General features: G+C 52.8%; 1 protein-coding gene across 1 annotated transcript; it reads right to left on the bottom strand.

The window, feature by feature from the left end:
* Positions 1-28,567: 28,567 nt before the first annotated feature.
* On the bottom strand, positions 28,568-59,149 carry LOC126083128 (ral guanine nucleotide dissociation stimulator-like). The gene is made up of 7 exons (XM_049896519.1): positions 59,070-59,149; positions 36,334-36,475; positions 33,179-33,274; positions 32,196-32,389; positions 31,502-31,561; positions 30,413-30,606; positions 28,568-30,147 (listed from the first exon to the last, which is right to left on the bottom strand). The coding sequence occupies exons 1-7, from the start codon at positions 59,147-59,149 to the stop codon at positions 29,735-29,737; spliced, it is 1,179 nt and encodes a 392-aa protein (XP_049752476.1). The 3' UTR covers positions 28,568-29,734.
* Positions 59,150-60,948: the final 1,799 nt, after the last annotated feature.

Consider the following 60,948-nt stretch of genomic DNA (forward strand, 5'->3'; position numbering starts at 1 on the left):
TGATGTAATTTTGAATACTTGGGCAGAGAGCCCAACTTGCTATTGATGGTTGGAAACCAGAAGCATCATCATGGCCACACTTAGAGTGAGGGCAGATAGAGTCCTAGCCACGGTCTGGCTCTCGGTGGGTTCACTGACTGCTCAGATCCACTCAGTGGTCATTTCCCAATGCCCAAGTGTATGCCTGGGATACACATATTTGGTAGTTAGTGAACATCCACGTTGGGTCCTTAGCCTATGGAGCAAAAGCTACTATCGTGGGAAAGGTAAAATTGCCCTCCCTCCCCATCCCAGTCAAGATACTAAATCAAAAATAATCATTGCATTGCAGGGGGTGTGGTGGTTATCTGTGCCCTCTTAAAGATCTAAATCACGCAAGGGTGGTGCCATGGGTTGAATTGTGTCCCCCCAAAATGTCTGTCAACTTCGCCAGGCCACGATTTCCAGTCTTGTGTGGTTGTCCACCATTTTGTGTTCTGATGTAATTGTCCTATGGGTTGTAAATCCTAATCTCTGGCTGTGATTAATGAGGCAAGATTAGGTTATGTTAAGGAGGATTAGGTGGGACGCAACAACCTTACTCAGGTCACAGCCCTGATCCAATGTAAGGGGAGTTTTCCTGAGGTATGGCCTGCATCACCTTTTATCTTACAAGACATAAGAGGAGAGAGAAGTGAGCAAAGAGATAGGGACCTCATACCACCCAGAAAGAAGCACCAGGAGCAGAGCGCATCCTCTGGACCAGGGGTCCCTGCACTAAGAAACTCCTAGACCCAGGGGAAGATTGATGACAAGGACTTTCCCCGAGAGCCAACAGAGAAGGGAAACCTTCCCTTGGAGCTGGCACTCTGGATTCGGACTTCTAGCCACCTGGACTGTGAGAGAATAGATTTGCTTGTTAAAGCCACCAGCTTGTGGTATTTTCATTACAGCAACACTGGATATCTAAGGCAGGTGGTGATCCCTGTCATCTGCCCAGTTAATTCCCTGGTCTGGGCCCTGCTAATGCCAGATGGATTGCAGAGACAGAGAGTTCAGTACTGCATACCCAACCACGTGATCTCTTCAATGCCAGATGCTGGGTCAGATGTGGTCTCGCTACAGCAGATCCGTGCAGCCTTATATGTGGTGTCCAACATGGCCGCTGAGCTGGCAGGTGTGTTCTTTTCTATCCCTAGCAGCAAACATCCATTAATAATCGGAACCTGGAATGTACGAAGTATGAACCTAGGGAAATTGGAAATCGTCAAAAATGAAATCAAACTCATAAACATCAATATTCTAGGCACTAGTGAACTGAAATGGACTGGTATTGCCCATTTTGAATCAGACAATCACACAGTCTACTATGCCGGGAATGACAACTTGAAAAGGAATTGTGTTGCATTCATTGTCAAAAAGAACATTTCAGGATCTATCCCGAAGTACAACGCTGTCGACGATAGGATAATATCCATACACCTACAAGGAAGACCAGTTAATACGAGTATTAGTCAAATTTGCATACCAATCCCTAAGGCTAAAGATGAAGAAATTCAAGATTTTTCTCAGCTTCTGCAGTCTGAAATAGATCGAACATGCAAACAGGATTCATTCATAATTACTGATGATTGGAATGTGAAAGCTGGAAACAAAGAAGGACTGGTAGTTGGAAAATATGTCATTCGTGTTAGAAACAATGCCGGAGATCGAATGATAGAATTTTGCAAGACCAACGACTTCTTCATTGCAAATACAACTTTTCACCAACAGAAACAGCAACTATACACATGGACCTTGCCAAATGGAACCCACAGGAATCAAGTCGACTACATCTATGAAAAGAGACGATGGAAAACCTCAATACCATCAGTCAGAACAAGGCCAGGGGCCGACTATGGAACAGACAATCAATTGATCGTATGCAAGTTCAAGCTGAAACTGAAGAACATCAGAGCAAGTCCTCGAGAGCCAAAATACGACCTTGAGTATATCCCACCTGGATTTAGAGATCATCTCAAGAATAGATTTGACCCACTGAACACTAATGACCGAAGATGAGACAAGTTGTGGAATGACATCAAGGACATCATCCATGAAGAAAGCAAAAGGTCATTGAAAAGACAGGAAAGAAAGAAAAGACCAAGACGGATGTCAGAGGAAACTCTGAAACTTGCTCTAGAACGTTGAGCAGCTAAAGCAAGGAAGAAATGATGAAGTAAAAGAATTGGACAGAAGATTTCAAAGGGCGGCTTGAAGAGGCAAAGTAAAGTATTATAATGACATGTGCAAAGAGCTGGAGATAGAAACCAAAAGGGAAGAACACACTCAGTGTTTCTCGAGCTAAAAGGACTGAAGAAAAAATTCAAGCCTTGAGTTGCAATAGTGAAGGGTTCTATGGGGAAATTTTTAAACAACACAGGAAGCATCAAAAGAAGATGGAAGGAATACACACAGTCATTATACCAAAAAGAATTAATCGATGTTCAACCATTTCAAGAGGTGGCATATGATCAGGAACCAATGGTACTGAAGGAAGAAATCCAAGCTCCACTGAAGACACTGGGAAAAAACAAGGCTCCAGGAAATTATGGAACACCAATTGAGATGTTTCAGCAAACTGATGCAGAGTTGGAAGTGCTCTCTTGTCTATGCCTAGAAATATGGAGGACAGCTTCCTGGCCTGGCCAACTGCCTGGGAGAGATCCATATTTATGCCTATTCCCCAAAAAAGGTGATCCAACTGAATGCAGAAATTATCAAACACTATCATTAATATCACACCAAGCAAAATTTTGCTGATGATCATTCAAAAGCGGCTGCAGCAGTATATCAACAGGAAACTGCCAGAAGCTCAGGCCTGCTTCAGAAGAGGACGTGGAACCAGTGATATCATTGCTGATCTAAGGTGGATCCTGGATGAGAGCAGAGAATACCAGAAGGATGTTTACCTGTGTGTTATTGACTACACAAAGGCAATTGACTGTGTGGATCATAACAAATTATGGATAACACTGTGAAGAATGGGAATTCCAGAACACTTAATTGTGCTCATGAGGAACCTTTACATAGATCAAAAGGCAGTTGTTTGGACAGAACGAGGGATACTACGAGGTTTAAAGTCAGGAAAGATGTGTGTCAGGGTTGAATCCTTTCACCACACCTATTCAATCTGTATGCTGAGCAAATAATCCTAGAAACTGGACTATATGAAGAAGAACGGGTATCAGGATTGGAGAAAGACTCATTAACAACCTGTGTTATGCAGATGATACAACCTTGTTCGCTGAAAGTGAAGAGGACTTGAAGCACTTACTAATGAAGATGGAAGACCGCAGCCTTCAGTATGGCTTACACCTCAACATAAAAAAAAAAAAGAAAACAAAAATCCTGACAACTGGACCAATGAGCAACATCATGATAAATGGAGAAAAGGCTAAAGTTGTCAAGGAGTTCATTTTACTTGGATCCACAATCAACACCCATAGAAGCAGCATTCAAGAAATCAAAAGACACATTCCATTGGGCAAATGTGCTGCAAAGGACCTCTTTGAGTGTTGAAAAGCAGAGATGTCACCTTGAAGACCAAGGTGCGCCTGACCTAAGCCATGGTGTTTTCAATCACAATGTATGTATGTGAAAGCTGAACAATGAATAAGGAAGATCGAAGAAGAATTGATGCCTTTGAATTGTGGTGTTGGGGAGGAATTTTGAAAAAACCATGGACTGCCAAAAGGATAAACAAATCTGTCTTGGAAGAAGTACGGCTAGAATGCTCCTTAGAAGGAAGGATGGCGAGAGTGCGTCTTACATACTTTGGACATGTTGTCAGGAGGGATCAGTCCCTAGAGAAGGACATCACGTGGAAAAGAGGAAGACCCTCAACGAGGTGGACTGACAACAGTGGCTGCAACAATGAGCTCAAGCATAACAACAATTGAAAGGATGGCTCAGGACCGGGCAGTGTTTCGTTCTATTGTGCAGCCACCGTGTCAATTCATCTCGTTGAGGGTTTTCCTCTTTTTTGGTGACCCTCTACTTTACCAAACATGATGTCCTTCTCTAGATAAGGAAAACCAGCGAAGCACATATATGTGTATATACAGAGATTATCTCAAGGAAATGGCTCATGCAGTTGTGCTGTTGTTAGGTGCCGTTGAGTCGGTTCCGACTCATAGTGACCCTATGCACAACAGAACTAAACACTGCTCAGTCCCGAGCCATCCTTACAATCGTTGTTGTGCTTGAGCTCATTGTTGCAGTCACTGTGTCAATCCACCTCGCTGAGTTGTAGAGTTGTAGAGGCTGACAAGTCCCAAGTTTGTGGGTCAGGCGTCAGACTGGAGACTTCTCTTGACTCAGGTAACTGCAGGGGCTGACAAACCCAAGATCAGCAGGTAAGACAGCAGGCTGCTGGCTCACAGGCCGTGAAGACTGATGACTGTCAAGATCAATAGGCAATACACCAGACCACTGACTCAACTGCCAAGAACTGGAGGTCAGATGATGACGAGCCAGATGCAGGATCCAGAACAAGCAAGCGAGCTTTGCCAGAGCGTCCATATATATATTGGATGCAGGCCACATCCCCGAGGAAACTCCCCTTACAACTGATTGGCTGATCATAATCAGAGCACCTCATGGAGGATGATTACATCATTGTGTAACTGCCAAATTACATCATTACATAACTACCAAACCACTGAAAATCATGGCCCAGCCAAGCTGACACACAACCTTAACCTTCCCAGGGGCATTCATGCCATGGTACCATCTGCAGCTGTGGAGGGTCGGACAGGGAGAAAGTTACCTGTTCTCCTGCCCAGGAGAAGGAACAGGAGGATGTGATGTGTCAGGTGAATGACCCCCAGCCCCCTACCCGAACCCCAGGGCTCAGTCCACCCTGGCCTCTACTTCTGCCCCACATGACTGCTAGCTGGAGGCTGGACCCTTAGGGTCAGGTGCAGGGGGACCCTTCCCCAAGCCAGCGCACCCCAGGCCCTCCCTGTCGGTGCAAGGATGTGCTGCGTGCACAGTACCCTGACTGGCTGGCACACCATCCGCCTCCCCGATTGCCGACTGTAAGGAGCTCTGAGGCATGGGCGCCGATGGCGGCTGCTGGACGGCGAGGGCGCCTCGGACCTGAGGACAGGAGGGCTTCCTGCGGCCGCGCTTGGTGGAGCCAAGGTAGGGGAGTGGCCAAGAAAACGGGGACCTGGCAGCAGGGCGTATGCTGTCCCCCTGCAGCCTCACCTGGAGCAGCAAGCCCCCAGCAGCTCTATGGCCAGCAGGGCCTCGCCCCTGCCCCAGACGCTGCCCTAGCCTGTGCCCCAAGCCACTGTCCCCCACCAGGTAGGGTGCCCAGGACCGCTCCCTGGGATCAAGAGGTTCAGGGAGCCTCCTCCTTAACCAGGGCGGCAGGTACTCCTCCTCCGCCTACCTGGCCCCTAGCTCAGAGCCGGGTCCAAGCAGGGGCATAATACGCCCAGGATTAATTTGCTAAAAGAAATCAATCGCGGCCTCCATGGTCGCTTTCAACAGATTCAATTCCTTGTTGTGGTCCTTAAATAAGCATGTGCCTGTGTACAAGCCCCCTCCCTTGATAAGAAGGGACAGAGCGTCCTGTTCCGGGAAGAGAAGGCGGAATGGGCGGTAACTGAGGCGGGGCCTCCCCTAGGCTCCGCCCCTCAACTCAGGCCCCGCCCGTCTCGCCCCACCGGTCCGCAAGTTCGCGAGCATACCAGGCCCCGCCCATCCTCCCTTCTCTGACCTCTCCGCCGGCCCTGCGCAGGCTCCGCCCCATCCTTTCTCCTGTCTCTCCCCCGACCCGGCGCAGGCTCCGCCCCTCAACTCAGGCCCCGCCCCTCTCGCCCCACCCACCCGCATGGTCGCGAGCATACCAGGCCCCGCCCATCCTCCCTTCTCTGACCTCTCCGCGGCCCCTGCACAGGCCCCGCCCCATCCGTTCTCCTGTCTCTCCCCCGACCCGGCGCAGGCTCCGCCCAGGCTCCGCCCCATCCTTTCTCCTGTCTCTCCCCGACCTTGCGCAGGCTCCGCCCAGGCTCCGCCCCATCCTTTCTCCTGTCTCTCCCCGACCCTGCGCAGGCTCCGCCCAGGCTCCGCCCCATCCTTTCTCCTGTCTCTCCCCCGACCCTGCTCAGGCTCCGCCCAGGCTCCGCCCCATCCTTTCTCCTGTCTCTCCCCCGACCCGGCGCAGGCTCCGCCCAGGCTCCGCCCCATCCTTTCTCCTGTCCCTCCCCGACTCTGTGCAGGCTCCGCCCAGGCTCCGCTCCCTCCAGCCTCCCCACCCCCAGGGACTCAGGGAGTATACTGTGTGCCAGTCAAACGCCTTCATAAAGGGCGTTCTCACCTTTGTCACAGGTGCGCTGGGTCCAGGTGTTGGGGGAGTGGAGCGGCCTCGCCCTCCTGCCTTACCCTGACTTCCCAGGAGGTGGCGCCAAGTCACCTGGCCGCAGGGTGGAACCCGGGTTGTACGGGGGGCCGGCGGGTGCCCCTTTATCCCTGCTCTGGGTGGACCTGGAGCCGCCTCCCCTCCAGCCTCCCCACGTGCACTGGGGCTCGCACAATTGCACCGCAGAGGTGGAGACCCCACCACTGTCATTGGGACGGAATGAATGAATGCCTCCGGTTCATTATTTAGCCTCCAGGGCATCAAAGAACAATGCTACGCCATCGCAGGAGAAAGCAGCTGGGCCCAGAGCAGTACAGCAAGGTCAGGGGCACAGCCTGCAACCAGCCCCTCCACTGTCCTTGGTCCACGGCCTGCTGTGGGACACCGGCCACACTGCTCAGCAGGACCTTGAAGCCCTTGTCTTTCTCTTTCCATCATGGTCACCTGAGCTGAGAGTGATGGCACTTCACCTCACACCACCCCTCAGCACAGGGCACCGCTCAGCACAGGGCACCCCTCAGCACAGGGCACCCCACAGCACAGGGCACCCTTCAGCACAGCGCACCCCTCAGCACAAGGTACCCCAGAGCACAGCACACCCCTCAGCACAGCACGCCCCTCAGCACAGGGCACCCCTCAGCACAGGGCACCCCTCAGCACAGGGCACCCCTCAGCACAGCACACCCCTCAGCACAGGGCACCCCTCAGCACAGGGCACCCCTCAGCACAGCACACCCTCAGCACAGGGCACCCTTCAGCACAGGGCACCCCTCAGCACAGGGCACCCCTCAGCACAGCACACCCCTCAGCACAGGGTACCGCACACCACAGGGCACCGCTCAGCATAGGGCACCCCTCAGCACAGGGCACTCCTCAGCACAGCGCACCCCTCAGCACAGCGCACCCCTCAGCACAGCGCACCCCTCAGCACAGGGCACTCCACACCACAGGGCACCCCTCAGCACAGGGCACCCCTGAGCACAGGGCACCCCTGAGCACAGCGCACCCCTGAGCACAGGGCACCCCTGAGCACAGCGTACCCCTCAGCACAGCACACCCCTCAGCACAGCGCACCCCTCAGCACAGGGCACCCCACACCACAGGGCACCCCTCAGCACAGGGCACCCCTCAGCACAGCGCACCCCTCAGCACAGCGCGCCCCTCAACACAGGGCACCCCTCAGCACAGCACACCCCTCAGCACAGGGCACCCCTCAGCACAGGGCACCCCTCAGCACAGCGCACCCCTCAGCACAGGGCACCCTTCAGCACAGGGCACCCCTCAGCACAGCACACCCCTCAGCACAGCACACCCCTCAGCACAGGGTACCGCACACCACAGGGCACCCCTCAGCACAGGGCACCCCTCAGCACAGCACACCCCTCAGCACAGCGCATCCCTCAGCACAGCGCACCCCTCAGCACAGGGTACCGCACACCACAGCGCACCCCTCAGCACAGGGCGCCCCTCAGCACAGGGCACCCCTCAGCACAGCGCACCCCTCACCTCCCACACACCCCTCAGTGCAATGCACTCAGGTCCCACCACCCTGGACACAGGGATGGCCCTCTGATGTGTTACAGTTTAAATTGTGCCCATAAAAAATAGGTGTTGGAATTCTAACCCCGTACCTGTGGATGTGACCACATTTTGGAAAAGTGTAATCTTTGTTATGTTAATGAGGACACCTCAGTGCAGGTACTTCCTAACCCTAATCACTGCTGGGTGCTGTCAGGTAGATTCTGACTCATAGTGGCCCCAAGTACAGCAGGGTGAAATGGTGCCTGGTGGGTCATTCGCCATCCTCACAATTGTTGCTGTTTGAGCCCATTGTTGCAGCCACTGCGTCACTCCATCTCATTTCGTTGACCCCCTACTTTACCAAGCATGATGTCCTCCAGGGATTGGTCCCTCCTCATAACATGTCCAAGGTACGTGCGAAGAAGTCTTGCCGTCCTTGCTTCTAAGGAGCATTCTGGCTGTACTTCTTCTAAGACAGATTTACTCGTCCTTTTGGCAGTCCATGGTATATTCAATGTTCTTCTCCAACAGCACAATTCGAAGACATCAAATCTTCTTCAGTCTTCCTTATTCTTTGTCCAGCTTTTGCTTGTATCTGAGGCAATTGAAAGCACCATGGCTTGGGTCAGCACACCTTAGTCCTCAAAGTGATGTCTTTGCTTTTAAATACTTTAAAGAAGTTTGATTTCTTGACTGGGCTCCCATGGATGTTGATTGTGGATCCAAGTAAAGTGAAATCCTTGGCAACTTCAATATTTTCTCTGGTTTTCACGATGTTGCTTATTGGTCCAGTTGTGAGGATTTTTGTTTTCTTTATGTTGGAGCCCTGGTGGCACAGTGGTAAAGTGTTTGGCAGCTAACCAAAAGTTGGCAGTTCGAATCGACCAGCCACTCCTTGGAAACCCTATGGGGCAGTTCTATTCTGTCCTATAGGATCACTAGGAGACAGAATCGACTCGAAGGCAATGGGTGGGTGAGTTAGTCTTTGATCTTCATCGGTAAGTGCTTCAAGTCCTCTTTGCTTTCAGTAAGTAAGGTTGTGTCATCTGTATATCACAGGTTGTTAATGAGTCTTCCTCCAATCCTGATGCCACATTTTTCTTTGTATAGTTCAGCTTCTCAGATGATTTGCTCAGCATACAGATTGAATAAGTATGGTGAAAGGATACAACCCTGATGCACACATTTTTTTATTTTAAACCACCCTTGTTCTGTTCGAACGACTGCCTCTTGTTCTACATTCAGGTTCCTCATGAGCACAATTCAGTGTTCCGGAATTCCTATTCTTCGCAATGTTATCCACAGTTTGTTGTGATCCACACATCTGAATGCCTTTGCACAGTCGATAACACACAAGTGAACACCTTTCTGGTATTCTCTGCTTTCAGACAAGATCTATCTGACATCAGCAATGGCATCCCTCATTCCCCGTCCTCTTCTGAATGTGGCTTGCCCTTCTCTGGCAGTTAGTTCCCTGTCGATTCACTGCTGTAACCTTTTTGAATGATCTTCAGCAAAATTTTGCTTGTGTGTGATATTAATGATATTGTTGGATAATTTCTGCATTTGGTCGGATCACGCTTCTTTGGAATGAGCATACGTATGGATCTCTTCCAGTCGATCGGCCAGGTAGCTGTCTTCCAAATTTCTGGCTCAGATGAGTGAGTACTTCCAGCGTTGCATCTGTTTGTTGAAACGTCTCAATTGGTATTCTGTCAGTTCCTAGAGCCTTGTTTTTCACCAATGCCTTCAGTGCAGCTTGGACTTCTTCCTTCAGTATCATATGGCCTTGGTGATAGAAATGACACAGGAGATCACATGATGGAACTTTGCAAGACCAACAACTTCTTCATTGTAAATACCTTTTTCAACAACATAAACGGCGAATATGTTTACCTCTCTGGATGAAATACACAGAAATCAAATGGGCTGTGTTTGTGGAAAGAGACGATGGAGAAGCTCAATATCATCAGTCAAAACAAGACCAGGAGCCGACTGCAAAACAGACTATCAATTTCTCATATGTGTAAAAATGACATGGGGGCGTTTTCTGACCTCCTCTAAGTTTACCAGGAAGAAGGAGAATCGAGATCAACAGCCCAAGACTCATTCCTATGAGGCGAGGTCAGACATGCCTCCTCTCTCTGCCATCTTTACCACTTCTGACAGCAACCCTCCCATCCATGACACTCTCTTTTTCTCTGCTGGGTTCCATAATTCATTGCAATGGTCACACAGAACTCACAGACAATATGCAATTTTTTAGGGAAGTAACAGGTTATAATTCAGGTTGAGGAACACTCAGGATACAGTTCTTCATAAGGACAGCCTCTTTCCAGCCATGCTTCAAAGCTGGCCTCTCGCTTGCCCTGGGCCTCTGCTTTGCTCAGGTAAAAGTTACAAAGCTCTTTTAGCTCTGCCAATAAGTACCCTGAGGCACCTCACTCTGCCTGTAAGTTTCTGCTCAAAGACACTCGGCTTTCTGGCTCAGTCTGCTGGGAAACAGGTCTCTCCTGCCACAACTTCTCACCATCTTCAGACTTACAGCCCCAGGAGCTTCTCACCTCAGGAATCAGCGTGTCCAAAGGACGCACTGGCTGTTCTTCCTTGGTGGTGGTGGTGTCCTGTCATTCTGGCCTCTGGGATGGCTCACGTCAAGCCCAGCAGGATGGCAAGAACTGATTAATCCCCTTAAAAGCCAAAACCAAACCCAGTGCCATCGAGTTGATTCCAACTCATACCGACCCTATAGGACGGAGTAGAACTACCAACAAAACTGCCACAGCCTTGGCCTGCTTCCTGGGATGGAGCAGAGCCTGGGGAGCCACTCACGGAGGATGCCTCCTGATTCCCAGGTGCCACAGCCCTGTCACAAGCCCACCAAGGAGAGAGCTGAGAAGGTCCTGGGCCCCCATCAGGCTGACATTCTCTGGAGCCAGAGCAGAGAGGAGTCTAGCAAAGGCCAGAGGAGGAGGTGTGGTAACCTTGCACGGGCTCGCTATGCTCACACGAGCTTAGACTCCATTGCCTTGGAGGCGTCCATGTGTGCCTGATCACCCGTGGCCCCGTGGGCTGCATCCATCCATCCTCCAACCACCTACCCACGCACTCATCCACTCATCCACCATCCAGCCATGCATCCATCCGCTCATCCGTCCGTCCGTGCATCCACCCACCCATCCATTTATCCAACACACCCATCCATCCATTCATCCCTTCATCCCTTCATCCACCCTTCCCATCCTTCCCTTATGACTGAGCTCAGGGAACACAATGGTTACAGTTGGGGGCTCTCGGCACTGCATCACTGGGATCTTCGCGGACACTTGGTACTCATCTATTGACGACCCCCATCAAGACCCTGGCACTTGATGGAGGCTACGAAGGAAGACCAGCTCCACTCTACCTGTGGGGGGTGCCTTTGCCCAGACACCACCCAGCATCCTCCTCTGGGAGGAGACACCACTTGGGCTGACAGGCCACTGGGGCTCCAACAATGGGACTGAGAGGTTCACCCAGTCTTAAGTGCTGACCTTAGAAAGACACCTTCCTACCCCAGCTCCGACCCTCCCAAGTCATTCACCTCCTTAGGGCTGGCCGGAATCAGCTAAGGCCCCTTGGCCCGAAGCGGAGAGAGCAGACCCAGGCCCGCAGTCAGGAGGTGGAGCAGCGTCCTTCGTGCTCCAAGTGCTGCCCTGCTGTGAACTCAGATGTCCTTTATCCCTGGCTCTGGACTGGCCTGGGCTGGGGCTCTGCTCTCCCTCCCATTCACAAAGACCTCACAATTTGGCCATGTTGGTGGTAATTGAATAGTTTTCTTTGGATCCTAGTGAATGGATATTCTTGATTCGGGTGTAATTAGCTCTAACTGCTCTCAGGGTTGACACGCCTGAGGAAGTCTTATCTGCAAAAGAGAATGTTATCAAAACGGAGAGATGGAAACAATAGCGTCCTCCTCCACCCACCCCGATGCCCATAGCTGGTCCACATTCAGGCCTCATTTCACCTCAGAGCAGGGACCACCCCATCTCCACTCTGTCCTAGACCATCTCATCTCTCTAGCACCTACTCTCCCCAAGCCATCTGACTGACTTTCACCACCCCCCCCCCCGACCGACTCTGGCTCCTGTGTCTTAATGTCCTAGTGTAGCCATAACACAAACACCACATGTGTGTGGCTTTAAAGAACAAGAATTTATTGTTTCACAGTTCAGGAGGCTAAAAGTCCAAATCAGGGTCTCGGCTGTGTCGACTCCTGTGGGCCTGTCTCCTAGGTTCTGGTGGCTGCCAGCATCTCTTGGTGAGCTTTTTCTTGTAGATGGGTCTTCACATACCTCTATCTTCCTCCAGTTTGTATCTCTGTGTCTATTCTGGTCTCATAACTCAGAAGCGATGAGGTTTATGATCCACCCTGCACTGGTATGACCTCAAGGTTATGCTGTATTACATTGTGGAAAGTGATTACATTACATTACTACCTTATATTACATTACATCACTTTATAAACCCACTGCCTTTGAGTCAATTCTGACTCATAGCTACCCTACAGGACAGGGTAGAACTGTCCCATAGGATTTCCAAGGCTGTAATGTTTATGGAAGGAGGCTGCCACATCTTTCTCCCATGATGCAGCTGGTGGGTTTAAACCACTGACTTTTGGTTTGCAGCCAAGCATTTAACCACTGTGCCACTAGGTTCCCTTTACATTACATTACAGAAAAAAAAAGTACTGTACCAAGGCCAAATGGTTTAATCATATATAACGACTCCATGACAGCAACTAGGCTAGTGTTTGATCAACCAAAAGGGAAGCACAGCCTAGCCAAGGTGACAGATAAAATTCACCATCACAGTTCCTGCTCCAGCCAACCATGCCAGGAGAACCCCAGGGCCTCACTGACTCTGCACCCTTCACTCTGCTGCCCGAACAGCCACGTCATCCTAACCCGTAAGACAGTCTCTAAGCCCACCTCCTCGCCTGTATACTTCCTGCCGCTTCCCCGGCTTGAACCTCTGTCTTAGGTTGGGTTCTCTAGAGGAGCAAAACCAGTAAAGTGTATAAGTATATATATGTTGTTGTTGTTAGGTGCCATCAAGTCGGTTCCGACTCATAGTGACCCTGTGTACAACAGAATGAAACAATGCCTGGTCCTGCACCATCCTCATAGTCATTATTAAGCTTGAACTCATTGTTGCAGCCACTGTGTCAATCTATCTTGTTGAGGATCTTCCTCTTTTTCAATGACTCTCTAGTTTACCAAGCGTGATGTCCTTCTCCAGGGACTGATCCCTTCTAACAACATGTCCAAATTATGTAAGATGCAGTCTTGCCATCCTTGTTTCTAAGGAGCATTTTGGCTGTAATTCTTCCAAGACAGATTTGTTCTTCTTTTGGCAGTCCATGGATATTCGATATTGTTCGCCAACACCACGATTCAAAGGCATCAGTTCTTCACTCTTCCTTATTCATTGTCCAGCTTTCACATGCCTATGAGGTGATTGAAAACACCATGGCTTAGGTCAGGCGCACCTGAGTCTTCAAGGTGACATCTTTGCTTGTCAACACTTTAAAGAGGTCTTTTGCAGCAGATTTGCTCAATGCAATGCGCCTTTTGGTATCTTGGCTGCTGCTTTCATGGGTGTTGATTGTGGATTCAAGTAAAATGAAATCCTTGACAACTTCAATCTTTTTTTCATTTATCATGATGTGGCTTATTGGTCCAGTTGTGAGGATTTTTGTTTTCTTTATGTTGAGCTGTAATCCATACCGAAGGCTATGGTCGTTGATCTTCATCAGTAAGTGCTTCAAATCCTCTTCACTTTCAGCGAACAAGGTTGTGTCATCTGCATAAGGCAGGTTGTTAATGAGTCTTCCTCCAATCCGAGTTCTTCTTCATATAGTCCAGCTTCTCGGGTTATTTGCTCAGCATGCAGATTGATTGGGTACGGTGAAAGGATACAAGTCTGACACACAACTTTCTTGACTTTCAATCACACAGTATCCCCTTGTTCTGTTCCAACAACTGACTTTATAGATTTATATCAAGGAAATAGCTCACATGGTTTTACAGGCTGGAACATCCCAAGTCCGTGGTCAGGATAGAGGCTTCTGATTCACATAGCGACCAGGGCTGGCGAACCCAAGATCGGTAGGTCAGAGAGCAGGACTCTTGCTCACAGGCTGCAAAGATCGATGAATCCCAAGATCGGCAGCCAAGATTGCAGGTAAACTGCTAGCTCAAGTCCCAAGAGTTGGAGGTCAGACAGACAGTATCGAGCACGAGCAAAAAGCCCACGAGCCTGCCAGAATGTCTACTTATATTCGATGCAGGCCACATGCCCAAGGAAACTCCCTTTCAACTGGTTGGCTACTCACAGCAGATCCCATCATGGAGATGATCAGAACATCATATACAGCCAAACCACTGAGAATCATGGCCCAGCCAAGCTGACAGAGGACCTTAAGGATCACACTCAGTGAGTGCAAAGGAGAGACCACAGACTGAAATATGGGAGTCGGTCTCTGGTTTCTCCACTTCCATTCACACTTCCCTCTGCTCCCAGACGCCTACACCCAAGTGCGCAGAACATCCCTGGCTCCTGTTTATGTGCATGTCTGTGTGTGTGCATACATATGTGTGTGTGCCTGTCTCTGTGTGTGCATACGTGTGTGTCTCTGTGTGTGCATACATATGTATGTGTGCATGTCTCTGTGTGTGCATATCTCTGTGCATACATGTGTGTGTGCATATATATGTATGTGGTGGGGGAGCCTTCATAACATTTCCAAGGCCTAGGGAGTTGATCTAAACCCAAAGGGTGGGTAGTTCCACACCCACAAGTCCCCCAGAACCTTCTAGAACCCTCATGCCAGTAAGTCTCCTTTGCTTGGAGGTGAGTCCATCCTGTGTGGTCATGACAAAGCCCAAGAGTTCCTTCTTCAGGACGTCCCTGCACCCTCTCGTATGGCTCCTTATCCAGCAGTGAGGCCCTGTCCTTCACTGTGGGAGGCAGGAAGCGATGTTTTATGGGGCATGATTCACCTGGAGCATACACCGCCCATTGCAGAGGCAGGACATCCATCTCAGGAGACGGGTTCTCCTGCTGCTTCCAATGCTGCCCATGGCCAGTCTAGGCCAGAGCAGCGTGGAGGATAGCGCTGAGAACATCTGCAGCAATTTGACTGAAGGATTTTTTCTGTTGAATCTTGTGACAAAAGAAAAATGAGCTTTTTCCACTTCACTTTTCTAGAAATTCATTTTACTGCATGTGGTAGGCAGAGTGGAGCCCTGTGGTGCAGGGGTTAAGAGCTCAGCTGCTAACCAAAAGGTCTGCAGTTGAAATCCATCACCCACTCCTTAGAAACCCTATGGGGCGATTCTACTGTCTTCTTTAAGGTCACTAGGAGTCAGAATCAACTCAAAGGCAAAGGGTTTGGTTTTTTGGCTGGTAGGCAGAGTAATGCCCCCCGCCCCAAAGACGTCCATGTCCTAAGCCCTGGAATCTGTGAATGTGTTAGGTCACGTGGCAGAGGAGCGAAACCTGCAGGTGGATGTCAGGTTGCCGCTCAGCTGACCTTGAGAAGTGAGGGTACCTGGATTACCAGGTGGATCCAGTTCCGTCACAAGGTCTTCGTCAGGGGAAGAGGGAGGCAGAGAGTGTGAGAGTCAGAGAAGGGATGCCACTGGAAGGAGAACCACTGACGAGATGTGAGGAGGGCTGATGTGGTGGGCTTGGAGAAGGAGGTGGGGCCAGAAGTCAAGGCATGTGGGTGTAAAAGGCAAGGAAACAGATTCTCCCCTGGAGCCTCCGGGGGGAAGAAGCCCTGTGACACCTTGACTTCAACCCAACCAAAGACCAAACCCACAGTCGAGTTGATTCCGACTGATAGCGACCCTACAGGACAGAGTAGAACTGCCTCGTAGGGTTTCCAAGGCTCTAAACTTTATGGAAGCAGACTGCCACGTCTTTCTCCTGCGGGAGCAGCTGGTGACTTCGAACCACCCACCTTTTGGTTAGCAGCTGAGCGTTTAACCACTAAGCCACCAGGGCTCCTTGACTTCAGCCCTGTGAGGCTCATTTCAGACTGACTTCAAGACAGTGTGATAAGAAATTTGTGTCGTCCTAATCACCACGCTATTACGCTAAATTACTGAAGCCATTTAACAAGCTGTACCTGTCTGCAAGGAATTAGGAAGACACCACAGGTCTGGGAAAAGCCATAGCTCATAAAGCACTCTTTCAGCTTATTCAGGGAGGCAGCCGTTCCTGACCCGGGGAGGGAGGCTGAGACAGCAGGGCTGGTGGCACAGACAAGGCCCCGAGGGTCTGTCCTACCTCAAGGACCCTTGTCTACCCCTCATCAGAGGGAGGAGTAGTCACTCCTGTGTCTTCAGTAGGCTTTCTGATGACCGATAGAGTCCAGCCCAACACCAGGAGTTCTGCGTCTGGCATGGGGGACCCATGTCTGTGTGTCTGTCTGTACACGTGTCTGTACGTGTGTCTGTGTGCACTCATGCGTCTCTGTGTGTCTGTGTAAGGAGCCCTGGTGGCACAGTGGTTAAAGTGCTCAGCTTCCAACTGAAAGGTCAGCGGTTTGAAGCTACAAGCCGCTCCAACAGAGAGAGATGTGGCAGTCACCTTCTATAAAGATTTAAAGCCTTGGAAACCCTACGGGGCAGCTCTACTCTGTCCTATAGGGCTGTTATGAGTTGGAATAGACTCTATGGCAATGGGTTTTTTTTTTTTTTTGGTGTATGTGTGTGTCTCCTGTGTGTCTGTGTGTGTATGTCTGTGTATCTATCTGTCTGTGTGTCTGTGTTGGGGTGTGAGTAAAGCTGCCCCCAAAGGAAAAAGAGCCTGGAGAACTGGTGATGGAAGAATTTGGGGCACAACCACCATGACATGACCTCCCAGCACACCCCTGAAGTCATCCCAGCTGTTCCAGAGGGCACGGGGTTCTCACGGTCCACACCAGGCAAGGCCCCCCAAGCTCACTGTCCTCCTGTGTGTAGGCCTGCCCCCCCGAGTCTGCCCCCCTTCTCCCATCACCCCACATCCCCCAGTAGCCCACTGTGGACTGGTTCAGTGGGACCCTGATTAGCTTTCACTGGGGTCTGGCCACTTCTGGCAGACGGAGGCTGTGGGGCGGGAGGGGCGTCCTTCCTGCTACAGAACAGGGAAAGTCTGGATTGAAGACCAAGGCAGCCTGGCCCGGCCCCCTTTGGATTATGACCCCCTCAAGGCTGACCACAGGAGTGAGGGTGGACAGAATGGCTAGCCTGCAGGGTCAGGCATGGGCTCTGGGTCACCTCTGTCAGCTAAATGGGGCTGCAGATGTCCATAAGGCTTGGCAGCATCAAACCGAAACCCTTTTTGGAGGATACCATAATTCCAGGCTACCTCTACAAACGACTTTTGAAACAGACATGGGGAGGGACGCTTGTGGGTGTGTGGAGAGGTGGGCTCCTTGGGCACAGCCATGGTGTGGACCAGCTGCCAACCTGAGCAGGTGAGTGGGCAAGGAGAAAGGTTGGGCCACCCCCAGGTGAGTCCCAGACCAGCGCTGGGGGCTGGGGGTGATGAGTGCCACAGCCACAGGACGAGCTACAGCGTGGGGGCTGTGGTTTGGCCCCCTGGCCTCCCCCTTCTGAGGGTCCCCAAGACATGGCTTCGTGAGACCCTGGAGGATCCACTCCCAATTGTGGATTGAGCTACAGCATGCAAGGTGCGGGAGGGTGCCTTCCGAACCCCGGCGGGGAGACCCCCCTCAGCAGGAAGGAGGGCTGTTGGGAAAGGCTCCCCCTTTTACATTTTTCAGGATTATTTGATTATTGTGTATTATTTCTATGCACTGTTTAGGGTCAGGCCTCAGTTTCACTAAACGTTCTGCTGGGATGTGGTCGGGTAGAAGATGAATTTGTAGGTGCCTTTTGGGAAAAGCAGTGGCCAAGGACTGAGCTTGTCAAGGTGGCCAGTGCACCTGCCCCTACTGACCCTCCAACAGTGGGCCTCGGCTCCCCTTCACCCATCTCCCTGGCTCCACCAGCGTTCGTCCTGAGTCCATGTTCATGTTCCAGACATTCGTCAGGGCCCTGCACCAGACCAAGCCCTCCACCCGGAGTCTGGGTTCCTGGGCGCAGTGACATGCAGGCAGGACCCTCTCCACAGTCCTAGAGACAAAGCATTTTTCTCTGTCCCCCCGCCCCCGCTTCTCCTGCCCCTCCCCCCATTCCAGGCAGACGCCCAAGGGGACTCCTAGTCCGCGGCCCACACTGAGGGACCCCACAGGCAGAGTCAGGTGGCTGCTGAAGCTCTTTATTATGTGGGATCGGGAGGGGGATGGGAGAAGGGAGGGGTGGGGGAGGAATGAACAGGTGTGGAGGGAGGCAGGGGACAGGTGGAGGGACTGATCCAGGCCCAGCAGCTGGGGCTTCTTCTGTGTCGGGTGGGACAGAGGCTCCCGAGATTCTTCCCGGTGCTGCTGTGGGGGTGCAGGGCCCCCAACCCTAGAACGGAGGAGGAAAAGGGGTCAGCAGGCCCCCCTGTGGATGGAGGGCTGGGCAGCTGCAGAGTCGGGCTCTCAAGTTTTGGGGGCAGGAAGACAGAGGGGACTTCCCTGCGTCTCCCACAACCAGAGCTCTCTGTGCCCGTGGATGCCCCCGCCGGGTAGTGCGCGCCGGCTCTGGGTCCTGGCGGCGGTTCTGTCCTCCTGCTCCGCTAAGGCTGCGATACCGACCTCGGCCGAGGGGGGCGCGCGTGAGCCAGGCCGCGGCCCAGTTCCTGGGTGATGAGGGACCCACAGAGGGAAGCCCGGCAGACGTGCGGGCCAGGGAGGGCGCTCCTGGGTATGGGGAGGCTCCCCCTAAGTGTCCCGGGGACGGAAATCTGAACCAGGATCAAGTCCGAGAGGCGCCCTCCGAGCAGAGAACGGTCCCTGTGTCTGTGCCCTGGGCCTCCAGGTGGCTCCTGAGTCCCACTGACCCACCACTCTCCTTTGCTTCAAGCTCGCCCACCTTACTCGCTGTGGGGTGTGCAGCTCTCTGTGGGGACACAGAAAACGCATGAGGAGACGCCGGGCAGGGCAGGGGCCTACACCCTGTCTCTGCCCCGAGGGTCAGAGCCTCCATGACCTGACCCAGCCCGCCCTGTGGCCCAGGAGAACTAATACCACTAATAGATGACAGTGCCTTCCCCTGAGGACATAGGATGGGGGACGCGGCAGAAGCCCCTAACCCATCTGCGCAGGGGTGAAGATCTCTGAGAATCCTTTGTGCTGCATGAATTTCTGAAATTCTCCCAGGCCTTCAGCGTCCACGTCCAAGTTCCTGCCTGCAGGCCAGATGAGGAGGAGGCCCGGGTTTTGGGGTCCGATTTAGGGGTCACTGTGAATCCTCCAGGCCTCCAATGAGCAGATGGGAACCACCTCCCAGCATGGGGGTGGGAGTGCCTCTGGAGGGGAGAGCTTAGCCTGAAAGGGAGCCAGGGCAGGGCCGAGGGGTGGCTCACTCACCCATGAGCTTGGCTGTTCTGAAGCCTTCCCCTCTGAGCGTCCTTGGCTGTAGAAGGTGCTGTGGTCCTTCACAGGTACGGCCTGTATGTACAGGTGAGACATGCCCCCGACTGCAGAGGCCGAAGAGAAAATGGGACTTAGCGTCATCGTGTGGGGGCAGTGCGGAAGGCCCCCTCGGCATGCCACCTTCTGACCACTGTGTCTCCAAGGTGTCCCATCACCCATCTCCAGGTGCACCAGCCCAGCCAGAAGCCCAGAGCTCGGGCTCCAACATTCCAAGTACTGTGACTGCCCCCTGCTGACCAGGTGACCAGGACCCAAAGCTCCAGTGCAGGGTGCCGCCCCCGCAGCCCCCCACCCCCTGTGGCCCCTCTACTCACCGGCACTGTATTTGCCAGGCATGTCCGTTTTCTCCAGGATGACATCTATTTGGTGGCACTGACCATTTGACCTGGGACACGGAAGCTGGGTGCTCAGGCAGGTCCTGACAACCATTTATGGTCTGGAGATGCCTGGGCCCTCCCACCCCTACCACTGGCTGGGGTCCTTCCAGACAAAACAAACAAACCAAACCCGTTGCTGTGGAGTGGATTCTGACACATAGGTCCTTCCAGCTTGTCCCATCTCCAGCCCAGCTCTTGAGTCTCCCTCCCTAAGGGGGTGCTGTTTTACTCCCACAAACCAGCTGGCATAAAGAACACCCGTGGGCCACCCCTCACTGCTGGGCTGCGGAGGGGCAGGGGTGCAGCAGCCGGGGAGAGGGCCTGGTGCGGGTGGACACTCACAGGTACACGAAGGAGGCCTCCACGGCCCCATGGCTCAGCACTGACAGCCTGAAGGGGCCCCTCCATCTCCGTGTTTGCTACCATGGCCTTCATGTACCACGTCCCCGAGATCAGGGAGATCACACCGCCCTTTGCAGTCCTGGCTGCCCTTTTCTTCCCTCCCATAAACCCACTGCAGCCCTACCAGACACCCCACGCACCCTCAGGCACATCTGAGGCTCCCTCAATGGACCCATGCTCCTTCTCAGGGTATAGGATCTCCTCTCCCTTCTAGAAGGTTCTCTCATCTCCCACCACCCCCATTCCCGAGGGGCCTGACATCCCTAGTTGGAGGCCCCTTTGCCTCTGGGGCTTTTGCTGTCTTGCCATTCCCTAGAGCATATCTAAGGTCTGACCACAAAATGCTGGTCTCCTGACAGAGAGGGGCGCAAGCCTCCGACCCTGGGTCTCAGCGGCTCCTGCCCCACCTCCCCCGCCCAGCCTTGCCCTGTCTGTGCTCAGGTCCTGCTCCTCCAAGGGGAAGGACAGGTCCTGGGCCTGCAGGGCGACGACCAGGCCGAGCACCACCATCAGGAGCAGTGTCTGCATTGTTGGGGTCCGTGGTCACTGCCAAGGTCACTCGCTGAGGCTGGGGTGGCTGTGCCAGCTCCACAGAGCTGCCCTTTATACCCCGGCTCAGGTCTTCCAGGGAACTTGGCAAAGACAGCGGGCCACCTCCCTCCCCCACACTCCATGGCCAGCAGGCAGGCAGAAGGCTATCGTTGTGAACAACAGCTTATTAAACCCTCAAGGAACCAGCACGGCCCTGTTTCCTCGCCGTGCTCCCACCCAAGGCTGCCAACACCCAGCAGGTTTGTTCTGGAGCGAGACTGTTCACCGGGTGGGAAGAAAGAAGCTTTTCTGCAGAGGGAGACCCAAATGGGCAATAAATGGCTTCATTCCTCACCCGCCCAGCTACTCCACGGGTTCCCCCTTGCTCGGCTGTCCTGCAGGATCATTAGGGAGCTGGAGCTCTCATCCACAAGCTGATGGAGAAAGGGTATGGGGTTTGAAGAGAGGCAGGCTTTCGAGGCAGCTAAATCCTGCCAGAGCCTGACCCAGCACAAGCCTGGCTGGGGGTGCCAGCACCGGTCGTTCCTGGGCCGGGGACACTCCACCTGAGAGCACTACACCTCCACCACTGTGCCAGTTACTGTCACTTCCAACTCGGGGCAACGCCCTGGGTGTCAGAGTTGAACTGAGCTCCGTAGGGTTTTCAATGGCTGACTTTTTGGAACGAGATGGCCAGGCCTTTCTTCTGAGGTGCCTCTGGGTGGACTCCTACCTCTGACCTTTCAGCTAGCAGTGAGCATGTTAGCCATTGCACCACTCAGGGACTCTGAATATCCTGCCAGGGACCTGCTTTGTGATTCAGGGCTGCTTTGTCTTCTGAGGAGCGCCCCTTCCTTTCTGGAGCAGCTCCTTCCCGTCCCTGTGTACTTGTTCGTTGCCATCTTCCTGTTAGAATTCGAGCTGCCGAGAGTAGGGCCTTGGTTAGTTTGTCCACCACTGGACATCCAGGACCCTCTGCCAGGTGCCTGCTCAGGATTACGAGTGAGTCGGCCCACACAGGGACTGGGCCTCTCCAGTCTCGGGCCGTCATTGCTAGCAAGGGGGCTCATAATTCTCATCACCTGGATTTTCACAGGGTGCCCCCAGGAGTCCGGCCACGTTGTTATCATCGTCGTTAGCTGTAATGAGTCAGCCCCCTACTCACGCGACCCCGTCCACAGCGGAGCGGAACACTGCCCGGTCTTGCGCCATCCCAGGATCGATTGCAGGTGGGACCATTGTGCTCCAGAGGGTTTTCATGGGCTGATTTTTAATGTAGATTGCCAGGCCTTTCCTCCTAGCCTGTGCTACCCTTGAAGCTCTGATGACACCTGTTCAGCATCATAGCAACATACAAGCCTCCTCTGGCCGACAGTGCCGGCTGCTCATGAGGCGCGTGGGCTGAGAAATGAACCCGAGTCTTCCGAGTGGAAGGTGAGAATTCTACCTCCGGCCCACCACTGCCCCCTACAGGCCTCGATGTATCTTAGCTTCCCCCCTTCTTCCTTCCTGAAATAAGGTCCAGGCTCCCACCTAGCTCTCTCACCAACCCACTGTTGTTCAACTCGAGCGGTCACTCTGCTGGTGACCCTGGCTCTCCACTGCACTTTCACCTCCCTGTCCTATTTGACTCCACAGCCCTCCTGAGGGTCTTCCCACTGTCTCCATTTCACAATGTGAGGTACAAAGACACCAAAGGCCAGACTCAAAGGTCAAACTCGTCTGGGCACCCAGATTCCTGCTGCCCTCTGAATAAGGAGTTCCCCCTTCTCTTTCCCATGACAGGTGGAGCTCCTGGGCTTGAGGTGTTTGTCCTGAGACCCAGGGCTGACCCCAGGAGGAAGCCAAGGGCCACAGGTTGATGTTGTGAACCTCACGATGGCATCTTTGTGCCCCTCTGGCCCAGGGTGTGCCTCCCCCATGCACTCTCAGTAACCCCTGGGTGACAGCAGTGCAGGTGTCAGCTTGATTTAGTAATCCCCCCCCCCCAGAAGGTGCTATTTAGCACAACCCTCCCTCCTGGGGGTGAGGAAGGGGCAGGGCTGGTGCCCTTTCAGGCAGGTCCAAGCCTCCATAGTGACCTCCTCCCAGGGACACACAGGGTTTCTGTCCACTACAGGGTCCCAGGAGTGATCTGTGATGTCCCAAGAACCCTTTATGACCCAGCTCCTGGAAGAGACTCCTCAGCACTGCCCCGTTCTTAGAGGAACCGGGACACTTGGGGCATACGAGGGGACTGAGAGGCAGCGTCCGTCCACATGCCAGCAAGGGTTTTGTTGGGAATAAATGTGCTGATTTCATGCTGGCAGGTCCGGGTGGTCCTGTGAGCATCCGTCACAGAGGTGGGTAAGAAAGCATATCATCCCTACAGGTTTATACATGGCTGTGCGAGTGTGCTCAGGTACCCTGCTCCAATCAAGAAGCAAAACACCCGGTAGCAGAATGGGAACCCAGAGCAGTGGATGGGGCTAAAACCACAAGCCCCTGGGAGTCCGGGACCAGAATCCAGCCTCTATCTGGGCTGTCGGTGCTGCTCCAGGATTAGAGACAAATAGAGCAGGGTTGGGCCAAGGGAACCAGAGCTGTCCTCACTCTGTGAAGACGGAGTCGAGAGCCATATGTGCTGGGAAATCTGTGCCTAAGAGTCTCTGCCCACAGACTCAGTTTCTCCAGAGAAGCCTTGCTGTGGGTGGCTGGAACTCCAACCTTACATTCAGCAAGGATATAAGACCTCCTTCATACCACTTGTGGAAAGTTTTAGCTATTTATTGAGGGTAAATAATTGTGAACCTGGAATTCTCTTTTCAGCTAGGTTACCTTTCAAGAGGGAGAACAAAACAAAGACCGTTCAAGAACCTTCATTGCCTGAGAAATTTTAGTACCCAGAGCTGTCTGTAACTCTCTTTAGACATTAAGAAAATATTAATTAAATTGTGCATGTTAAAAAATTAAGTTATTTGTTAAAAGTCTAGAAATGAAACAGATAAGTTTAAAAAAACCACAAAATTTAAAAATACGGAAAAAGAAAAGAAACAGTGAAAATTTGGTTAGTCAATAGAAGTCAAGAAAGACGAGAAACAAATAGAAAATTCAAAATAAGACCACAGAAATATGAATTCTATGCCCAGTGAAAATATCCTTGAGGAATGAAGGTAAAGATATTATCATAAGGAAAACTAAGAGAATCCATAGTTAACAGACCTTCTCTAAAAGAAATAGTAAAGAACATTCTTCAGATGGATGGGAAATGATACCAGAATGAATCTTTGAATCATCAGAATGAAGGAAGAACAACAGAAATGGTGAAGATCTGAGTAAATATAAGTAATTTTTATTCTATCAGGTTCTTTAAAATATGTATGATGGTCAAAAGACAAAAATTATTATGTGTCCTATCGGAGGCTTTGAATGTATATAGATGTAATACATATGATAACTACAACATAAAAAAGAGAAAAAGGAGAAAATGTTGGTCAATATTCTACATCCTACTTAAAGTGGTAAAATATTAGCTCTGTGAAAGGCTGCAAAAAGCTAAGTATGTACATTGTAATTCCTAAAGCAGGCCTTCTACAAAACCCAGGGCCATCTAAGAATCCAACTCATAGCGACCCTATAGGACAGAGTAGAACTGCCCCATAGGGTTCCTAAGGCCGTAAATCTTTACAGAATCAGACTGCCACATCCTTCTCTCACATAATGCCTGTGAATCCAAGCATTAGGCTTTGGATTAGCATCACCAGGGCTCCTCTCTACAAAAAGATACAGTTGAAAAAATAATAATATTATTAATTAATTAATTAAATTGAAATACTAAAAAATATTCAAATGGTTCCAAAAGAAGGCATGGGAGGAGAAAGAGAGAAACCAAAAACAGAGGGAATAGAAAGCAAATAATAAAGAGATATACCTAAATTGAAATGTATCAATAGTTGCATTAAATGTAATTGTACTAAAAACACCAATTAAAAGACAGAGCTTTCCATGATGGATAAACAAGTAAGACCCAACTCTATGCTGTTAATATGAAACACACTCTTGAATATAACGATGTGGGTAGGTATCATGGATTGAATCGTGTCCCCCCAAAATATGTATCAACTTGGTTAGGCCATGATTTCCTGTACTGTGCGATTGTCCACCATTTTGTCTTTTGATGAGATATTCGTATGTGTTCTAAATCTTATCAGTATTATGTTAATAAAATGGATTAGCGGCAGTTATATTGATGAGATCTACAAGTTTAGATAGTGTCTTAAGCTAATCTCTTTTGAGATTTAAAAGAGAGAAACAAGCAGAGAAACGTGGGGACTTCATACCACCAAGAAAGCAGCCCCAGGAGCAACGTACGTCCTTTGGAAGTTCCTGCGCTGAGATGTTCCCAGACCAAGGGAAGAATGACGAAAAGGACCTTTCTCCAGAGCAACAGACAGAGAAAGCCTTCCCCTGGAATCTTCACTCGGACTTCTAGCCTACTGGACTGTAAGAGGATAAACTTCTCTTTGTGGTATTTCTGTTACAGCAGCACTAGATGACTAAGACAACAGCCATGGAAGCGGCAGTCAAGAAATCAAAAGACGGTTTGAGTTGGGCAAATCTGCTGCAAAAGACCTCTTTAAAGTGTTCAAATGCAAAGATATCACCTTGAAGACTAAGGTGTGCCAGACTCAAGCCATGGTGTTTTCAATAGTCTGATATGCGTGTGAAAGCTGGATGATGAATAAGGAAGACCAAAGAAGAATTGACACCTTTGAATTGTGTTGGAGAAGAATGTTGAATATACCACAGACTGCCAAAAGAACAAACAAACCTGTCTTGGAAAAAGTACCACCAGAATGCTCCTTAGAAGCAAGGATGGCAAGACCACGTTTCACATACTTTGGGCATGTTGTTAGGAGGGATCAGTCCCTGGAATAGGACATCATGCTTGGTGAAGTAGAGGGTCATTGAAAAAGAAGAAGACCCTCAAAGAGATGTATTGACACAGTGGCTCCAACAATGGGCTTAAGCCCAACAATCTTGAGGGTGCTGCAGGAACGGGCAGTGCTTCATTCTGTTGTACATAGGGTCGCTATGGGTAGGAATTGACTCGATGGCACCTATCAACAACAACAACATGGTAGATTGAATAAACTGCACATATTAAACGTGTAGAATCTGGTAACTTTTGATATGTGAGATCATCACTGCAATCAAGAAAGTTAACATATATATTAACCCTAAGAGATTCTTGAGCTCATTTGTAAGCCCACCCTCTCATCCTTGTCTGCCTATCTCTCACCCTTCTGGGCAACCCCTGCTCTGTTTTCTGACATTATGAGTTAGTTTGTGTTTTCTAGAATCATGTAAATGGAATCATACATTAAGTACTAATTTTTATCTGGATTTTTTCAACCATCGTAATTAGTTTTAAACTATGAGTATGGGCTTAATTGATCCAATTCTCTCGGACACACCAGACTGTGAACAAAGCAGACTCTTAAATACAACAAAAAATTTCTTTGCACTTAAAAATCTTGTACATCTATTAAATCAAGATTATAAATTTGGAATATCACATTCCCTTACACATTTTAAACACCTAAAACAGAGTTTACACAAGACACCCCATGATTACCAAATTCATTGGAACCTTGTATGAACACAATCTACACAAAGCTACTGTTGTTTTTAAATATATTCCTGGGTTTTCACATTGTCATAAGCAATCAAAGAAAACAGAACTATCTTAGACCGAATGAAACTCTTTGGTAAGAGTCTCTGGGCTGCACCCAGGTGTGCCTGATTTTCTCAAACACTTGGGACCCCAAGCCCAGATCCCAATCGAAATGCTCCTTGGAGGCAAGAATGATAAGACTGTGTCTTATGTATTTTGGGCATGTTGTCAGGAGGGATCAGTCCTTGGAAAAGGACATTATACATGGTAAGGTACAGACAGGGTCAGCGAAAAAAAGGAAGACCCTCAATGAGATGGATTGACACAGTGGCTACAACAATGAGCTCAAGCATAACAATGATTGTGAGCAGGGCGCAGGACCGGGCAGTCTTTTGTTCTGTGGTATGTAGGGTCACTATGAGTCGGAACTAACTCAACGGCACCTAAGAACAACAACAACAATACCCCTGATGGGAATGTCTTAGTCCTACTTCAATCCTCCAGATACCTCCCCACCTCCAATCCCAAGGACTTACACTTAAAAAGAGACATTCCTAGGGCACTTATGTAGTAGGTGTCCACACCTGAGTTAGTTTCTAATTTTCAAAGTAAAGCACCTCCAGCTGGTCACCACCTCAGTCACAGCAGGCCCACCTGATCCTCCCAGACAAGAGGCTCGATTTGTGCTGAGGGTTGGTGGAGGTTCTGCTCGAGGTGGAGGGGATGCTGAGCTCCGGGCAGAGGGTCTGGGAGACCCTCTGGTCCCACATTGGGTGCCAAAACTGTTGGCAAAACCAAAAGGTGGATCCTTGTCTGGTGCTCTCAGATCTGCCAATAATCTGGACACCCAATAATTTGGACACCGGCCTTTGAGAAAGAGAAAATAACATTATTGCAACGTGCAGAACAAGATGCTGGGAGGAAGTTCTTCAGATCTGACTCCCTAAGCTATGGGGAAGCAGGGCTTATATGTGATTGGGGCAGCAAGATGATGGCCGAGCAGGCGTACTGGGGAGGGAAAATTCTAGAAGGTGGCCAGGAAACAGGAGCTGTCTTGGTTTTTGTCAGACTTTCGCTTTGGAATAGGGTCTGGGTGATGATTTTTCTTCTGAATCGTTTCACCTGTCGCTGCGTCATCTGTTGAGGTCAATTAGTGGTCACGGTTGGACTTCCGTGCATGCAGGATGGGCCAAATCTGGCTTGGGCTAGTTTAAGGACTAATGGAAATTTACTGGCATTCATGGGGTCGGGATACAACTCCTTGATACCCACATCTGGGAGTTCTTGAGGCCTCTCCCAGCTCCTAAGCCACCAGAGCTTGTCTGCCTCTTGGTCCCTCCCAACTCTCACTCCCCACACCTGGACTGTGTCCTCACCCTTCCCACCTCCTCTTTCCCCATCCCTGGGATTTATCCTGTAGACAGACTCTCACACAAATACCTGTCCACAAATTCTCACAGCAGCACTACTCTCTCCCATCAGTCAAAAGGTGGATACAACCCAAAGTCTAGCAACAGATGACTGTATGAACAAAGTGTGGGCCATCCACACAATGGGATGCCACTGGGCCTTGAAAGGAATTAGAAACTGACAAGTCTACAATGTGGATGAGGCTCAAACACACGAAGCTAAGTGAAAGTGTGGGTACAAAAGGCCACATATTTCCATTGAGATAAGAAATCCAGATCAGGTAAACCCATAGACACAGAAAACCAATCACTGATGGCCATGGGCACAGGGGAGGGGCCATGAGGGACTGCTCAATGGGAACAGGGTCTCTGTTTTTGGTGATGACAATGTTCTGAGGTATGTAGATACTGGTGATGGCTGAATAGAATTGTGAAAGTACATTTGTTGTTGTTAAGTGCCATCGAGTTGGTTCCAACTCATAGCAACCCTACAGGACAGACTAGAACTGCCCCATCCGGTTTCCAAGGAGTGGCTGGTGGATTTCAACAGCAGACCTTTTGATTAGCAGCCAAGCTCTTAACCACTATGCCGCTAGGGCATACATAAAGACACTATATTATACACATTTAAACTATTAAAACAAAACTTTATTAAATGAGAAATCTACCAGTTAAAATAGTATAAACTATAATGTGAGCTGGAAAAAGACTACAAATAAACCACAGAAATACTGAATCAGGCAAGGGTGAGAAAGGATCTCGTTCTGAGGCCAACACTCCCTGGCTTGGTTGAGGAGCTGCTGTGAGAGAGGTGGGACAACTGGCTCAGCCTCTGGTGCCTGGGCCAGAGCTGGAGATGCCAGACCTGGGGCTGCATCAAGCTCCCGTGTTCCTTGAGGCAGAGGGTCCACATCAGCTGGTGGTCTGGGAGCTGTTTCTGGAGATGACCTGGGATAAGAATCCAGCTTCTCTGCAAGCTCTGGGTGTGATGCCTGGGTCACAGCTGGAGATGGAATACCTGGGGCTACATCGAGCCCTGGTGTTGGTGCAGGAGCATGGTTGGCATCACCAGGTGGTCTGGGATCCGGTTCTGGAGGTGGCCCAGGACGAGAACACAGCTTTCCAGCAGCTTGCAGACTACTGGCTGATGTTGGTCCTTCTTCTGCACCAACGATGGGTCTCAATGTAGCTCCGGGTCCTCTGTCTCCGTCTCTGGCCCAGGCGGTAGGCGAAGAGCTTGCTGGAAAGCCAGCTTCTTACCCTGGGCCACTTCCTGAACAGGCTCTCAGACAACAGGCTGATGTGGAACCTACTCCTGCACCAACACCAGGGCTTCATGTAGCCCCAGGTCCTTCATCTCCAGCTCTGACAAAGAGCCTGGTGCCTGGGTCGGAGCTGGATTTGGAGGACCCGGGGATGTGTTGATCTCTGGTGTTGTTGCAGGGCCAGGATGGATGTCAGCCAGTGGTCCTGGAGTCAGTTCTGGAGGTGGCCCAGGGTAAGAACCTGGCTTTCCAGCAGTCTTCTGGTTCGGTGCCTCAGCCAGATGTGGAGATGGAGGGTCTGGGGCTGCATTGAGGCCCAGTGTTGGTGCAGGACAAGGACCAACGTCAGCCAGCGGCCTGGGAGTTGGTTCTAGAGGTGGCCCATGTTCCGATGCCAGGCCTCCAGCAGGCTCTTCTCTTAGCGCCAGTGCCGGAACTGGTGATGAAATAGCCAGTGGTCTACAGAGCTCCTACGTTAGTGGGGAAGCTGGCTTCACACCTGCAGGTGGTCACGGAGCCGTTCTGGAGGTGGTCGTCAACAGGAAGCCAGCCCTCTAGTCAGCTCTCTATTTGGTGCCAGGGATGGAGCTGTTGATGGACCTCTTTATGGAGAACCTAGTGTTCTATCCTGCTCCGGTGTTGGCTCAGGAGCAGGATCTACCTGACCAGGTAGTACAGTAGACAGTTGTGGAGGTGACCCAGGAAGAGACTCAGCCCCTCCGGCAGGCTCTCCGCCTAATGACAGAGCTGGTGGTGGAGGACCTGGTGTCCTATCCAGCTCCGGTGTTGGTTCAGGAGCAGGATCTACCTGACCAGGTAGTACAGCAGACAGTTGTGGAGGTGGCCCAGGAGGAGACTCAACCCCTCTGGCAGGCTCTCTGTCTGGTGTTGGTGCTGGTGCTGGAGGACTTGATGCACTACCGAGCTCCAGTACAGGTGTCAGAACAACGTCTGCCTGAGGAGGTGGTCCTGGGGTTTCTTCTGGAGGTAGCCATGCACCGCGAGCTTTTTCTAGTGCTGACATTGGACGTGCAAGAAGAGAAATGTTTACCAACATGACTGCCTTTCCTCTCACCTTTCCAACAAAGGAAAACATCCCACTGCTATGAAGAGAAGCCCAAGTTTTCTACCCTAGAAGTCTTCCCAGAATTTGGTCCACAGGAGGAGGGTCTGAGGTCACTCTGAGCTCTGGTCCAATCTGCGCCTCTGGGGGTCCTCCCTGTGGGACCCGCCCCTTGTCCCCCTCGCAAGCTCACATGCAGGCGTGCCCAGTCCTCCTCACCCGCTATTGCGGCCTTAATGGGCTCCTGGTGACCCAGGATGGCACAGAGTGCATAAGCGCAATATTTCAATTCCGACTGGGGCATGTTCTTCAGCACGTACTCCACCAGGAGATCCAGGCAGGGGAAGTTGGGGGGCTGGTTAAAGTCATTGGAGTACTCGTATAACCACATTTTCAGGATGAAAGACATGGCTCTGGGGATGAGTGGTGAAGAACAGGGTCAGAGGCCTAGCCTTTCCCACCACACTGCCCTCCAGGGCACCCGTGCAAGGGCCCGGGACCCTCTGTCTGCCCTGTTCTTGCAAAGGCCAGCCCCATCCTGCACCCCACCCTCTGGCTGTCTTGGCAGTGGGAGACCTGGTCACTGTTCAGGGGGCTAGCACAGAGCCTCAGTCTCAGGGAGCAGCCCACCAATGATCTGACCAACTCTCCCTCCTCAGAAGGCCTGACTTACGTCCCTTTCTGTCTCTTGGCCCCCTCCCCAATGGACAGTAAACCTCCGAGGGCAGAGAGGTTGTGTCTGAATGTTCACCTCACAGCCTGGCACACAGTAGTGCTCCAGGAATATCTGAGGCTGAGGACAGACTGTGTGTATCCTCAGTCTGCCTGCCCAGGCCCTCGCGCCACTCCACCTAGAGGGTGGGCACCAGCGTGCTGCCTGGTTCTCTGCATGCACATGAGGGTCTCCTCTCCCATGGTCACTGTTCTCCCAGGGACAGGGACCCCATATGCAACTGAGTCCACATGACAGGGGTGCAGGATTCAGGAGCTGGTTTCTCCCCACCTCCTGGCCTGGTCCCGGGATGGGGAGGAGACAACCAGAAATGGAGGGGATTGTCAGGGGGAAGGGTTCCTTCAGGGGACACTCTGAGCCCCCAGCCTCCCCTCTGCTCCCCAGGACTCCAGGGCTCCAACTCAGATCTGTGTGAACCGCTTTCCTCCTGCAGGGGGCAACGCTGAACTCATCCCTCCAGGGGGAACTAGATGTGTGGGACCCAGGGTGTGACCAGCCCCAATCCAGACACACCCCCTACCCCCACCCTTCTGTGGAGGCAGCAGTCCCTCCTTCTCCATCCAAAGTCCGCTCACTCTATCAGGTCCTCCTGGGTTCCGCCATCCGGGACAGGATAGGGGGAGTCGCGTCCATACCTAGAGGAGACATGGGGCATTATATCTAATGCACTGTGGCCACTACCTGCTTCCAACATCTGGTGTTCCTGTGTGAGTCCCCAACTAGAATGGAGGCCCAGGAGGGCAGGGCTTCCTGTCTGCTTTGTTCATTGAACAGTGCTAAGTGCCTAGGACAGTGTCTGCAGCACTAGGGGACCCATAGATGATTGTTGAATGAATGAACCCAACCAGCACCTTCCCTGATATCTGAGGGTCCTGGGCCCCTCTGCCCACCCCCAGGGCATACTGTTCTACCTACACCAAGGACAAGGACCCACTAGACGCATCTCAACCCCCTTTACAAATGGGAAATAGGTTTGCTCAAGGGCACACGGTCAGTGAGGCCTGAGGCAGCAGCTTCTTCATGGAGGAGAGGAAAACATCAAATGTGAACATCCAGCCCCTCCAGCAGCCTTTTCCACAGAGCTGGGCTCCAGGTACACACTTCCCATGGTTTGTCCCATGTGGTCCCGACAGGTGCTCTAGCAGGTTGATCCTTTATCACACCCTTTTCAGAAGAGCAAACTGAGGCAGAGAGGTGAGTGACTTTTCCCAGACTCACAGCTGGTACGTGGCTGAGTTCCCACTGGGCTGTGGAGGGTAGGGTGCTCACCTTTGGAACAACAGTTCCAGAACCTGCTGGGTGGTGGCGTAGGTTCTATATGTTTCCAGGAACTTGTTGACAAAAGATGTTTCACCTTCCATGAAGGCAGGCACCAGTCGCTCCACCTCCTGCTCCAGTGAGAGTGGCTGGACAGTCTCCACCTCACAGGCCTCCTCCATGTACTGGTCCAACCCACAAAGACACTGGGGTGGGACAGAGAAGGGACATACCATCAGAGGCAGCCCCGTGGGCCACCAGGAGGGCAGGGTCCAGGACCTCTGTGACCAGTGGCAGGAGGTGGGACAAGAGTGCCCCAGCAGAACACAGTAGATTAGGTGGGTCAGTGTGTGAGGACACACGTGAGGCTCCTGCAGCCCTATTGTGGGTCTGTGGATGAGGACACACAGAAGGCTCCTGCAGCCCTGCTGAAAGGGCAGAGAAGGAATCAGTCCAGGGCCAGCAGCAGTGAGAGGCTCAATTACCATGGGAAACCTCCTCCCGTCTGGAATGTTCTGCGGCAGAGTCAGGGCACAGCTTCTGACCTAAAGGGGTCAAGGTGATGTGTTCCTCGACATTGGAGTTTGTAGAAAAAGGTATATCATAACCTGAGCCCCGTGCTTTAGGGTAAAAGAAGCCTGCTAAGCCTGAGGGTGTGTGAGGCTGGGAGAAGGTGTGGAAGAACAGTCCAGCTGACTGCTGCCCGGGGCCCTGGGCCGAGAGTTAAACTCTGAAACAGGAGCAACCTGCAGAAAGATGCCGGGGCTGATGTGCAGTGCAAACAGCATAAAAGACTCATTTCTGATATTCCTGCACCTGGCCAGGGCAGGGAGAACAGTGGGGGCAGGGAAGGAAGGATGGTGGCAGATTCTTCTGGGAGGGGACTGGAGCCCCTTGAGAGGGAAAGCCCTGGGAGGGAGATAGGGATCTCTGGGGCAGGGCCTGGGTCCTGGGCTCCCTCTAGTCCCTCTCAGGACCCCACACCCCGCACTCACACAGAATCTGCACCAGCCCTTCCTGGTCCCTTTCTTGGGGTCGGTGTATTCGATGGTGCCATCTTCTTTCCCCTTACAGATCTCCTTCTGGGGGTTCTGCAGAGACAGAGCCCAGCAGTGACCCGGGAGGCATCAATGTCCCCTCCCAGCCATCTCCTTCCCTCTCTGCCCCTTTAGGCCTTTGTGCCCCCTGGGCCTCAGAGGAGCTCCCAGTTCTCTGTCTACACCACGTGCTGGGCAGGTCAGCCTGGGGCTGCACCATCCAGCCCCGTCCAAGTTCACTGACCGGAGATAGAAATGGCAACCTCTGAGTATTGCAGCAGGATCTGGTAGGAGCTGGGCTGGCACAGGGTTAGCAGTGAGCGGTCAATGCGGGAAGCTAGGACTGCAGGGTGCCTGGCCCACACAGGGCGAGCTGGAGCTCAGAGAAGGCCCCCGTGAGAGTACCAACTCAGTTTGTGACCCCCTGACCATCCCTCCCTAAAGCCCTGGTGTGAAGTGAGGCCCCCGGGTAGGAGCTTAGGTTGCACATCCTATGTGATCAGGGGGTTGGGGCAGGAACGTGAAGTGGGTCTCCACCTTTGCCACGCCAGGCCCTAGTCTCCGAGGCACCCAATCTGATGGACCAGGCCACTCGCCATCCCATTCCAGGTCAGTCCAAGGCTTATGAACCCAGTGATGGTGAGGGGCTATGGGGACGGAGCTAGGAGCCCTCAGTGAGTGCCAGTCCTGAGGCAGCAGAAGCACCATTTTCATCTTCCTCCTCCTCACCTTTCCCCTCCCAAATCTCCCCAGATCACGTGACCCCCTCCTTCTCTGACCCAACCCTCTTCCCTCCCATTTGGATCCTGCCTCTTCCAACAACTTTCTGCTTCATCAGTTCTGCCCTCATTTCCTCGCTGCCTCCATTGCCAGGGACCCCACGGGGACAAGGGCTGGCATGGCCTGGGGGCTGGTGTGACCTGGGGGAGGGGTGTAGGGCTGTCCAGGTGGGATCACAGTGGTGGCCTGGTCTGAATTGGCAGCCCTGGGCCGCCCTGTGTTACCTTTAGGGTCTTTTCAGTAAATGGCAGGATCTTTCTAGAGCGGGAACTGAAAGCATGCCTCAGCCTTTGAGAAAGGGTCAAACTGCTGGATTTCTTAAATTCTGGGGTAATCGAAGAAGGCAGACAACGGGAAAACATGTTTCCAGCTCCAGCGTCTCCACTCAAGTGAGCTGGTAGGTGCTATCTCTAGAATGTGGGTGCCTGGTTACCAGGGTTCCAAGTTCTATGTACTCCATTACCAAGGAAGTGAGGTCATATCCTGGGTCCCCTGACCTGGGCCTGATCTCCGATAAAACCTCTCCCAAGTCCCTTCTGGACTGTTGAATGCCCACCTCTCCCCTTGCCATCTCCATAACTGTACGTAGTGACACCAACACAGTCCCCCACAGAACCTAGGGCAGGCCTGGGTGAGCCAAGGCCCCAGCTTTGAGCAGACAGAGCGGGGTTCAGACACTGCTTGTCCTTCTTAACCTGTTTGTGATCCTGGACAAGTCTTTGTGCTTCTCAGAGCCTCCTCAGTCTCCCCATCACACAATGGGGATCATCCTAGCATCTTCTTCCTAGGGAAGTCAGCAGGTGTATGTGAGATACCACCCATGAACCCATGGGCTGGTGTCACACGTAGCCAACACACAAATTCAGAGATGGGAGAATTTCAAGCAGGGGTGGGAAGCAGCATGGAGGATACCTCAAAACAGGGCTGGGTTCTGGTGGTGTGAGCTTGGGAAAGTCACTTCCATGTCTGCACCAGAAGGGTTTGGAATTAAATAAACATCAGATATTGCTACCCTCTGTCTGGCATAAAACCCTCCAATAACTTCCATTATTTAGAATCTGACCCAGTGTCTCATCTCGGACTAGGGGATGGGCAGCCTGCACAATGGCCCCCAGCTATCCCGCCTGCTGGCCGCCACATCCTGCGTGACCCCTTTCCCTAGTGTGAACTGGAGTCACGGACTTGCTTCTCAAGAATGTTGTTGTTTGGTGCCGTCGAGTGATTTCTACTCACAGTCACCCCATTTGGGCAATGTCTCCCGGCTCTCTCTTATGCTCCCTCTCGCTCTGTCATCGCCCCCCACCCTGCACACCCCAGGAAGGAGCTGTGGTGTACGACCTGCCCTATGAGGCTGACATGAGAATGACCCAAGGCCCTAATCAACAGGCACAGAGGAACTGAGGCCCCCAGTCCAACAGCTCACAAGGTCCTGCCCACAACTCAGAGTGAGCAGGGAGCGGATCCTCCCCAGTCGAGCCTCCGTTGAGACCGCAGCCCCAGCCTTGTGAGAGATCTTGGGGCAGAGTCATCAACTAAGACATGCCTCGTTCCTGGTCCACAGATACTGTGAGATCATCAGTGTGTCCTGTTGTGAGTCATGAGGTCTGGGGTGATGGTGTCACAGGGCAAGAGACAGCTCCTTCAGCCCCCCAGGTCCTGGGACCTGGACCTGCCCTCCTCCTGCCTCCCTCCTCTCCTCCCCAGTTCCCTCCAGCCACACTGGCTGCTTTCCAACCCCCTCTCTAGACAAACTCACATCTGCCTCCCAGTCCCTGTACCAGCTGTGCCTTCTCCCTGGCACATTGTCCCCCAATTCGTGCAGGGCAGGCCCCTCCTGTCACTCTGGTCACACATAAGTGTCACCTCAGTGAGGGCTCTGGACCCCCACCCAGTGACCCCAGCCCTCTCTCGCTGGCTGCAGGCTGCTTTATTTTCTCTATGGAATATGCTCTTTTCTCTCTCATGTATTTGTCTTCATGCTCTTGTCCCTCTCCCCTCCACTGTGCGCTCTTGGGGCAGGAACCACGTGGGTGGTTTTCAGCTCCCACCCAGGACCTAACACAGACAGGCCCACAGTGAGAGCTTGAGCGCCATTGCTGAGTGAATAAATGGCGGGATCTGATTCACTCCGTGCCTCTGACCAGCTAGGACTGGGGCGTGGATGGTAACATTAGGAGGTGTAACTCTGACACAGGTGAACAGCCAGAATGACCGTGGGGTGACTGTCCCCTGGTCCAGCTGCTCCAGCAAAGCCCAGAGGGCACCACTGACTGAGGAGTCTGCCACCCTCTGGTGGTCAGCATTAGCACTCAGCCCCAGGCAGGTCAACTCACCACAAAGGCACGCCTGTGTTCAAGCTCCTGGAAGCAGTAGCTCTCCTGGGTCCCAGGGGGAGAAAGAGCAGGGTCTGCAGATCCGTGGGTGGTGTTGGGGACCTCAGGAGACTCTCTAGCCCCCTCTTTGCCCCCACAGGCCCTGGGGTGTCCAGCTCACTCACGAGGCATCCTTCCCACATTCAGGTAAAGACCCCACTTCCTCAGGAGGACCCCTGAGGCTCCACCAAGGACCGGTCCTGACCCTGGACCTGGCCTCACGGTCCATGGCTCTGCCCCGCCCTGCCCGACCCCAGGCCCCTGCTCCCACACCCCAACACTCTTGCTGGGTGAAAATTCTATTCCAGGAAGTAGAAAGCATTTTCCTAGGACCTCAGAGCACAGTGGGTCATGGACAGAGAACCAAGGTCAGCAGAAACTGTTCTTAGCCTTGGGACCCTGGGGGACACCCACTCCAAGCACCCCAACTTACAGAGGAGGAAACAGAGGCTTTCTTTCCTGTAGCCCCCTCCACTCTAGGAGGAGCCCATCCTAGCTCCAGAGGCCCAGAGCAGTGACTGCAGGGCCAGGCCTTGTCCTCTCTGGGTCGCCCTGGGGATGGCTGGGCCTGGCAGGTCCCTGGGAACCTTGGGGTCCCCCTCCCTTTATTTGGGCAGCCCCCCACCCTTGCTATGGGCGGTGGGCATGTTGGTAGGAACCTGGAGGCCACTGTCCCAAAACAGAACTGCCTCCACCCTCTCTCTAACCTCCCTGCTGTCCTCTCCTCCTCTGACCCCACCTGCACGGCCCCACCTGTGAAGTCAGTGTGTGTGTGTGTGCGTGCATGCGTGCACCAATGCTTATGTGGGTGTGGTGAGAGGGAAACAGCCCCACAAGGGAAGAGGGTGATCAGGGTTCCCCACATCTTAGGGCTTTCATTCCCAAAGCACATCCCATGAGAGAAGCTGAGCCCTGGCCGAGGGGACCAGAAACTTCCTCATCCTCTGGACTCTGCCCACTTCTGTGTCCTGAGCCGTCCCTGCCTTTCTCTTGGTCTCAGTTTCCCAATTGTGCACTGAGGGTCTGGACGGGGAACTGTTTCAGTGATTGCTCACGAGGATGCGGGGCCAGGACCCCCACACTGGGGTGAGCAGCTTGGGGACGACTACAGCATGGGACCTCCTTAGCGTAACAGATGTGGGTGGACACTGCCCAGGGCAGCCAGGCCGATGTCCACAGCTCTGTGCTAACAGTGCCTGCAGGGTCTGGGGCAGTGTGTGTAGAGTGACCTGCCTCCAGTGCGTGTCCACACAAATTGACCTGCTCATGGGGGGTCCCATGTGGGCCCACCACTAACTCTACCAGCTCTGTGCCTCCCACCCCCATGGGATCTGTGTCCTGGGACCATCCCCCCTCCTACACAGGAGGGCCACAGGGCACTGGGCCGGGTGGGCCTGGAGAGCCTGGGGACTTTGGAGACACCAAGTATCCCCACCACCCGTGTCTGCTCTCTGGAGTGGCACCAGGAGCCCCACCCATGTTATTCCCCACCTCCTGCCTGGGTCTCACCTCTCAGTCCCCCTGAGCCCCTCCATGGACCAGGACTAGGCCCCAAAGTGCTCCTGGGGTGACGCTGTCATTGTCACAGGCCAACTGGATCAGCTGGGTCTCAGGATCACCTCCAGTCCTGGGCCACAGGGAGGGCAGGGTGCTGAGAGCCTGGGTGGGGTACCGCGTGGGGCAGGGTCCAGGAGCAGAGTCTATGCTCCTGTGAGAGGCCCTCCCCCCACTCCCATCCAGGCCCTGACTGCTCTCAGAGGTGTGAGCAAACAGCCCCTCCTCCAGGAAGTTGCCCTGGATTCCACCCCCATCTCCACCTCCAGTGAGGCAGGTCTCCCTGCCTCTGTGCATCAGCTCTCCCCATAATTCTAAGAGGAAGGCTCCTGCCCAGGGAGGGGGTCCCTTTCCCACCCCACTCCCTCAAACAGCACCAAATCTGGGCACGTTTCTTCTCTTTTGGAAGTTGATCATTCCCCCTGGGGAGCCGACCCCATGTTCCTCAGAGAAGGTCCCTTGGGCCATGACCAGCCCCCACCCCTCTCTTTCTGCCCTACCACGGGGTCCCACCAGGGGGCAGAGCACATGCACACACCTGGACTTGAATAGAGGTGAGGGTCTGGGTGCCAGGGCAGCGGGACCTGGGGCAGAGACTCAGGAAACTTGTAGATCAACCCTCCCTGCCATCACGTGGAGGGACTGAGGCCTTGGGCAGGAAGGCACTGAAGGGCACTCACATGGTCCCTGACATTTACTCCTCAGTAGACAAACACGTCCAACCAGTACCCACGGTGTTCTATTTCTCCCTGTCTCTCTTTTTCTCTGTCCCTCTCTCTGTCTCCCTGCCTGTCTCTCTGTGTCTCTCTTTCTATCTCTATCTCTGCTTGTTCCTCTTTCCTTGTCTCTTTCTCTTCTCTGACTAAACACACACGCACACACAAATACACACACACTTCTCCATGCATCATCCACTTTCCAAGCCCAAACCACGGCATCAGCCTTAACGTCTCCTCTTCCCTCATCCCTAACACTCACGGCACTAATGGGCTCCTTGGCTTTGCCTCTACCCATCCCTTCTCTCCACTCTCGTCCTCATCACCATCTACCGCCTGGACCACGGAGCACAGCAGTCCCTAGGCTGTTCCTCACAATGGTTCTCTAGTAGGACTCCATTGCTGGGCTCTGGACTGTTCCACCCTGAAGCTTCTAAACACTGAAACCAGGTCAAGTTACACTCCCACCTAAAACATCCCAGCAGCTCCCATTTTACCCCTACTACCATCATCATCAGACAATGTTCCGCTGCTATTCATAAGGTTTTCACTGGCTAATGCTTTTCAGAAGTAGACTGCTGGTAGTCTGGAATCTCACCTGAAACCTGTCCTCCATGGATGACCCTGCTGGTATCTGAATACCGGTGGCATAGCTTCCAGCATCACAACAACACGCAAGCCCCCACAGTATGACAAACTGACAGACATGTGGGGATACTGATTGGTTTAAAGTCAGGAAAGGTGTGCATCAGGGTTGTATTCTTTCACCATACCTATTCAATCTGTCTGCTGAGCAAATTATACGAGAAGCTGGACTATAGGAAGAAGAACGGGGCATCAGGATTGGAGGAAGACTCATTAACAGCCTGCGTTATGTAGATGACACAACCTTGGTTGCTGAAAGTGAAGAGGACTTGAAGCACTTAGTAACGAAGATCAAAGACCACAGCCTTCAGTATGGATTACATCTCAACATAAAGAAAACAAAAATCCTCACAACTGGACCAATGAGCAACATCATGATAAATGGAGAAAAGATTGAAGTTGTCAAGGATTTCATTTTACTTGGATCCACAACCAACAGCCATGGAAGCAGCAGTCAAGAAATCAAAAGAGGCATTGCATTGGGTAAATCTGCTGCAAAGGACCTCTTCAAAGTGTTGAAGAGAAAAGATGTCACCCTGAAGACTAAGTGCGCCTGACCCAAGCCATGGTATTTTCAATCGTATCACATGCATGTGAGAGCTGAACAATGAATAAGGAAGACGGAAGAAGAGTTGACGCCTTTGAATTGTGGTGTTGGAGAAGAATATTGAATATACTGTGGACTGCCAAAAGAACGAACAAATCTGTCTTAGAAGAAGTACAGCCAGAATGCTCCTTAGAGGCAAGGATGGCGAGACTGCATCTTACATACTTTGGACATGTTGTCAGGAGGGATCAGTCCCTGGAGAAGGACATCATGCTTGGCAGAGTACAGGGTCAGTGAAAAGACGAAGGGAAGACCCTCAACGAGGTGGATTGACACAGTGTCTACAACGATAAGCTCAAGCATAACAACGATTGAAAGGATGGCTCAGGACCGGGCAGTGTTTCGTTCTGTTGTGCGTAGTGTTGCTATGAGTCGGAACCGACTCAACAGCACCTAACAACAACAACAACACCATCATCAGAGAGAGATTCCTCCCTAACCTACTGCAGTCTCTGTGTCCTGAGGAAACTCCTTCCCTTCTCTGGGCCTCTTTTTAGCCTCCATAAAATGAACTGTGACTCAGGGCTGTTGTGTGTGTGTGCGAGGGGGTGGCAAGTAGCTTCCACCACTTCACCTGCTATTCTTGGATGGGTAGATCGGGCTCCATCCAGACTTCAAGACTTGTGTTGCGGTGTCCTGCCCGTGAAGAACACAGTGAATACATTTCTATACAGGATCTCCTCCGCAGCTTCACCCTGGAATCCCTTTTCTTTTTTAAATCCACCCCAAGAAACCACTCCATAAGTGGTGATAACTTAGTGCCCTGAAACTAAATGTGTGTGTGTGTACATGTGTGTGTCTGTGTGTGCAAGAATCCTTGCATCCTTAAGAGGGGCTTCTAAAATATACTTAAAGTTAGAAAAATTGTTCAAATCATGGTTGAAAAGGGCATGACAGTAAACACATCATTAAAAACATAGAGATTCGTGAACATGCTCTGGACACTAACAGTGATGGTTCTGTCTCCTAAGCTAACATCCGAGGTAAAATATTCTCGTGGCGCAAGGTGGACGACGAATAAGAGTGGATGCAAATCCATAATTCAAAAGCCTTCTGTTTAGCGGGCTGCTCGTACATTTCAGCCAGGACTCCTCAGGGGTATGACGTCTCACATATTTAGTTTGAAGTGGTGGAAGCTACTTGCCACCCCCTCGCACACACACACAACATTCCTGAGCCCCAGTTCATTTTATGGAGGCTAAAAAGAGGCCCAGAGGAGGGAAGGACTTCCCTCACATGTGGGCCAAATGCCCAGAGAAGGACCAGGAGCAACCTAGCGCTGCCATTTCTTTGTGTTCACTGGAGGCAGAATGGTTTGAAGTGTCTTCCCTGTGTGCTTTCCTGCAAGAATGTTTCACCCTGGTGTCCACTGGGTGGGGGCCGTCTAGGTAAACTTGAGAGAGAGATCTGTCCGTCTGCAGAGCCAGGCTCCCAGCAACCACCCAGCACTGCAGTGCCCAGGACATGCTCCACAGGCTTGGCGAGGAGTCCCTGCTGACCCTCTTGAGGTGTGGGACCCCCATGCCGTCTGGGCTTCTCATTAGCACCACACGTGACACGTGGCCGTCAGATGTGACTGAGGGAGGACTCACATTGACACATTTTACAGATGTTGTAATAGTTTCTTCCCTCACCTCAGTGGACTGTCTTGGCGCCCAGGCACTGATCCCACTGTGGAGACCCCTCGTCCATCTCCATCCAGGGTACAGCTGCTTTTCCTTCCTCCTGCCCGTGGGAAGCTCCTCCCCTAAGTTTCCCTCCTTCCCTGCCCTAGTCTCACAGGGCGTCTCCTTGCCCTTCTCCAGAGAGCCATCATCTACCTCCCTGAGGCGGGGAAGGAGGTAGCCTGACTACGAAAAGCCAGAACTCCCTTAAGCAGCAGAGGGAGGTCTTGTCTCTGTCACCCAAAGCCCCCTGTCTTGGTTGGGTCGCCACATTCCAAGCCAGCCAATTGACAACCTCTTGATGTGGCTACTAAGATCCACTCAGTCTCCAGACCCCACGATGACCTGGAATAGCTTTTCTCCTTTCACATGGGAGGGCCAAATGGACTTTAAGGAAGAAGACCACGTAAAGTAAACTGGGGCCTCGTTTATGTGCACGTGCCTGGTAGCAGCACCCTCCTATTTCTACCTGGGAGCCCTACAATCCTGAGTTCCAGAACCAGCTCCTCAACCAGCACTGAAGCTCCCCACCTCAGTCTCTTCAGTAGGTTAGAGAGGAATCTCTCTCTGATGATGTTAGGTGTTGTTGAGTCGGTTCCGACCCATAGTGACCCTGTGCACAACAGAACGAAACACTGCCCGGTCCTGTGCCATGCTTACAATCCTTGTTATGCTTGAGCTCATTTTTGCAGCCACTGTGTCAATCCACCTCATTGAGGGTCTTCCTCTTTTCCGCTGACCCTGTACTCTGCCAAGCATGATGTCCTTCTCCAGGGACTGATCCCTCCTGACAACATGTCCAAAGTATGTAAGACGCAGTCTCGCCATCCTTGCCTCTAAGGAGCATTCTGGCTGTACTTCTTCTAAGACAGATTTGTTCATTCTCTTGGCAGCCCATAGTATATTCAATATTCTTCGCCAACACCACAATTCAAAGGCATCAATTCCTCTTCATTCCTCCTTATTCATTGTCCAGCTTTCACATGCATATGATGTGATAGAAAACACCATGGCTTGGGTCAGGCGCACCTTAGTCTTCAAGGTGACATATTTGCTTTTCAACACTTTAAGGAGGTCCTTTGCAGCAGATTTACCCAATGCAATGCCTCTTTTGATTTCTTGACTGCTGCTTCCGTGGCTGTTGGTTGTGGATCCAAGTAAAATGAAATCCTTGACAACTTCAATCTTTTCTCCATTTATCATGATGTTGCTCATTGGTCCGGTTGTGAGGATTTTTGTTTCCCTTACGTTGAGGTGCAATCCATACTGAAGGCTGTGGTCTTTGATCTTCGTTACTAAGTGCTTCAAGTCCTCTTCACTTTCAGCAACCAAGGTTGTGTCATCTACATAACGCAGGTTGTTAATGAGTCTTCCACCAATCCTGATGCCCCGTTCTTCTTCATATAGTCCAGCTTCTCGGATTATTTGCTCAGCACAGCATACAGATTGAATAGGTATGGCGAAAGAACACAACCCTGGAACACACCTTTCCTGACTTTAAACCAATCAGTATCCCCTTGTTCTGTCCGAACACCTGCCTCTTTATCTATGTAAAGATTCCTCATGAGCACAACTAAGTGCTCTGGAATTTGCATTCTTCACAATGTTATCCATAGTTTGTTATGATCCACACAGTCGAATGCCTTTGCATAGTCAATAAAACACAGGTAGACATCCTTCTGGTATTCTCTGCTTTCAGCCAGAATCCATCTGACATCAGCAATGATATCCCTGGTTCCACGTCCTCTTCTGAAACCAGCCTGAATTTCTGGCAGTTCCCTGTCGATATACTGCTGCAGCTGTTTTTGAATGATCTTCAGCAAAATTTTGCTTGCGTGTGATATTAATAATATTGTTCTATAATTTCTGCATTCGGTTGGATCACCTTTCTTGGGAATAGGCATAAATATGGATCTCTTCCAGTCAGTTGGCCAGGAAGCTGTCTTCCATATTTCTTGGCATAGATGAGTGAGTACCTCCAGCGCTGAATCTGTTTGTTGAAACATCTCGATTGATATTCTGTCATGTGAGTGGTTCTCAAAATGGGATCCCCAGGCCAGCAGCACCAGCATACTCAGAATATCTGCTCAGGCTGAGGAACCACTGGGCTAGACTAGCTGGGGTTTGTGGGCGCCTATTAGGACTCGAGCTTCCCATGTGGTGCAGGTGGTGCCCACTGACTCATATTCTGTGGGGTGGCAAGTATGAGTGCTGCCATTTGGGCCAGGCCTGGGCCAATCCACTGATCCGGACTCACTCATTTCATGCACTCAAACACCCTTACTGAGCAAAGATTAATAAGACACGGTCCTTGCCATGGAGCCTGAGTGAACCCCAAAACTTGCCCTGAGGTAACCTTTAAACCTTAAACCAAATATCCCCTGAAGTCTTCTTTAGACCAAGCAATAAAAATAGTTTAGCTTAACTTGTAAAGAATGTCTACCTTGAGCACCGTGCTTTTTTAAGATCTGCCTATAGGGGGCCAAATGGACAACAGAAACTTGAAAGATTAGATAGGAAGCATAGGGACAGTGAGTCTACGTTAATGGGAGAGGAACAATTTGGAAAAGGAGGGTGAGAAAGGTTACACAACTTGAAGAATATAATCAATGTCGCTGAATTGTACGTGTAGAAATTGTATCCTCTGCTGTGCATTTTCTCGACTGAAACTGGAAGAACTAGGTGGTGCCTGGGTACCACCAAAGACCACCCTGACAGGGGACACAACAGAGAGTCCCAGAAGGAGCGGGAGAAAAGGGTGGAGCAGAATTCAAATTCACGTAAAAAGACCAGACTTAATGGTCTGACCGAGACTGGAGGAACCCCCAAGCTATGGTTCCCAAATGCCCTGCTCACCCAGGACTGAAACCATCCCCGAAGCCCACTCTCAAACATTAGACAGGACTATAAAACAAAAAATAGTACACATGAGGAGTGTGCTTCTTTGTTCAATCAGATACATGAGACCAAATGGGCAGCTCCTGTCAGGAGGCAGGATGAGCAGGCAGGGTCAGGAACTGGCTGAATGGACACAGGGAACTCTGGGTGGAAAGGGGGAGTGTGCTGTCACATTGTGGGGACTGCAACTAATGTCACAAAACAATATGTGTATAAATTTTTGTATGAGAAAAATAATTAAATTTTTAGAAAAGACACAGTCCTTGACCTGGGAGCTGGCAGTCCACAGGGGCAGGTGGTCCCAGCACCTTCAGCCTCGGCTTTCTAGTCCCTCCACATCATCTGCCCACACTTCCCTGCCTTTCCTTCTGTGACAATTCCAACCACATCTGAATTCTCTTCGTCCCGGCAGCACACACTGACTGCCTCCCACAAGCCGGACCCTCTGCCCCTCAGCAACAGTCCAGCGATGGTGGAGACCAGGGCCCAGGGAGGCAGCTCCGGAGACAGGCATTTCAGTGCAGGGCTGAGATTCCCAGAGGGGACAGAGGGGGGACCCGCAAGCAGGCCAGAGTGTCAGGGAAGCTGCTGGACAAAATTGCACGTGAAGGGCCAGGAGGAGGAGCAGAGCCCTAGGGGGACGGACCGGTGCAGCATGTAAAAAAAAAAAAAAAATGTAAAGGAAGGACCAAATAACACAGAGTGGCTGGAACTCAGGTGGGCAGAGGCACGGAAGGACGTTGGAGAGAACAGGTGAAGACAGGCCGCAGGACGAAGCATTTGGACTTCATCCTGAGCCTCGGGAGGGGAGTGGCCACTGTTGTGGAAGAAGAAAAGCTGAGCGTGTCCTCCTCCTTCCCACCTGGCAGCTCCCGGGCCCTCTTCCTCTTCTTTCAACCAGGGCTCTGTCCCCACGGGCCATGGGCCTGGGCCTGCTGGGCCCCCACCCCCATGGTGTCTGGTGGGCATTGCAGGGCCCAGGAAGGCCAGGGAGGCTCTCCTGGCACAGGCGTTGCAGGGTCCCACTGCTCCCCCTCTGGGCCCAGGGTGGCCCCGGCCAAGCCCAAGACCCTCCAAGACCACGACGCCCGGCAGCGGTGCCTGAGGTGGCCACCAGAGGGTGCATGGGAGCCGTAGTCCTGGCAGAGGAGGTGGGTGTGAGGGGCGTGGCTGGGCACCGCCTGGTCCCCCCCATACACTCATCCCCTGGTGTCAGGAGCCATGGCGGGGAGCACAGTGGTCCGCGGGGCAGCCCGGAGGAGGGCCTTGGAACCAAGAGTTCTTTAGGCAGCCAAGGGAGACAGTGGTGTGGGAAACTGAGGCAACCCATGGCAGTGTGAGTGCTCTGGGGAACTCGGTTTAAAGACACAGCTCTAATCCAACTTCTTTCAGTGGGAGGCCTGAGGGACAGGAGGACTGACCAGCATTGGCCCCTCTCTGCCAGGTCCTCAGTGAGACCCCAGCTCTCCAGGGGCGGCCCCCACCCCTGCATTCCCAGACCTTCTAGGCACCCCGGCCCAACAATCACCACCCAGCGGTGGTGGGCGCAGGGTCCGTGTGTCCCCTGCCCAGCCTCAGCCAGCCCTCCCTGCACCCAGAGCTCACCCCTGACCAGCTTCCCAGAAGGCTCAGCCACGCTGTCCCTGCTCACTGAGAGTGCAGGTCACTTCAGGGAGCCTCAGTGCTGGGGGTGGGAGGGAGCCTGTGAAGTACAAGTGAACACAAGCTTAATTAATTATTACATTAAAATGCGCCCATTCGGGGGCCGCAAACAGGAAAGTATTAATCTCCTGCTTCCTTCCAATGACAAGCACATTTCCCTAAATCCCCCACTGCTGGTTTCACCCGTGATGGTCTCGCTGCGCCGCCATTCCCATCAAGTCACAGCTCATGAATATTCAGGCATCGCAATTTGCTTTTAAAAAGGACAGGCCTATTATTTCATTTTTAAGTTTGCTGTCATGAATAGTAATTTTCCAGCCCCTAAAATAATGGAACTGCAGTGGCTGTTTTGGTCAGCCAGGCGGACGGGGAGCTGGAAACTCGACTCCATGGAGCAGGTCCCTGCCCTGGAGGGGACAGTTGCCAGCCTTCCTGACACTTGTGCTTGGCACTCAGTCAGCCCAGGGAGATGGCTGCTGGGTGAGCAGTGAATGGTGGGTGTCTCCATTGCCCTGCCCATCCTCTCAGCACTTCACAGTTTACAAGCACGGTTACAACATTGTCACCATCTGTGACTGAGGCAACATGGTGGGAAACACTAGCTGGGAGTCAGATGGTGCCAAGTTCGAACACTGACGCTGCCGTTTGTTCGCTGTGTGATCTTACGAAAATTGCTTAACCTCTCTGAGCCCACACTTCCTCATCTTCAAAATGGGAGTACCAAGCTGGGATTTGACGCCAGGCTTGTCCAATGCCAGAGCTTGTGTTCTTGTGCCCTGCTCTAGTTTCCAGGCGGACTCCCTGGGTGGTGCAAATAGCTAAAGTACTGGGCGGCTAACTGAAAGGTTGGAGGTTTGAGTCCTCCCAGAGACATCTCAGAAGAAGGGCCGAGATCTACTTCCAAAAAATCAGCCACTGAAAACCCTGTGGAACACAGTTCTACTCTGACACACATGGGCTCCCCATGAGTCACAGTCAGACTTGACTCAGTGGCAACTGGTACTAGCTCGTCTGGGGAGGCAAAGGCACTGGGCCCCAGCACACGGAGTTCAGGTGCGTTAGATGGGGCAGAAATGAGGCCCCCAGAGCTGGCGGGGGGGAGGAGTGGTGTCCCTGGAGCCTGCCCAGCGCCAGCTCTATCTTTAACGCAATGACAGGCTTTTCCAAGTGTCTGACTAACCATGGCAATTCACTAAACACGTATGAAGTGGGAGGTCAGGTTCACATCACCCGCCATGATGGTTTCCGTGGGAAGGGCTCGGGCCGAGCCTCCCTAAAATGCCTCCTTTTCAGGATCAGGTGACCTTCAGAGGCGGGGCCGCTCTGCAACTGCCCGTCCTTCCCCCTGGGCACTTGGTGCCATCTCCATCAGAGACTTCCCAGCCTCCAGCCTGTCATTGGTGGGACCTCCCTGGCTGAAACCCCAGTGACTCCTACCCCGCCCCCCCAGGATGGAGTGCGCTCCTCAGCCTGGTCTCCAGGCCAGCTACCAGGGAGGCTGGAGTGTTAGTCACCCGGGGATGCTGTGATGGAAACACCACAAGTGAGTGGCTTTAGGGAACAGAAACTTATTTTCCCACAGCTTTGGAGGCTAGATATCTGAATTCAGGGCGTGGCTTTAGAGCGTGGTCCTTCCTCGTCCATTTCAGCCTCTGGTAGCCGCCGGCAATCCTTGAGGCTCCTGGGCTTGTAGGCAATCCTGGCTGGGCTGTCATCAGAAGACATCTGTCCCCTGCCCCACTATCTCTGCGTCTGATCTGCTCTTTCTGTAACTCAGAAGTGACTAGGTTTAGCGCTCACTCTACTCCAGCATGACCTGACCAACATGACAAAAAAGACCAATTCCTAATAGGGCCACATCAACAGGCACAAAGGTTACTTTTCCAACACGTGTTTTGGGGGCTGCCCTGTGCTTTCCCACCCTCCACACCCTTGCAGCCCCACCCCGGGCTTTCACAGATGGCCCCATGTCAGTTCTCTTGTGCGGCTATCACAGGAGCACCACAAGTGGGCGGCTTCAACAAACAGAAACCTATTCTCTCACAGTCTAGGAGGCTAGAAGTCCGATTTCAGGGCACCAGCTCCAGGGGAAGGCTTTCTCTCTCTGTCAGCTCTGGGCAAGGTCCTTGTCATCAATCTTCCCATGGTCTAGGAGCTTCTCAGCACAGGGACCCTGGGTCCAAAGGACATGGTCCACTCCTGGTTCTTCTTTAGTGGTGGTATGAGTTCCCTCTCCTCTCTGCTCACTTCTCTCTTTTATATCTCAAAAGAGATTGACTCAAGATATAATCTAATCCTGTAGGTTGAGTCTTGCCTCATTAACATAACTGCCTCTAATCCTGCCTCATTAACATCATAACCTATAACTGGTTGCTATTGAGTTTATTCCAACTCATAGCGACCCTGTAGGGAAGAGTAGAACTGACTCACGGGGCTTCCAAGGAGCAGCTGGTAGGTTTGAACTGCCAACCTTTGGATTAGCAGCCTGAGCTCTTAACCACTGTGCCACTAGGGCTCGAATTAACATAATAGAGGTTAGGATTTACAACACATAGGATAATCACATCAGATCACAAAGTGAAAGACAACCACACAATACTGGGAATCATGGCCTAGCCAGTTGACACACATGTTGGGGGGACACACTCCAATCTATAACACCCCCTTGCTCCTGAGACTCAGCTCAAGCACCCTCTGCAGCAAGGCCCCTACCAGGCTCAAACCACGGGTCCCTCTGTGGGCTTCCCACATGCAGGTCCTTCCGGGATGGTAGCGTGGACCAGCCTATCTCCTCTCCTGCTTACTTCTGCCCCAACTGCCCTTGAACGCAGGCCCAGTCGCCGTTCCTTCCTGCATCCCCAGTCTTAGACACTGGGAGAGCTGTCAGCAGCTAAGGGTGCTTGTTGCTTGTTGAATAAATGGACGAATGAACAGGAGAACTCATACCGCGGAGGGGCCCTTGACATGGGATCACCCTGAAGATAATATTGTGACCTGATGTGAAAAATCCTGTGTTGTAAATCCTGGGTATTCACTAAGTGTCACCCGCCGAGAGATCATTCACGGTGAGTGATGTTTTCATTTGGCGGATACCACCACACCCCTCCCTTCCAGAGCAATTAGACAGACTTCATAAAGAAACAGGCTTTGTCTTTCGGGGCAGCAGCGCCTCCTGCTGGAGACCTCAGCACCGCCAGGCAGGGCCAAAAGCTTGCTGCCAGAGCCAACCTCAACCAGCAGCCGCTGAGGACCCCGACTCATGGCAACCCCACGTGTGTCAGAGGAGAACTCCGCCCCATAGAGTCTCCAACAGCTGATTTTTCAGAAGTAGACCACCAGGCTTTTTTTCTGAGGTGCCTCTGGGTGGACTCGAACGGCCAACCCTTCAGTGAGCAGCCGAGCGTGTTCACCTTTGACCAGCCGGAGACTTCAGGGGGGCCCTCGTTTATGAGATGGGGTACCCGCGTGCTCCAAAAACACTCCCCTTAGTTCCCCATATAGAACACAGCCAGCGTGGGCAGGCAGTGCACACGTGAGGCGTCTGTCCCCACGGTGAAGACAACTGGATCAGGACGGGAGGAGCTTTACTGCCACCGACATCTTCGGCCATCCTTGGGCAGCTTGTCTCAGAGAAACTCAGCCACCAGAGCTTCCCGAGGCTCCTTTCCTGAAAATGCACTTTCTGGCAGTTCCCTGTCGATACGCTGCTGCGGCCGCTTCTGAATGATCTTCAGCAAATTTTGCTTGCGGGTGATATTAATGATATTGTTTGATAATTTCTGCATTCAGTTGGATCACCTTGCTTTGCAAGGGGCACATATATGGATCTCTTCCAGTTGGTTGGCCCGGAAGCTCTCTTCCAAATTTCTTGGCATAGATGAGTGAGCACCTCCAGAACTGCATCCGTTTGTTGAAATATCTCAATTGGTATTTCATCAAATCCTGGAGCCTTGTTTTCCACCAATGCCTTCAGAGCAGCTCGGACTTCTTCCTTCAGTGCCATCGGTTCCTGACCGTATGTTACTTCCTGAAACTGTTGAATAACTGCCAATTCTTTTTGGTACAATGACTCTGTGTATTCCTTCCACCTTCTTTTGATGCTTTCGATGTTGTTTATTATTTTCCCCATAGAATCCTTCAGTATTGCAAACCAAGGCATGAAATTTTCTTCAGTTCTTTCATCTTGAGAAATGCTGAGTGTGTTCTCCTCTTTTGGTTTTCCATCTCCAGGATTTCGCACATGTCATCAGAATACTTTGTCGTTTCAAGCCACCATTTGAAATCTTTTGTTCAGCTCTTTTGCTTCATCGTTTCTTCCTTTTGGTTTAGCTACTGGACATTCAACAGCAAGTTTCAGAGTCTCCTCTGACATCCATCTTGGTCTTTTCTTTCTTTCTTGTCTTTTCAATGACCTCTTGCTTTCTCCATGTATGATGTCTTTGATGTCATTCCACAACTTGTCTGGTCTTCGGTCACTAGTGTTCACTGCATCAAATCTATTCTTGAGATGGTCTCTAAATTCAGGTGGGATATACTCGAGGTTCTACTTTGGCTCTCATGGACTTGTTCTACTTTTCCTCAGTTTCAACTTGAACTTGCATATGAGCAATTGATGGTCTGTTCTGCAGTCGGCCGCGGGCCTTGTTCCGACTGACGATATTGAGCTTTTCCATCATCTCTTTCCACAGATGTAGTCTATTTGATTCCTGTGTGTTCCATCTGGCCAGGTCCATGTGTATAGTCGCTGTTTATGTTGGTGAAAGAAGGTATGGGCAATGAAGAAGTCGTTAGTCTTGCAAAATTCAATCATGCAATCTCTGCCATCATTTCTATCACCAACTCCGTATCTTCCAGCTACTGATCCTTCTTGTTTGTTTCCAGATTTCACATTCCAATTGCCAGTAATTATCAGTGCACCCTGATTGCATGTTCGATCAACTTCAGACTGCAGAAGTTGGTGAAAATTTCAATGTCTTCCTCTTTGGCCTTAGTGGGTGGTGTGTAAATTTGAATAATAGTCGTATTAACTGGTCTTCTTTGTAGGTGTATGGATATTACCCTGTCACTGACAATGATGTACTTCAGGATAGATCTTGAAATATTCTTTTTGATGATGAATGCAATACCATTCCTCTTCAAGTTGTCATTCCCAGCATAGTAGACCATGTGATAAAACCAAAAAACCAAACCTGTTGCTGTCAAGTTGATTCTCACTCATAGCAACCCTATAGGACAGAGTAGAACAGCCCCATAGAGTTTCCAAGGAGTGCCTGGCAGATTCAAACTGCCAACCTTTGGGTTAGCAGCCGTAGCTCTTAACCACTACACCACCAGGGTTTCCTGACTATATGATGATCAAATTCAAAATGGCCAATACCAGTCAAATTTCAGCTCACTAATGCCTAGGATATCAATCTTCATGGGTTCCATTTCATTTTTTACGATTTCCTATTTTCCTCGGTTCATACTTCATACATTCCACACTCTGATTATTAATGGATGTTTGCAGCTGTTTCTTCTCCTTTTGAGTCATGCCACGTCAGCAAATGAAGGTCCCAAAAGCTTGACTCCATTCACATCATTAGGGTCGACTCTACTTTGAGGAGGCAGCTCTTCCCCAGTCATCTTCTGAGTGCCTTCCAACCTGGGGGGCTCATCTTCCGGCACTATATCAATGTTCTGTTGCTGTGCATAAGGTTTTCACTGGCTAATTCTTTTCAGAAGTAGACCTTCGGGTCCTTCTTTCTAGTCTGTCTTAGTCTGGAAGCCCCCACGGTATGACAAACTGACAGATGTGTGGGGGAAATATAGAGAGATTTATTTTAAGGGATTGGTTCACGTGGTTGTGGGGCGGGCAAGTCCCTAAGCCCTAGGTCAGGTGGCAGGCAGAAAGAGAGAAGTGAAGGAATTCTGGCCAAGTGTCTATTTCTAGTCTGAAGGCAGAACCAGTCTTGGAAAACTCTTAAGGCTTCAACTGATTGGCTGAGGCCCCCCCACATTTCAGAAGGTGATGTACTTAAGGCCAATTTACTCACATGTAACTCTGTGGTAACAGACTCTAGACCAGTATTTGACCAAACAGCAGATGCCAGAGAGTCTAGTGGACACATAAAATGACCCATCGCAGAGGGTGGTGGCATCACCAGGAGGTCCACCTCCCCAGGTGAGACTGAGATTAGGGCAAAGAGAAGAGAAACTGGACGTTCCTGCCCCCGTGAGGGCCACACTGGGTCCCGTCCTGCATGCGGAGGGGATGGAAACCCCACATTCCAGGAAGCTCAGGGAACATTGATGGAGTGGAGTGAAGAGGCTCAGAGAGGGGCAGGGCGGGACCCAAGCCCCTTGGGCTCTGTTCTGGTGCCACCTGCCCTGCCAGGGTCTTCCACAACCACTCGTCCCTCCACAGGGCTGGGGAGTCCCCAGGATGCACGGCCCAGGGAAGAGTGTCTTCCAGCCAGGGGGCCATGTTGAGCACCCAGTTGGCCAGAGATTTCTGGGCAGTCGGGCCTAGTGTTTGCCCTTGTCAGTGAACCTCAGATAGGTCCTGGGCCTCCTGGGGACTGGGTCCAACCAGGGACACCAGGTCTCTCTCCACAGTGCTGAAACACCCTCTGGGCCCTGGCCGGAGTCACCCCTTCAACTCCCAGCTTCCTGCGTATTCCTGTCTAAGGGCCACTCCCGGACATGCCTGGCCCCTGCCAACACATGTCACCGTCCTCGTCTTCAAAACTGGAGCTTTTTAGCTTGTTTTGTGTGGTTTTGCAGGAGGTTACATGAGGCCAGGCAGGATGGTGTGGAGAGTGTGACTTAGCCACCCAGTAGCCTCAGGTGCAAATCCTGGCCTTGTCTGTTCCCCAGACTGCTGTGAGGGCTTCAGAAGGAAGTTTCCAGGTGGAGTTAATGGTGAATGTGACACCTGGCAGCTGTCGTCACCACCACCAGCATTTACGGAGGGTCTGGTGCTTCAAGAAGGGAAGGCTCCCATTGGGACTGAAGCTCCAGGAGGCCCCTGGACAGTGGCACTGTGGGCAGCAGGACCATCACTGCTATCTGCTGACGATGAGTACACCAGGCCAGGGCTGGAACATCTGCTGTGAGCCAGAGCCACAGCGGGCGACCAGTGGGAGCCAGGGCACAGAGAGACGCTGCTGAGACACCTAGGCCCCACACCCAGTTGCTATTGGTGCAGCCCAGAGGAAGGAGGCCCTAGAGCTCTGGGCACAGGGGGCACATGGCCCCATGGAACTCCCCAGACGAGCCCAGAAGACCAGAGAGGCTTTGGAGGTGAGGTGTCCTCCTGGGAGCCCTGGGTCCTCTGACACTTGGGGGGTACCCTGGGGCTGAGGGAACATGTCAGCCCCACGCCCCACCAGGCTTCTGGACCCCCAGCCATCTCCTCTCTCCATGTAGGGCAGGCTGCCCGGCCCCGTGGGCTCCTGGGAGCATGGGCAGCAAATGGCTCAAGCCCACTGACTGGGTGATGGAGACCTCCCCGCACCACGCCCCCTGCAGACAGACCTTTAGACACCTGCACACGCTCTGCCCCCAGTCCCCCAGAACTGGGGAGAAATCGAGGGGAGAGGGACCCTTTGGACTCTCCCCAACAAAGGAGAAGGCTGCCCACTGGTGGCCCAAGCCAGGCCTGAGGTACTGGGGAGAGTGTCCAGGTGTCTGGGGTTGGGGGCCCACCCCTTTGCCCACCTCGAAGGGAGGGAAGCTGCAAATGATTGGGTGCAAGCCCCCTGCTGACCAGGTGAAGAAGGCCAGGGCAGTGAAGTGGCCGTCCCCAAGGTCACCCACCTGGGTGGTGGCTGGGGGCCAGGTCCCCTGGCTGCCCCAGACTCTGTCCATCACTGATGCCCAGACATGCTCCAGTGTGCCAAGACCCAGTGAACAGACCACAAGACTGGGTTTGTGGATGTAACAGTGGGGAGTGGACTCAGCCCCTGAGTCTACACAGTCTCGCCTTCCACCCCTGCCCTGGGGAGCCAGCTCTGAGCACTTCTGTGAGCTGGTCCCAGCGAGATCTGCCCATGTTCCTCACTTCATCCTCAGGAGCCGAGGCTCAGGGACATTAGGTAACCCTCCCAAACTCACAAGCCAGTGGGGGTGGAACCAGGACTTGACCCTGGGTCCGTGTGACTCCAAAGCTGGTGACATTGAGCCTCTGGTGAAATCAGATTTCGTGCCACCAGTCCTAACAGGGTGAGTGAGGGAGCAGGGGTGATCCCCACTGCCCCCCAAACCAGGCGCCATTCTCAATGTAGAGAGGGGAGGTGGGGACCGCTGCCCCTTAGAAGTACCTCTCTGTCTGTCTGTCTCTGTCTCACCCCCACTCCCTCACTCAACCACAAGGGCACCCTCCCCCCCACCCGGTGATCTAATCTTCCAGCCCTGTGACAACAGCCTTGAAGAGGCACAAATAGCTGGTGCTGGGGCCGCGATGCAGGAAGTGATCGGCACTGTTTCTGGGAACGCGAGGCATTTAAGTGACTTCCTTGCTGAATATTTCATGATTTACATTAATGGCTTTCTGGTGTTTTTCATAACAAAACTGTCCACATGATGCTGGGTTAAAATGTGGTTATTCCGGCGCTCTCTCTGGAAACTCTTCCCTGAGCACCAGGCCCAGGCCTCCTCTGCTGAGCTCTGCTCCCTGAGGGCCCCCATGGGCCCCAAAGAGGCTCCCCTCCCCCCCAGAGGAGGCCCTGCACCCTGGGGTTCCCACTTGAGTGAGGGGCAATGCCATCCATGCAGCTGCCAGCATCTGACTCCAGGGGTCTTTTGTGAGTTCTCCGCCTTCGAGAGTCCCTTTATTTCGGCACCCGCAACGTGCCCTCTCCAGCCCTGCCATCATCCTCTCTCTGCAGGCAGCTGGTGAGCCTTAACCTCTATTGTGGGAAGGCGCTGGCCTGAGGTTTTACACACAGACTGACTCAGTCCTGACAGAACCGTTACTATCTGTGGTTTTCAGGTGGGGAAACTGAGGCACGGGCTGTTAAGTGGCTTAGCCCAAAGTCACTCACCAGGAGCAGCCCAAGGCACCAGAGCCCTGCCCCCAGCACCCCCCAGCCCCTCCATCGGGCTGACCCTGCTGGCACTTGGCTGCTCCTTGTCACCCTGAGGCCAAGGAGCCAATGGCTGGCTGTGGAGAGCAGCCTGAGACAACCCACCGTGGTCCCCATCTGCTCTGGGATGCCCCCATCCCCCACCCCCACCCACCCTGGGTCAGAACTCTCCCATCCCCCACCCCCACTCACCCTGGGTCAGGACACCTCCACTTTGGCCCCTGCCTCCACCAGCCCCTCATCCCTCCCCAGGCTTCAGCCTCCTACCCTGTCCACCTCTAGACCCCTGGGGACCTGGCATGTTGCAGGCAGTTGGACAGTACCTCCTGGCCTGCACATCACTGTCCCTGGGCCCCCAACCTGCCCGTCTGCTCAGGGGCTCAGCTTCCCTCTGGACTCCTTTACCTCACTCAGCCTGCAGCTTGCTCCATCCTCTGTGCCCTAACGCTGTGACTGTCGCCCACCTGGGGAGCGAGCCAACCCTGTCAGCTGCCCGGGGTGCCCGGACACACCCCACCTCTATCCCAGCCTGGCCCCAAACACACTGGGCGCTCACAGCTCACCCCCACTTTCCCTAGGAGACGAGAAGCTGGTGTAATGAGACTTGTGCTTCTTCTTTGTCGCCTGCATGCCACGCACAGCTCCCCCCGGCCCCCCCAGACCCTTTGCCCTTGAGAGGCTGATGCATGCCCTGGGCCCTGCCTCCCAGACCACGCCCGGCTGACATTTGTGGTCCCTGCTCCTCTGGGTCCCCAAAACCAAACCAAACCCATTGCCATCAAGTCAATTCCACCCCATAGGGTTTCCAAGAGGCACCCGGTGGATTTGAACTGCTGAGCTTTTTGTTGGCAGCTGAGCTGTTAACCACTATGCCACCAGGGTTTCCTCTGGCTCCCAGGCCCTGGCAAAGTCTTCTGAGACCCCAGCGCCATACTGGTATGAGCCGCTGGGTCTAGGGTGCATTGAGGGTGGGCCCAGTGTCAGCTCCCTGCCGAGGCCCTCATGAGCCAGGTGTCCTTGCTCAAACCACTTCTCTCCCCAGCCTTAGTTTCCCCATCTTTAAAGTCACCCTGCCTCTCAGACAATGCGCTGGGAGGAGCCCAGGAGAGGGCGGTGGCAGATGCATTTTATAGAGAGTAGGACATCTCACAACGTAACCACAAAGCTGCATAAAGGCCCAGCCCAGCCCTCATATTGGGCCAGGGACCCCTGGGGGGCTCCAGGCACTGGGCCTGGCACTCTGAGGGCTGCTGGGAGGAGGGGAGGAGAGCAGATGGGAAACCCCAGTGGCATGGGGGGGCTCCCCTGACCCTCCCACCTGAGCCTCACCCCTGGCCTGGCCCTGTAGCGGGGGTATGCAGCCACACCAGGGCCCTGCCCCACAAGGTGAGTGTAGCTGGAAGACACCAGCTGGGGCCTCGGAGGGCGCCAGACCAGCTCAGGTGCAGCCTGCCAGTGCTGGTGGTGACCTCTGGGAAGGTGTTCTGGCAGACCACAGCACAGGACATAGGACACCCCGAGGGACGGCACCTGGTGAGCAGTGTGACAACTGCCTGCAGTGTGGAAACGACGTTCCTGTGCCGGGCATTCCTCACGGCGCCCTCTGGTGGCAGGTGGCCTCCGCTCACAGGGAGGACTCTCCAGGCGGTAAAGCTACCACATTGAGCCCCGGGGCCAGGGGAGACAGAGTGGTGGTCCCCTGACAGCGTGGAGTTGTCCTTAGGAACAGGACAGCGGGGCAGAGGCTCTCTGCTCATGTGTGTGCACATGTGGGTGTGTGCATGAGTGCGTGCGTGCACGTGTGAATGTGAACATGTGAGTAAGTGTGTGTGCACCTGTGGGTGTGTGCATGTGTGCTGGGGCCTCCTGCCCTGGGCCAGCACCTGCCAGGGCCGCCATCTTTGCTGTGGGAACAACCTGCACCGCTCCCTGGAAGGCTGGCCTGACTCTCTGCTTTGGCACAATGGCACCATTTGATGGTTGGAAATGAGCATAAAATATTAACCACCAAGGACAACAGGTCTTAATTTATCTTCTGGCTCAGCTTGGAGCCAGACCTTGTTTGCAGCCTGGGGCTCCGACGGTGGGCCTGGGAGAAGAGAAGCAGGGTGTGGGGCAGAAGCCACAGGGATGGATGGGGAGTGGCCATGAGGCTCACAGGTCTGGATCTCTGACCTCCCCAGGCAGGTTGGGCCAACACCTGAGACAGGTCCCAGAGGGTGGAGGGATGATGGGGCCATTTGCAGGGCTGGTTGGAGGGTGGGAGGTATGGAGGGCAGGTGGCCTGGACACGGAGGGGCACCCAGGTCTTCGAGGAAATGGCCATGGGGGGGTCTCCTTCAACATCAGGATGAAATGGGAGATACGAGGGAGGGGCTTTCCACAGAGTCATGGACAGTCTGGGGCAGGTACACATCACCCCACCCCTCATGATGGGCCCTTGGAGCCCACCAGCCCACCTCCCTGAGCATGGGGCAGCTCCCCTCAGATACCCTGGGAGCTAGCAGGACCATCAGGTGGGGTGACCCACCAGCCAGGAGTAGGAGACCAGGGTCCCCACTGACTGGCTGGCACCTTGGAGCCTGAGGCAGCTCTGACACACTCCACGGGTGCAAACAGGAGGACCGTGGGGCACAGCTGGCTATGGCACCCTGCAGGGAGATGGGCCCTCCTTTCTCCTTCCATCTCTGAAAGAGGCTGGGAAAGAACAACTTTCCAACAAGAAGCTTCACCCCCCCTCCCATGATCCCAGCCTGTCCCCTGTCACCCACATGCCCTCCACCCTGGCAAGGACAGATGGGCTCTCCCCAGGCCAACCCCAGCTGCCACCCCCAACACCCACCTCCCACTGTCCAGGGCTCCAGCTGCAGGCTGGCTCTGCCTCTCCTCCTCGGTTCCCGCCCGGGTGGCCTCCTGCCTCTGCGTGGTCTCCAGGCACCAAACACACAACCGCCGCCCAGGGAGAAGAACGGGCTGACCCCTGGGCTCCAGCGTCCCGTATCACGCCCGGCCGAGACAGTCAGGCCGTGTTTCCCAGCTGGCACAAGTGAGCAAAGCCAGAACAGCAATTTCTAATTAAACAGAAGACGAAACGGGGAATGTTGGAGCCATAGCCCAAGCCGACCGGATTTTGAAGAACAAATGTCCCGTTAGCGCCACTTCTGCTGAGTACGGGGTGGTACGGCGGGACCCGGGAGCCGGTAATGAACATGGAAGCCTTCTCTTTGGTGTCGCTCGCTCATAAATGAAGCCGCTTTATGGAGCGCCAGCAGAGGGAAAACGACCACTCCGAGCCTGATTTATTGACGCAAGTGCTTTGTAGCACTTCAGCTTAATAAAAATATTTAATAAAGAATCAAGATGGTTTATCTGTAAGGCAAAGAGAATCACATTGCCTATATTTTTATTACTGAAAAATTGGAAGCAGGAAGAAATAATGATATAAGCTACTGTATAAATGACAAAAGTACCCATTCTGGTTATGTCCTTGCTCCACGATTGCACGCCACCCTATAAACATAATATATTCCTCTGCCTCTTTCAGCGGATTCCAGAGCCGGCTCTGCGTCGTGGAGTTTAATATCGCCCTGTCCTCAACAGTGCAGGGAAGTGATTAAATAAGAAATAAATGTGGCTGTCGTTGCATTTAAAATCAAATCAAGGATCATTTGTTACCCCAGACGAACCGGTTCTCCTTCCCTGCCCATCAGTAGGCTGCTGTTTGCTGAGCCATTTAGAAATGTATGTACAGTAAACTCGGGCATAATGGCTCGTACTAGAATATGATCTTTATGGGGCTGCTGCGCGATGCTGCCGAGGAGCCCATAAACGGCACATGGCTTTTTAAATTTAAAGTTATATGTGTGAGACTTTGCAGACTCACCTCAGATCCATCTGAGTCTTGTTGGTGGCAGCCCATGGCGGAAGTCGAGTGTTGGGCCCAGGCCTCGGGGTAGGCGCCATGGCGTGGGGAGGCGGGCAGGTGAAGCCAGGCCCCGAGAAGGGACAAGGATACCAACTATTGCAGGAGGTGCTGAGCTCGCCTCCAGCCAGAAAGTTCTGGAGACGGTCAAGAGTGGCCTGAGCCCATGCAATTCTCTCCCCTTGGACTAGCAGCCCGGAGCTTTGGTGCCCACTCTGGGCCTGGAGGTGGCTGAGAAGCAGGGAGGGACTGGAGGGGACAGATGGAGGGACGCAGAGCCGGGGCCCAGGCTTGCAGCCCTCCCCCCGCCCCTGCGCAGCCCTGACGGTGACCCTTGCCACCAAAAGTAGACCCCACTGTGGGTGCTCTCCTGAGAAAGTCTGGTGCTGGGAGGCGAATTTTTTTTAAATTTCCAAAAAGTGGTTTACCAGGTTTTAGCACTTAAAGGAGCAAAGTTCATGAAACTCACTAACCCAAAACTTGTGTGGCTTTCTCCAGCCCAGCGACCTAGATAAACAGTGCCTCTAGGGAGAACCAGGTGGGCGGAGGTGGGAGCCAAGCACAGTCAGCCAAGTACTGTCCACACACAGGTAATGACACCTGACAGGCCCTGACAGATGGGCGCTATCACTACTGTTTTCAGAGGAGCAAGCAGAGGCCCCATTAGGGACATGAGGGGCCTGAGGTCAACATCTGGGAATGGGGTGGGACCCCAAGAGCTGTGGGGAGCCCCTTCGCCTCCCCCAGCCCCACCCACCTGGCAGCACCTGGGCCTTCAGATTTGCTGGTCTGGGGGCCTGGCCTCTCTGCCCTTGTCCGTGCTATTGACTGGCACCCATGAATGAATGAATGAGTGGATGGATTGATGTTCTCTTTCTCCCCATCCTCCGGCTCCAGCGCCAGCTCCTCTGGGCTGCTGCCCTCCCTCCCCACCTGTGCAGACAGCTGGGGACCTGGAGGGGTGGGGCGTCCCTGTGGGAGGGGCAGCTTCAGCCTCAAGACCCGGGGGTGGAATGGCCTGGAATCTGGTGGTGTCCCCAGAGGGATAGGAGATCCCAGGTGCTGGGGGGCTTCCCCTTCTTCTCCCTGGTGGAGCCCAGTGCTGAGAGGGGCTGTACCCCAGGGCTGCGCCTGCCTGTATTTCCAGGCCCTAGGCTTTTCCTGTCCCTCCTCTTTCCTGGAGCCAGCAGGGAACCTCTAAGCCCACCCAAACTGACCCCAGACCTCTGACTCCACCCATAGGCAGATGAACTCTCACCTGCAACAAGCTCTAAAGCAGACCACCTGCTGCAGAAGACCTGGCTTAGTGCCCACGTCTGACCCTCCTTCCCTGGGGGGGGCACCCTCCTCCACCACCCCCAGTGGCCTTGGCCACCTGCCCCTTCTGCCCTCCCGGCCGGGCTGAGACCACCCACCCCACTGGGAGTCCAGCCGGGCATGTCCCAGGAGTGCCCACCAACCATCAGGTTCACGTGGAGCTCGTTAATGGCGCAGCAGGCCCGCTGAGCTATAATGTGTAATATAACCTCCAACACTAATTGGCTCACCTCCTGTCTCATCTTTAACTGCTCCTGGAAGGAAATATGGCTGATACCCACGATTTTGGAAACCCTGGTGGCCTAGTGGTTAAGTGCTACGGCTGCGAACCAAAAGGTTGGCAGTTTGAACCCGCCAGGCGCTCCTTGGAAACTCTATGGGGCAGTTCTACTCTGTCCTATAGGGTCGCTATGAGTCAGAATCGACTTGACGGCACTGGGTTTGGTTTTTTTTAACCCACGATTTTAAAGTCGATTCCTGTTAGGAGATTGTGTCTGACCATCTCCCCGTGAGCTCAGTATTC

The sequence above is a fragment of the Elephas maximus genome, chromosome 9, assembly GCF_024166365.1.
Source record: "Elephas maximus indicus isolate mEleMax1 chromosome 9, mEleMax1 primary haplotype, whole genome shotgun sequence".
NCBI classification, from domain to species: domain Eukaryota; kingdom Metazoa; phylum Chordata; class Mammalia; order Proboscidea; family Elephantidae; genus Elephas; species Elephas maximus.

Excerpts from the sequence above, each read along its gene's own strand:
- LOC126083128 (XM_049896519.1), bottom strand. The coding sequence starts at position 59,149 with ATGGCGCCTACCCCGAGGCCTGGGCCCAACACTCGACTTCCGCCATGG. Across the intron at positions 32,390-33,178 it reads AGGGCTGGTGCAGATTCTGT|TGTCTTTGTGGGTTGGACCA; the intron begins GTGAGTGCGGGG and ends GTCCCACCCCAG. Across the intron at positions 31,562-32,195 it reads CTGGAACTGTTGTTCCAAAG|GTATGGACGCGACTCCCCCT; the intron begins GTGAGCACCCTA and ends TGTCTCCTCTAG.